Source organism: Coregonus clupeaformis, chromosome 5 (genome assembly GCF_020615455.1).
Source record: "Coregonus clupeaformis isolate EN_2021a chromosome 5, ASM2061545v1, whole genome shotgun sequence".
NCBI lineage: Eukaryota > Metazoa > Chordata > Actinopteri > Salmoniformes > Salmonidae > Coregonus > Coregonus clupeaformis.
The window spans coordinates 11,658,320-11,730,408 of record NC_059196.1 but is presented as its reverse complement, the minus strand read 5'-3'; the positions used below and the strand labels follow the sequence as shown (position 1 = coordinate 11,730,408).

The 72,089-nt window shown below is 44.8% G+C and overlaps 3 protein-coding genes across 5 annotated transcripts in view; 2 read left to right on the top strand and 1 right to left on the bottom strand.

Moving 5' to 3' along the window:
* Positions 1–9,981, top strand: part of LOC121562103 — a 26,024-nt gene extending 16,043 nt beyond the window's left edge. Inside the window, exons 3-6 of the mRNA XM_045212570.1 lie at positions 6,022–6,141; positions 6,304–6,440; positions 8,182–8,249; positions 8,376–9,981. Of these exons, the coding sequence (XP_045068505.1) occupies positions 6,022–6,141; positions 6,304–6,440; positions 8,182–8,249; positions 8,376–8,428 (378 nt within the window). The 3' untranslated portion in view covers positions 8,429–9,981. The remainder of the gene's footprint in view (positions 1–6,021; positions 6,142–6,303; positions 6,441–8,181; positions 8,250–8,375) is intronic.
* A 5,623-nt stretch (positions 9,982–15,604) lies between these two features.
* LOC121567079 (transmembrane protein 160) lies at positions 15,605–18,200 on the top strand. Its single transcript, XM_041877018.2, has 4 exons — positions 15,605–15,894; positions 16,055–16,079; positions 16,357–16,449; positions 16,598–18,200. Exons 1-4 carry the CDS (start codon positions 15,676–15,678, stop codon positions 16,900–16,902), a joined length of 642 nt encoding a protein of 213 aa, XP_041732952.1. The 5' UTR covers positions 15,605–15,675; the 3' UTR covers positions 16,903–18,200.
* A 4,864-nt stretch (positions 18,201–23,064) lies between these two features.
* Positions 23,065–62,270, bottom strand: npas1 (neuronal PAS domain protein 1). Of its 3 annotated transcripts, none has more exons than XM_041874465.2 (12): positions 61,813–62,270; positions 47,561–47,727; positions 46,162–46,400; positions 32,330–32,397; positions 31,054–31,143; positions 27,724–27,898; positions 27,503–27,621; positions 26,989–27,185; positions 26,689–26,795; positions 26,362–26,509; positions 25,329–25,441; positions 23,065–24,980 (listed from the first exon to the last, which is right to left on the bottom strand). In XM_041874465.2, exons 2-12 carry the CDS (start codon positions 47,653–47,655, stop codon positions 23,989–23,991), a joined length of 2,343 nt encoding a protein of 780 aa, XP_041730399.1. In that variant the 5' UTR covers positions 47,656–47,727; positions 61,813–62,270; the 3' UTR covers positions 23,065–23,988. The 3 variants fall into 3 exon arrangements, with proteins under 3 accessions (XP_041730399.1, XP_041730395.1, XP_041730404.1); XM_041874461.2 differs by having other exon boundaries at positions 61,839–62,270; XM_041874470.2 differs by having other exon boundaries at positions 27,509–27,621; positions 61,839–62,270.
* Between the last annotated feature and the right edge of the window lie 9,819 nt (positions 62,271–72,089).

The window sequence follows — 72,089 nt, the reverse complement described above, 5'->3', positions numbered from 1 at the left end:
GCTCTGAGACCTTGAAGTAGTTGTTTCCCTTGCTCTGCAAGGGCCGCGGCTTTTGTGGAGCGACGGGTAACGGTGCTTCGAGGGTGACTGTTGTCGATGTGTGCAGAGGGTCCCTGGTTCAAGCCCAGGTAGGGGCGAGGAGAGGGACGGAAGCAACACTGTTACATTAGTCTATGATAGCGGCTAAATTTGACTGTCATTCAGTTTAGAAACAATATTATTACAATCACACACTTGTCATGCAAAAACAATAATGTTCAGTTTTAAACTCCGGCTCACCCTGGCTTGACCTGAAGATTGATTCTTGGACATGACAGGTCCACACTCAATCTCTCAAACGTACACAAAACCCCACTCCTCTCTTCCCTCCTGTCATGCTGTAATTACTCATGATTAGTCTAAACTCTTTTCAACTCTGGCGCACTCTTTGTACTTTGTTTGAGGAGAGCTGCATTAGGCAACAGTCTGGTTTCAGTCTCTGATAAGGTAGGACAGCCCTGGATTAGGTAAGAGCGAGCAATTCGACCCTAGGTCAGATCCCCACTTCTCACACACACACAGTGAAATGAACCAATTAAGTTATTGCCTAGCAACAGAGAATTCGAACTATATGTTTGTGATTAACTCCATTTTATCTCATAGTCCACTAAAAAATCCCCATCATCTTGTGCGTTTTAAATTGACACTACCTGTTAGCAAAAGTGTCAGCTAGAGATGACGTGCAGGAGCTTGCAGGGATTTGTAGTTTTGCATGATGTCTACTTTTATGCTAATTTGCATTTTCGATTCTGAGAGTAAATAGAGACGAATATACTGATAAAAGTCACCTTGTCCGAGAGAGATTTACATGGTTAACAAAACATCACGCCAGGATAAGCCTACACGAAACACAGACCTTAATTTAAGTGTTTCTAAAATCCCCTATGGGAAAAATGAATGGTGGAAAAACGATTGGAACCATTTCCCTGTTTGACCGCCAGGTTTTATGGGTATTATGACACCTCCACTGTGGGGCTCTATTCTGTCAGAAACTTGCCTGCAGCTGTTTCCCCCCACTCAATCACAACAAACAAATCTCCTGCAGGTTGAGTTCAATAACTACATAAGATATTCTGAACTGTGTTTTGATAATTTTCAAATGTAGTAACAGGTCCATGTAGAACAGTGGTCGCCAACCTTTTCTGAGTCAAGATCACTTTCGCAGTCAAAAAGCAAGCCAAGATCTACCGCTCTGACTTATTTAAACATTAATTTAACATTAACCTAATAAAAACAGTTCTGTAGGAATTAGATTTGTGCAGTAGGCTTAATACACTGCTCAAAAAAATTAAGGGAACACTTAAACAACACAATGTAACTCCAAGTCAATCACACTTCTGTGAAATCAAACTGTCCACTTAGGAAGCAACACTGATTGACAATAAATGTCACATGCTGTTGTGCAGATGGAATAGACAACAGGTGGAAATTATAGGCAATTAGCAAGACACCCCCAATAAAGGAGTGGTTCTGCAGGTGGTGACCACAGACCACTTCTCAGTTCCTATGCTTCTTGGCTGATGTTTTGGTCACTTTTGAATGCTGGCGGTTCTTTCACTCTAGTGGTAGCATGAGACGGAGTCTACAACCCACACAAGTGGCTCAGGTAGTGCAGCTCATCCAGGATGGCACATCAATGCGAGCTGTGGCAAGAAGGTTTGCTGTGTCTGTCAGCGTAGTGTCCAGAGCATGGAGGCGCTACCAGGAGACAGGCCAGTATTTCAGGAGACGTGGAGGAGGCCGTAGGAGGGCAACAACCCAGCAGCAGGACTGCTACCTCCGCCTTTGTGCAAGGAGGAGCAGGAGGAGCACTGCCAGAGCCCTGCAAAATGACCTCCAGCAGGCCACAAATGTGCATGTGTCTGCTCAAACGGTCAGAAACAGACTCCATGAGGGTGGTATGAGGGCCCGACGTCCACAGGTGGGGGGTTGTGCTTACAGCCCAACACCGTGCAGGGACGTTTGGCATTTGCCAGAGAACACTAAGATTGGCAAATTCGCCACTGGCGCCCTGTGCTCTTCACAGATGAAAGCAGGTTTACACTGAGCACATGTGACAGACGTGACAGAGTCTGGAGACGCCGTGGAGAACGTTCTGCTGCCTGCAACATCCTCCAGCATGACCGGTTTGGCGGTGGGTCAGTCATGGTGTGGGGTGGCATTTCTTTGGGGGGCCGCACAGCCCTCCATGTGCTCGCCAGAGGTAGCCTGACTGCCATTAGGTACCGAGATGAGATCCTCAGACCCCTTGTGAGACCATATGCTGGTGCGGTTGGCCCTGGGTTCCTCCTAATGCAAGACAATGCTAGACCTCATGTGGCTGGAGTGTGTCAGCAGTTCCTGCAAGAGGAAGGCATTGATGCTATGGACTGGCCCGCCCATTCCCCAGACCTGAATCCAATTGAGCACATCTGGGACATCATGTCTCGCTCCATCCACCAACGCCACGTTGCACCACAGACAGTCCAGGAGTTGGCGGATCCTTTAGTCCAGGTCTGGGAGGAGATCCCTCAGGAGACCATCCGCCACCTCATCAGGAGCATGCCCAGGCGTTGTAGGGAGGTCATACAGGCACGTGGAGGCCACACACACTACTGAGCCTCATTTTGACTTGTTTTAAGGACATTACATCAAAGTTGGATCAGCCTGTAGTGTGGTTTTCCACTTTAATTTTGAGTGTGACTCCAAATCCAGACCTCCATGGGTTGATACATTTGATTTCCATTGATAATTTTTGTGTGATTTTGTTGTCAGCACATTCAACTATGTAAAGAAAAAAGTATTTAATAAGATTATTTCATTCATTCAGATCTAGGATGTGTTATTTTAGTGTTCCCTTTATTTTTTTGAGCAGTGTACATTATCACAGCATATTGGCTATATGCCTGCCGATATTGTTCTTCTCAGATTATATTATATTATTATATTATATTTCAAAACTCGAGCTTTGATAATAAAATTGATCAGTTGGTGTAGCACTTGCGAGGCACAGCTGAGCATAAATTGAAATAATTTGCTAAAATTTGCTTTTTTATTTTACTAGACTGATGGTACCTGCATCTGATGGTCATGGTGCTTTCAAGACAACTGGGAACTCTGGGAAAAAATGAGGTCAAATCATGACATCAGTGATCTTCAGGTCAGAAAGTCAGAGCTCTAGAAAAGATGCCTGAGTTTCCGACTTGAAATTCCGTGTTGGATGACCGTTCAAACCATTTGAAGTTGCACTGAATTCGGAAGTAGGAGATCTCATCTGCCTCATGCACAAATTCATGTTTTTCCTATGACCACAGAAAGTGAAATATTCCTTGCTATTAAAATAGACACATTGAGCTAATAATAATAATAATAATAATAATAACGCAGGGCTATCTATACACTTGGCTACTCATTTCATTGCAGCTGCAGCGTTAGTGGAAGTAGGGAGAAGCTCGTTTTATGTTTTGTAATAGTGTTGAATAAAAACAGTGTTGACAGTGCTGAATAAAAACTTAGACATGAACTCACTCATAAAAACAGCAGCTCTTTGCTGTATTCTTTGGCAGTCTCTCTCTGGTCATGGTTTTAAAGTCATGAAATCTCACGTAGGCTAGTAACAAACTTTGCTGGGGTCGCGGAAGCTGTTGGCACGGTGATGTAGGCTATCCGATTGGCCAGCGCAGTAGGCACACTCGATTTAGCCACAGATCTCCCGGTCCGCAGGGTAGGCAGAGCATGTCTTTTCAGACAAATGAAATGGTTCCAAATGGAAACACTTTGCCTATCCAGTGCGCAGGGCTTCTGAATCAAGTGCACCAACCGCCAACAGCGCAACACGAATACAAAAAAAGTAGCGCAAGCCGTTGTTGTTGGCTTTTCTACAGAAATGTTAGTGATCGACTAGGAATGCTTTGAAGATCGACCGGTTTGTGACCACTGATGTAGAATAAACAGTCCTTTACATAATACCATAGAAGCAGAGTTCTGCTAATACTGTATAAAAATGTGCACCTTTCATCTTTCATTGTCATTCCCAGTTGATACAGATACTGTGCCAATCAGCATTGTGTCTGGTGGTAATGGGGCTACCTTGGCAAACATGTCATAGTGGTCATACCGTCCTGTGTGGAGTCCCGTATATAACAGGAATAGACAGGGTTTCTTCCTCCCCATATTGACTGATACCATTCAATTCAATAATAAAAAAAGACAATACATAAAAATGGTCTAGTAAAATGTTAATACTGAGTGCCAGGTCTCTCTCCATTCAGAGACATCAGTATCAAGCCCATCTGTCAGTCTGGACTTCATCACATCATCTTGCAAGTTTCCATTTGCTGGCTCCATACATGTTTCTGTGAACACATACACACATAGTCACTGTTCAGTTAGGCCTCATGATGGCATGTGCTGTTCATTTGAGTCAAGGGAGACTGGCAACAATGGAGGGGGTGTCCCAAGGGTACTTGTGTCGCATTACACACTTTTATTGTTAGGTCTTGCCTGACAAGCTGTGAAAATAGCAAGTGAACAGTGAATGAAATTATCATTGCAATCATATTGCTGGACGTTATGAAACCCAACTTTGCTCCTTCCGGGACCCGTTCATGACCAGGGGATCAGTCTGGAACCCAACTGTGCACTTTGTCTAACAGAAAAACAGGGTCAACAATTGTCATCATCCCTCAATTATAAACATTATGGAAGCTAATTCTAAGCTTTACATATGTAGACTGACTGACTGCAGATTGGATTAGATTCAGACCGGTGACACTGTTACACTATGCAACCAGCTGTGACATGTTTTGCCATGGCCCTGGGTTGGTTTAAGTTTGTTGCTGCTAGTTAGTACACTGTTGTAGTCAGACATGAGTTAGCTAGTTAGTACAAACATAGCTGAATCCAATATTAATTTGTGCCCTAGACATGGGTTGCACTTCAGAGGCTAATGTGACTGTTTAGTCTAAATTACACTAACTTAGAGTGGCATGGAAATATGATGGCATTGCTTAAGTAGGTAAATAAGTAGGAAACAATTTTGCCATAAGATGTCAACAAATGTACTTTAGAGAGATGGCAATGTTGCCATTACTGTTAGCAAAGTTAATCAAAAATAGCTAGCTAGCAATGCTAATGTTAGCTAGCTAGAATACGGTGGTCGCTTCAATCTTAGTTAGCTGGCTTAAGTTATACTGCATCTAAAGTCAATCTGGCGACATCACAATCATGATGATCGCAATCATGATGTTACCGTGTTTCCAAGCCAAATCTGAGTTTTATTGAGGTAGGTTAACGTTAGCTAGCTAGTTAGGTAGCTAGCTAGCTAAAGTCAGCTAGCTAGCTAAAGTCAGCTATGCTAGCGATGATGGTGATAATGATGATCAAAATATACATAACCAGATACATAACCAGCAGTCTATTGTATAGCTGCCATTATACTCACCACCACTGAGAACCAACGAACTCCAACCACCTATTCTGCATGATATAGGGTCCTTTGGCAGGGCATGCAAACCATAGTTGTTGGCTGTACATCCTGCTGGAAACATCCTGTACATCCTGCTGGTCAATATGTATAGGGCTTTTCGGTCTCAAACGGCCGTGATCCTTTGAACGCGTTGGTTGGGGGGGCGATGTAACGACCGAGCCCCATTCAATAAAGGGAAGCGAAGTGGGCGGAGGGGCAATTTGCACTGTGGAGCTTGGCAAAAGGGGGTGTGATTTGTTGACATAATTGTAATACAAACCCAACCTTCATTTACTCGTTGTGAAGCACTGAGATCCCAAACTCTGTTTTAGACGAGACTGACCTTATGACCAAAATGATCCTATTTACACTTTGTAGTCAATTTTGACACTAGAATAAATGTTTCTGACTCATATCTATGCCGTTTTCAAAGGGATTAGTTGTTTTTTAGGGGCATTCACTCTTTAAGGGCAGTCTGGAGAGGTTTGTGTTCTTACTGTAACCGACTGTTAAACATCCCCGTCTTCTCTCCTCAGGCTATGGTGGCTTGTTACCCAGGTAACGGCACGGGGTACATCCGTCACGTGGACAACCCTAACGGTGACGGCCGCTGCATCACCTGCATTTACTATCTCAACAAGAACTGGGATGTCAAGGTACAATAGAACATTGAGTCTCATACATCTGATATACTGTACTTTACTGTCCCACCAGATTTTCCTTGGCAACCCTCCGGCTACTCGCCAGACTCTCTAACCTCAAGGCTATGGATAAGACACTGTGCATCTAACAGGAAACCTATTTGTGCGTGTTGTCAGGTTCAAGGAGGTCTGCTGCAGATCTATCCAGAGGGGAAGAGTGTGGTGGCCAACATAGAACCGCTGTTTGACCGTCTGCTCATCTTCTGGTCCGACCGCAGGAACCCACACGAGGTTAAGCCAGCCTACGCTACACGGTGAGTGACCATACATGCAGCCACGCACACAAACACACAGGAGAGGCTATATACGGACACGCTTGGTGCCCAAATTGATGACGTATGTCGCACAGCTGAGAGTCAAGTGGAGACGAACGGATTTGTTTGTCAGTTCCGTCAGTCATCCTGATGAGCCCTTCCCAGCTAGCTAATTTATGCTTCCGTGAGAATTTGAAACTTGTCTGCCGAAGTTGTGACTTGGGAGAGTGTTCAGAATCATTCCGTTTTTAAATCGGAGTAATTGTTCGTTTTTTTGTAGAAGTTAATGCCGTAGTTGTACATTTTCTGTGAAAACCATGCTTTAGCTCTCATCCTGGCCTCATATTGGCTAAACTATCCAGCTACTTCCCTCTCCTTACTGCCAAATCCACTCGACTCTCAGCTGCGTGACATATGTCATCAATTTGCGCACCAGGCGTGCCCGTATAGCCTCTTTCCACACACACACACACAAATGCATGCTGAGATAGACTCACACTGGGGTCAGAGAGGTGATACAGTATGTACACTTACAAAGTCACTGCATGCTCACTGAGACGCAATGTATTCAATCACACACACATACACACACACAATTAAACAAACATACACATGTCCCATTGGTACTGTATATTCAAACTGAGATTTACTATGTGATGAAGTATGTAGTATGCACAAAGGCACACTTAAAGACCCACATAACCACATCCACTCACCCCCCCCACACTTCTTCTCTCTGCTGAGCCCTTATAACCTCTAATCCACTTTACCTCATTCACACACTGTACAGTACAGTATATGTTCACTAAAGGCTCCTAATGGTGTTGGGGAAGCTTTTACCTGCTCTATGAAAGGGATACTTTGGATTTGTCAGATGAACTCATGGATACCATTTTTATGTCTCTGCATCCAGTATGAAGGAAGTTAGAGGTAGTTTTCGCGAGTCAATGCTAACTAGCGTTAGCGCAATGACTGGGGGTCTATGGCATCTACTAGCATGCGCTAACGCTAGTTAGCAACTTCCTTCAAACTGCACGCATAGACATCAAAATGGTATCTGCGAGTTCATCTGACTCTGGAGAAGTAGATAAAGGGCTTCATTGCCAAAATCCCGAAGTATCCCTTTCACAAATTATAGATCCACTCATGCTGATGATCCACTGTTGAGAGAAGTATGAACTCAATCAGAACCTATTCAGACTCCTGCCTGATGTTGTGATCATGCACATGATTTTTTCATCTATGTGCTGAATCTTGGAACGCATTAGTCAGAAGTACACCACAAAAATGTGACATGTCATTAGCTTGATTCTAGTTCATTTGTTAGTCCTCTCCTCTCCTACTCTCCTCTCTGTCTGACATCTAGGGGGTGAGGTGGGGCTCAGGACAGGAAGAACGTATTTCCTGACTGGGAGCGGGTCAGGGGTGGCGAGAGGGAGGGAGGAGGGCGGTAGGGGGGCAGTCGTCGGTTCAATTGCAGCTCTCGTGCTTGAGGGAGAGAGACAGGAATAAACAACACAACCCCACTGAGAAGCCCCACAGGAGAGGCAATAACCCTCACTTAACCCTCCACTGTCCAGAAGCAGCTCAGATTTAACCCTCCACTGACCATATATAGCACAGACTTAACCCTCTCCTATTCTTTCCAATGCTGTACTATACTGTACTGAATTGGTCTGTTCTTGCTCGTGAGCTGAGAATCTCTGTTGTCAGTCTGATCAGATCATCTTGTGTGTTACAGCTATGCCATCACTGTCTGGTACTTTGATGCCAAGGAGCGGGCCGAGGCCAAAGAGAAGTACAGATTGGGTGAGTTACAGTTCTGAATGTCTGACTTACATGTAATAGCGTGCATGAAACGATTGATGCACTTTGTACAGTACATTTTTCAAAAAGTATTTCTGACTCGTCTCCTCTGCCATTTCTTGTCCATAGCAACCGGACAGAAAGGTGTTCAAGTGCCATTCACTCAAAACAACAAAACCTAAATCTCGTCCAATACCCCCGAGTGCTTCCTGGACATGCATGTGCCTACCCGCGCTGCTATTGGACATCTTATTCTGAGGGGAGACGCTGTAAACCATCAGGCCCCGCCCACTCTGGCTCTGTCAGTCATCTGAAACAGCTCTTGATTGGCTGTGAGGAGATACGGCAGCATCTGATTGGGCGGTTGAGGGAAAGAGGGCGGAGATAGAACATGGTAGAATCCGTTTTTGAATGGAGCGAGGCAGGGTCAGACTAACTCAGGTGGCATAAGAGCCGAAGGGGATGAAGATGACTCCTCTTCATCAGAGAAGTCCAAAATTCATTAGAGACAACAAACAGAATGGAAAGACTTGTTTTTCAGTTTTTGCCTTTTCAGTAATCAGTGCTGTTATAATATAATCAGAAAGCAATCTTCTCTGCTCTCGCAAACTTTCCAGCTCAGTCAGAAGATAAGGGGTAACATACAATAGTCTTTTGTCCAATCAGAAATCAGGCCTAAGGAGACAGGAGCACCCTCTGTGGGGTCGGAGGGAAACGATTGCATCCGGTTTTCAGGGGAAATGGAAAGAGAGCCTGTGACGCGACTTCTGCTTTTGGATGTTAACAAGACGACACTCCATCTTAACTCCTCCTCCACATTTACTAGATTGGTACAACAGTGCAGAAGAGAACCTCCCCCAACATGTGTTTTTCTCTCACTAGGTTCAAACAGCACAGTTAAGGAAATGTGATTGGAGGTCCTGACCATCACACACATCGTGACACATCCAGCATGTTGCCTCAGCTACATCCAGCCATCAATCAACAACGCGCCGTTAAAGAGGAAGTGACCTCACAGGAAATTGTCCTTTACATATCATACAGTAGTGTGGCATTCAGCTCTCCCAGCAGTCTTGTTGTTGGACACCCTGTTAGGGTAGCCACCTGCCACCAGTGTGCAGAGAAGACTGAAGACTTTCTTTAACACAGAGAAGCATGAAGACTCTCTTTAATAACTCAACTTTAACTAAACTAGTCAACAGAAAAAAGTGCTTTCACAGCCTCATCAATAATGTTTGTTCATGTGACACAGTGAGAAACATACTGAAGAATCGAAGGAGTGTGTAATGTCAGAAAGCAATGTAACAAGTCCAAGAGCGTGTCTTTGTTTGTGACATTTTTTGAAGAAGGCACCTACACAAAGCTCACACAGACACTTCCATGAAAACACTGGAGCCTGTGCAAGACATCGGTAGGCGGGTCGAAACAGGGTTTGCTGAATGTTATGGGGTGTATTTTGTTGATGTGTGTAGGACAGTGTATGTGTGTGTGTATATACGTGGATGCGCTTGACTTTGTGTGTCTGTTACAGACTGGGTAAGAGAGAAGTAAAAAATATCACTTTTCATAAATGCTATCTGTGAATGATAACAATGGACATTTAGAAAATGCTTTTATGCTGTGGATAATATGGTTATTGATATGCAATAGTGACTAAAACAATGAGAACAACAAATGTTGCCTAACTTTTTTATAATTTTGCAGTATTGAATTAAAACGTGTTTTTGTACAAGAAGACTTGTTTTTTGCCTTCTTGAATATGGAGTACTCCTTTCTGATTCTAGACAGTCACTGATAACACACAGAGCAGGGACCCTCACACTGTCTGGACATTCAGGGGAATTATGGATGCTATATACACACAAACTGAGGCTCTCACAGATTTCTGGCTCTCACAGACCTGTAACTTCTTCTTTAAGAGGCTCCTCTGTCCTCCACTCGTTACCTGTATTAATGGCACCTGTTTGAACTTGTTATCAGTATAAAAGACACCTGTCCACAACCTCAAACAGTCACACTCCAAACTCCACTATGGCCAAGACCAAAGAGCTGTCAAAGGACACCAGAAACAAAATTGTAGACCTGCACCAGGCTGGGAAGACTGAATCTGCAATAGGTAAGCAGCTTGGTTTGAAGAAATCAACTGTGGGAGCAATTATTAGGAAATGGAAGACATACAAGACCACTGATAATCTCCCTCGATCTGGGGCTCCACGCAAGATCTCACCCCGTGTGGTCAAAATGATTACAAGAACGGTGAGCAAAAATCCCAGAACCACACGGGGGACCTAGTGAATGACCTGCAGAGAGCTGGGACCAAAGTAACAAAGCCTACCATCAGTAACACACTACGCCGCCAGGGACTCAAATCCTGCAGTGCCAGACGTGTCCCCCTGCTTAAGCCAGTACATGTCCAGGCCCGTCTGAAGTTTGCTAGAGTGCATTTGGATGATCCAGAAGAGGATTGGGAGAATGTCATATGGTCAGATGAAACCAAAATATAACTTTTTGGTAAAAACTCAACTCGTCGTGTTTGGAGGACAAAGAATGCTGAGTTGCATCCAAAGAACACCATACCTACTGTGAAGCTTGGGGGTGGAAACATCATGCTTTGGGGCTGTTTTTCTGCAAAGGGACCAGGACGACTGATCCGTGTAAAGGAAAGAATGAATGGGGCCATGTATCGTGAGATTTTGAGTGAAAACCTCCTTCCATCAGCAAGGGCATTGAAGATGAAACGTGGCTGGGTCTTTCAGCATGACAATGATCCCAAACACACCGCCCGGGCAACGAAGGAGTGGCTTCGTAAGAAGCATTTCAAGGTCCTGGAGTGGCCTAGCCAGTCTCCAGATCTCAACCCCATAGAAAATCTTTGGAGGGAGTTGAAAGTCCGTGTTGCCCAGCGACAGCCCCAAAACATCACTGCTCTAGAGGAGATCTGCATGGAGGAATGGGCCAAAATACCAGCAACAGTGTGTGAAAACCTTGTGAAGACTTACAGAAAACGTTTGACCTGTGTCATTGCCAACAAAGGGTATATAACAAAGTATTGAGAAACTTTTGTTATTGACCAAATACTTATTTTCCACCATAATTTGCAAATAAATTCATTAAAAATCCTACAATGTGATTTTCTGGAGAAAAAAAATCTATTTTTGTCTGTCATAGTTGACGTGTACCTATGATGAAAATTACAGGCCTCTCTCATCTTTTTAAGTGGGAGAACATGCACAATTGGTGGCTGACTAAATACTTTTTCCCCCCACTGTATAAAGATGGAATGAATGGCAAGAGACAAACAGAGAAAGGAATATAAAACTGGTGGGGGGGGGGCAGCTTGCATGTCACTACAGAGTTGAGGAGATTACAGTGTGGTCACAGCGTTCTGAAGACCAGAATGAACTCTATGGTTCCATTCCAAATGGAACCCTATTCCCTATGCAGTGCATTATTTTTGACCAGTAGTGCACAAGGGAATAGGGTGCCATTTGGGATGTTGTCTATGATATCCCAGAATCTGCCCTCCCATATACTAACCCCATTCCTGCTCCTCCTCTCTCTAATACCTCTTTTCATAATCCAAATGCTCATAGCCTCAGGCCCCTTTATGTAACCATATCAATATCAAGTATCTAGCAACACGGCTACTACAGTACGTGCCAACATAAATCCACTAACACACACACACACTCACACACACGGAGACACACACACAAAGACGCACTCATGGAGAGACACACACATAATTGGAAAGATAAACACAGCCACACAAACACACACCAAGACAATGGTCCTAGTGCCTCTCACTTCTCGTCTGGAACAAAAACGCCATTCACATCCACGTCTTTTTCTGCTCCCTCCTGGAGCCAGTCCAGAAGTATATAGTCACCACACAAGCACTTCTTCTGATGACCTCAACATCTCACTGCTCAGTGTTCATGGCCCATATCCACAAAGCCTCTTAGAGTAGGAGTGCTGATCTAGGATTAGTTTGGCCTTTTAGATCATAATAAATAAGATCATATGGACAGATCCTAGATCAGCACTCCTAATCTGAGACGCTTTGTGGATACGGGCCCAGACATCCAGACCAGCAGTGTGTTGCCCTTCAGTTATCACAATATAAAAGCATTTGCTGCTTGCACTTCATTGTAAAAGTGTGATCAGCATAAAGTGAAGCCCTGATGTCTTCTCATTTACGTCATTTAGCAGACGCTCTTATCCAGGGCGACTTACAGTAGTAAGTACATACATTTTCATACTGGTCCCCTGTGGGAATCAAAGCAACAACCCTAGCATTGCAAGTGCCATGCTCTACCAAGTGAGCCACACGGGACACATGTTTTGTCTAACCCAGGATATTGATAGCTGAGATCTAACCCAGGATATTGATAGCTGGGTGTCTAGTTATTTTCTGTATTGTTGCACACTTCTGCCATTGACTTCAACTAAAGAGGTTCTCCCACCTAAAGCTTTCACCAACTTAATATATTAATTCCATTACTCTCGGTTTCTGATCAGATTTCCTCCAGTCCCTATCCCTGAGCATTATTCAGGTAAACTAAAACTGATCTTAAAACTGGTGTGTGTGTGTGTGTGTGTGTGTGTGTGTGTGTGTGTGTGTGTGTGTGTGTGTGTGTGTGTGTGTGTGTGTGTGTGTGTGTGTGTGTGTGTGTGTGTGTGTGTGTGTGTGTGTGTGTGTGTGTGTGTGTGTGTGTGTGTGTGTATCCAGCATGGTCAGTAGTAGGTGGCGTGACTGAGACCAGAGTGTCAGCTGCTCATCACATCAAAGAGTTGTTGGCCTTCCTGAAAGCCCCCTGTCAACACCCACACCCCCCTTGTTCCTGAGACCCCCCGCCTGCCTCCCCGTGCTCCTCACACTAAACAATCATCAGGTAGGGCGGGCGTGGTCTGTCTGTGTCCCTAAGGACTGCAGGAGACAAAGGGCCCACCACACAGAGAGACAGACAGGAAGAGGTCCCCCACTTATCCTACAATGACCAGTCACACATGCACGCACACACACACCCAACAGCAGCAATAAGATACACAGTCATTGACACATACAGTGCCTTCAGAAAGTATTCACACCCCTTTACTTTTCCCACATTTTATTGTATAAGTGGGATTAAAATAGATTGAATCCTATTTTTTTTCAACAATCTACACAAAATACTCTGTAATGTCAAAGTGGAAGAAAAATTCTAGCAATTGTAAAAAAAAATAATATGAAAAAGAAAACACTAATATATCTTGATTAGATAAGTATTCAACCCTGAGTCAATACATATTAGAGTCACCTTTGGCAGCGATTACAGCTGTGAGTCTTTCTGGGTAAGTCTGTAAGATCTTTGCACACCTGGATTGTACAATATTTGCACATTGTTCTTTTTAAAAATTCTTCAAGCTCTGTCAAGTTGGTCGTTGACCATTGCTAGACAGACATTTTCAAGTCTTGCCATAGATTTTCAAGCCAATTTAAGTCCAAAGTTTAACTAGGCCACTCAGGAACATTCAATGTCATCTTGGTAAGCAACTCCAGTGTATATTTGGCCTTGTGTTTTAGGTTATAGTCCTGCTAAAAGGTGAATTTGTCTCCCAGTGTCTGTTGAAAGCAGACTGAACTAGGTTTTCCTGTGGGACTTTGCCTGTGCTTAGCTCTATTACGTTTCTTTCTATCATTAAAAAAAATCCCTAGTCCTTGCCGATAACAAGCATACCCATAACATGATGCAGCCACCACCATGATTGAAAACACATACATAACGCTTTGTGTTCAGGACATAAAGTTAATTTCTTTGCCACATTTTTTGCGGTTTTACTTTAGTGCCTTGTTGCAAACAGGATGCATGTTTTGGAATATTTGTATTCTCTACATTCTTCCTTCTTTTCACTCTGTCAATTAGGTTAGTATTGTGGAGTAACTACAATGTTGTTGATCCAGCCTCAGTTTTCTCCTATCACAGCCATTAAACTCTGTAACTGTTTTCCTTCCTCTCCGGCAACTTATGAAGGATACCTGTGTCTTTGTAGTGACTGGGTGTATTGATACACCATCCAAAGTGTAATTAATAACTTCACCATGCTCAAAGGGATATTCAATGTCTTTTTATTTTACATCTACCAATAGTTGCCTTTTGCAAGGCATTGGAAAATCTTCCCTGGTCTTTGTGGTTGAATCTGTGTTCGAAATTCACTGCTCGACTGAGGGACCTTACCGATAATCATATGTGTGCGGTACATAGATGAGGTAGTCATTCAAGAATCATTTTAAACACTATTATGGCACACAGAGTGAGTCCATGCAACTTATGTGAAGTAAGCAAATTATTACTCCTGAACTTACTTAGGCTTGCCATAACAAAGGGACTGAATACTTATTAACTCAAGACATTTCAGCTTTTCATTTTTTTTTTTAACACACAAAAAAACTATTCCACTGACATTATGGGGTATTGTGTGTGACAAAAAAAATCTCTATTTAATCAAGTTTAAATCCAGGCTGTAACACAACAAAATGTGGAAAACGTAAAGGGGTGTGTATACTTTCTGAAGGCACTGTACATGGCCTTGCATAGGTTCAAATGCAGAACATTCACATCCCTAACAATATGTACCATATTCAAAGTCAGATATTCTAGACCCATTTATAAAGCCTATCCAAACACAAACCAACTGGAAACTAATGTGCATTACTGTAGATGCATAACTTTACAAAAACATTTGGAATGTTGTCAAACAAAAACAAAAAACAATGATAACCAAACTCAACATATAACTTCTCACTACAATCGACCACACCGCAAACATTTACTCTCAATCAGAATGCATGGACCCCAAAATGGTTGCCCACATCCGTGTAACAGCCAGGCATAGCAATACTCCACACTGGACCTCGTAAAAAAAAAAAAAAAAAAAAAAGTTGACTGCTGCAGCGGGTCCAAGGGTGGTTTTATACCTTTTACATGTTCCCCACTAATTAGGGTCCTAGGGGAAACCCTGACCGAAAGTTAGGTTCCTATCCTGACACACAAACAATTTAAAACCCTAGAACTGTTAAATTGGCACAATGGGATAATGGACTCCATTTTGTGGTCTAGCGATGCCCTCTGGTGTCTGAATGAGCTAAACACAAGTCAAGTCGCAGGTAAAGTATTAAGGAGATTAACAGGATGCACCCAGAGAGGAAATGTGGCAGTAAAGGAGAAACCTGTGAGAAACAGCCTACGTTAAGCATTTACAAAATAAAATACAAATTGAATAAAGGATTAATATGGCACGGTTTATTTTACAATAACAAACGCAGGACGGCGCTACCATAATATGTTTCCCCACCATTGTGCACGGGAGCACCGCCTCCTTCCGTGTGTCGTTTGCAGTGTGAAAGTTCACAGGGCATGCAATGGTCGTGCTGTGTTTTTAGCGAGCTATGGCTGCCTTGAGTTGGTTTACGTGCAGACAGGTGGCGCGGATTGCATCTCAGTTCGCCCGGGTTGTGAAACACGTCAGGCCGCAGTACCTAGGGGTACTGCCGGTGAGAAGAGTCCACGGGTCGTCGTGGAAATGGGTGGCTGAGAAGGGGCCATGGGGCAAGGCTCGGATGCCAGAGTATCATCAGATGACAGAACTCGATAAGGCGGATGCCTTGGTAAGTTCAAAGTGAAAGTAAATAGGTACGACTTGATTCTCCTTTTTGCGTTTCCATATAGCATGAATATACACCTGTATTACAGATATTATCTGTGTGTGTGCTGACATGAACCGTCTTTCTAAATCACTGCTTTTTTGTTTTGTTTTTTGCTCTGCAGATGCTGAGAAAGTCCCACGAAACTGGTAACTGTACATTTAGATTAGGAAGAGGTTCAAAGACATAGGCTATTTATTTAATTACTCTGCTATGCATTTAGTTATTATTCCTGTTGGCACAGTTAGACCAGTTAGTGTAGTGTAAGAAGTGAAAGAAGATCTGCATGCATCTGTAGGCTATATCTGAATCCAGGAACTTGAGCAATATGGGAGAAGCTTCTGACTGCAAACATTGACAGGGTTAGAGGAAGGGATGAGGGGTGTTTTCAGACTGGGCTGTAAGCTCCGTGTTTTTCTGTTCCAGGGTTCCTGTCTTGGTTCCGGAACGGACTCCTGGCCACCGGGATCGGGGTCATCGCTTTCGTCCAGAGTGACGTGGGACGAGAGGCAGGATATGGTTAGGAGGGCCAGGGGCAGGGCTCAATTCTATTGGGGCAAAGCATAATTGTCAGAACAGACCTTAAGTTTGCTGAAACAAACCCATTATAAATATACTACTTTAGGTCATCAGTCTTTCCGCCTCTCACTCTCGCTCTCTCCCCCAGCTTTCTTCATCCTGGGTGGTGTGTGTGTATCGTTCGGCGGGGCGTCCTACGTGGGCAGCCTGTTTTCCCTGAGGAGGATGATGTTTCTCTCCCTGCCAGCCGTGCTGCTGAATGTTGCTGTGGTGAGCAGCATCGCCCTCTTCTGGCTGTGTGCGGTATCGCTCTACACCGGACGCCTGGAGGTGGAGATTATACATGAGGAGGACGAGGACGATGACGGAGGGGAGTGTCCAGACTGTCGGGACCGCGGCAACCACTCCCATGGCGACAGGCACCACGGCAACAACAAAGGCCAAGACAAGTAGAGTGTGAGTGGCAAAGGTGAAGAGGTGTTTGTTTGTTTGTGAGTGAGACAGAGAGGGAGAGGACTGAGAGGGAGTGTGTATGACACTCAAAGACACGTGGGAATAAAGGCGATCAGTGAAAGACATGATTTGTGGTAGAGTGTCTGCTAAATGACTTAAATGTAAAATGTAAATGTGGTGGTTGTTTGGTTCTGTCCTCTGTCATAGTAGTTTGTGTGGGTGGGTGATTGTGTGAAATTGCTGTGATAGAGTTCATAATATCAATGTTAGATTTTTTAATTTAGTTGTATTTTGTGCACACACACACACACTCAGTGAGAGTGAGTCCTTTGAGTATATTTACTCCTGATCATGTTTACTTTATGAATCAAAGTGCCCTGTACAATTCCTAAACCATACTCTGAGCCAACTCTTGCCGTGTTCACCTAAATATGGTTTTGATTGATATTTTTTATATCAGTTTATTCTATATCTATACAAAGGACTACTTGGATTCTCTGTAGTAATCCATGCTGGTGATGTAGAATGAAGAGATGTAGCCTATGTTGCTGTGTTGAATGGATGAACTAGGCCTATGTGAATTTGCGATATAAGGTATAAATACTGTAGGTCATCAGCAATGCTCTATCTTTATGTAATCGATTTCTCTGTTTTTGTGTCAGTCTGTGGGTTTTTCTTCTGTGTTTGTTCTGTTCTTACAGATGGAACAGATTATTTTAACCCATAAAGGCTTCGGCTTATTTTTTCCAAAGGGTTTTGTGATTCATATAGTTTTGTCACAAAGCAAATAGCACTTTGCCATGTTTTTTTTGTCATAAGTTATAATTACTTTATTAAACATGTTCAATGCAATCTTGAATTCAATAGTTGATTTATAAAGTATTTTAACCATAAAGTAATGTTATTTCATACATTTACTCAATCGAGGATTGATAGTTGGAGCAACAACTTCATCAAAATACCACCCTCAACCTCTTTGTCTTTTGGGAGAGATTTTAGTGAGAAACCATACCATTTGGATAACCCGTATGCTTGATGTTTGTATGAGATGATGGAGTACATTTAGGTATGGTTAGCCTCTAGCCTGATCCACCGTCCTGACCTGACCGCTGCACTACAGAACATTAGCTTGCGAGACCTGGATGGTGGAACGAGGCGAGTTAGTCTCTTGGTTAGAGGAGATCTGTATGGAGTTGCAGTGTGATGTATTTGATTTCTGCATGGCCTTCAGTGCAACTTACTGTACATCATTAGACTTTATGTATGAGTATGTACATAAACACAGTTGCAACATCAAACTTGTGTTGTGTGTTTGACCCCTACGTGAATACATAAAGGTGCTACACAGGATGTTTTAAAATGTTTGCATTGTAATTTCAGAAAATGTCCATAATATATTTGGCGCTAATAGTGGAATGATAGTGTTTCACAGTATTACTTACCCGCCAGTGTTGTGATTGGCTGTGATATTCGCCTATTGATTTCTCCCTCCGGTGTGGCTCTGTTGTCAAAAGGGAGAAAGCTGTTCTGACTTTGGCTGTGTTATTTAGTGGAAATCACTAATTTCCACGGTTGCAAAAATTCTACACTGTTCGCTCAATTTCAGTTTATGTGAGAAAACAAGCACTGAATAGTGTAGGGAATCATTGTACCATCTAAATCGCTGTGAAATATATATTCAATAACAAAAATATTGTTTTTACAGCTGTTGGACCAAAACCAAAAGTAAAGGCTCAACTCGAGCATTGTAATTTCTGAACTTACAATGCAAAAATGCAAAAATATCCTATGTGTAGCACCTTTAAAGAGATCCGAATTTTGCACACACAAATGTAGGCTTATCTATCAGATTTGACCAGAGAAATGGAATAAGAATATGAAATCAAAATGGCTGACATTCCCTTCATTCAAACCGTGTTGTGTAGTTCCTATCACTCAACCAAGCATTGATGCCATGTATTCCTCCATCCTCCTCTCTGGGTACACGACACACAGAGCAGCACCTCAGTGCTGTCTGGATAACACAGGGAGGGTGATTATAGTGATCACTGAATAGGTTACTGCCCAGGTGTGGGTTATCTCTCTCATCCATCGATTCACTGGAGAGGTGAGAAGGTTCGGGTCAAGGCTTGAGCTGCTGAGACTCTCCTCTCTGTCCTGAGGTCAGATGCCCATCCGCTTTTTCTATTACTCTCACTTTTTCTCTCTATATCAGACTGTGTCACTCAGGTAAACTCCAGTGCTTCTTACTAACCGTCCCTCTCCTCTTTCCTTCTCTCTCTCTCCACCCCAGGCGTTTTGGCGCAGTTAGTTTCTCATGCAGGGTGTGTCTGGGTGCTGCATCGTGCCACCCCCCCTCCTCCTCCGTGGCTGCGTCTGACTGCGCAGGCAGCTTTGTTTGGCATGCAGGCGGCTGCTGGGGTCTGGCGCGTCTAAAGGGCCTGGCGCCCAGCAGCACGCGCCCGCACTGACAAATACCCGGACCATGGCCTGACTCTCAACACCATCACCAACCCACCTCACGGCACCATGGCAGGTTGTAGATGAGCATATTACCCACCCCTCCCAACCTGGACAGAATAGAGGATGGGGGTGTAGCAGTGAAATAATGAGTGGAACAGGTGGTGTGGGTGGGGATGGAGAGATTGAAGGGAATAGTGTAAAATGAGTGGGAAGACGAGGTGGAGAGGTAGTGGGGCAAGTAGAGAAGGGGTGGTATGGGTGATGTAGTTGGGAATGGATTAAGTAGAGGGGGTGTAAAGGAAGGGGGGGGGGTCTACCTTGTCAGGCCCATGTGCGAAGGTATTTCACTAGAGACTGCAGCTCCATTCAGGGACTGAGATAAGCCTTCGAAGTCACTGACAGACAGACAGCCAGGGTTTAGGGTTGAGGAGAGACGCCCATGTCCCCACAAATCCACAGTCCCTATCTGAGATGTAGAGAGACACCTTTACACCCAGCATGGAACAGGCTATCAGCTAAAGAACTCACTCCTAAGAACAGAAGCGATAAAGGAGGAACCTGAGGTCATTTCTTAACTCTCTTTACACACACACACACAGCAGACGTGCACACACACGGCAGGCACACGCACGTACACTCACATTTTCTCCCCAACAACTGCTCTTGTTTAGTATGCGCTTCCTTTGGCCTTGAGGAGGACTGATCCTCACTCTAATGAACTGGGGCCTGCCACTTGAATGTAAAACAGGATTTAACCCGTCTTCAATGTCAGAGCCCCTCCCTAGAGCTGCATGGAACAACACAACACCCGCTCTGAAACATACACACGCTCGCATACGCACACATAGATACACACACCGGCCATTCACACAATACACTGTATGCATACACACGGCCTCAGGCAGACAGACACGCACCCTGACACACACGCACTTACACACACACAAACACTGCCTCAGTCACACACATGCATGCGCACGCACACACCCTTTGTCTAAATCTTCAGAGCTATTACTTAGAGAGGATATATACTGTCTAATGGGAAAGCTCTATCTGCACAACATCAGGCCAGGGACACTCAAACCTGATCCACAGGGACGAATATGGATGATGGTTTTTACATCCGGTACTTTTTGATTAACATTGTTGTGTGGGGCAGGTATACATACTCAGCCATCACCTTCATCTTAGGATGTCTCGAGACATCTTGAGACATAAAGTTGAGATGACTTGAGACACTTAGAGACCGTTCAAGACATCTTATAGACAGTCAGTCAGAGACTAGAACAAGGAAATCAGGAAACTTTCTTGTGCTCCTCTAATGGAATATTTTATTATCATCAATAGTATCATCGTTTTTATACATTGATTCATTTTAATTTGAATGGATGGTATATTCACAAATATTTGAACAGAAACGGGTTAGAGTCACAGTGATGGAGCGGGTTAGGGTTTTTATCTGGACTTATTGTAGTAGAGCCAGTGGAATTATAATCGACACACAGACGGACAGATATACAGACGGACAGACATCCCCTCGTATGACAGATATGGTCCTATACATCCAACCCAGTCCATCAGTAATGCTTAATCTAAGACCAGGACAGCAATTTAGGATTGGGACATTTTAATCTCTCTATAATTTCAGTTTGGGATGATGTCTTTTTCTTATGACCTCACAATATTTGGGATGGAATTTCTGGTGAGGAGTATAAAAAGGAATGTCTTTGATATGATTTAATACAGTTGAAGTCTGAAGTTTACATAAACTTAGGTTGGAGTCATTAAAACTCGTTTTTCAACCACTCCACAAATTTCTTGTTAACAAACTATAGCTTTGGCAAGTCGGTTAGGACATCTACTTTGTGCATGACACAAGTAATTTTTCCAACAATTGTTTACAGACAGATTGTTTAACTTATAATTCACTGTATCACAATTCCAGTGGGTCAGAAGTTTACATACACTAAGTTGACTGTGCCTTTAAACAGCTTGGAAAATGCATGGCTTTAGAAGCTTCTGATAGGCTAATTGACATCATTTGAGTCAATTGGAGGTGTACCTGTGGATGTATTTCAAGGCCTACCTTCAAACTCAGTGCCTCTTTGCTTGACATCATGGGAAAATCAAAAGAAATCAGCCAAGACCTCAGAAACAAAATTGTAGACCTCCACAAGTCTGGTTCATCCTTGGGAGCAATTTCCAAACGCCTGAAGGTACCACGTTCATCTATACAAACAATAGTATGCAAGTATAAACACCATGGGACCACGCAGCCGTCATACCGCTCAGGAAGGAGACGCGTTCTGTCTCCTAGAGATAAACGTACTTTGGTGCGAAAAGTGCAAATCAATCCCAGAACAACAGCAAAGGACCTTGTGCAGATGCTGGAGGAAACAGGTACAAAAGTATCTATATCCACAGTAAAACGAGTCCTATATCGACATAACCTGAAAGGCCGCTCAGCAAGGAAGAAGCCACTGCTCCAAAACCGCCATAAAAAAGCCAGACTACGGTTTGCAACTGCACATGGGGATAAAGATCTTACTTTTGGAGAAATGTCCTCTGGTCTGATGAAACAAAAATAGAACTGTTTGGCCATAATGACCATCGTTATGTTTGGAGGAAAAAGGGGGTAGCTTGCAAGCTGAAGAACACCATCCCAACCGTGAAGCACAGGTGTGGCAGCATCATGCTGTGGGGGTGCTTTGCTGCAGGAGGGTCTGGTGCACTTCACAAAATAGATGGCATCATGAGGAAGGACAATTATGTGGATATATTGAAGCAACATCTCAAGACATCAGTCAGGAAGTTAAAGCATACTTCCAAAGTTGTGGCAAAATGGCTTTAGGACAACAAAGTTAAGGTATTGGAGTGGCCATCACACATCCCTGACCTCAATCCTATAGAACATTTGTGGGCAGAACTGAAAAAGCGTGTGCGAGCAAGGAGGCCTACAAACCTGACTCAGTTATACCAGCTCTGTCAAGAGGAATGGGCCAAAATTCACCCAACTTATTGTGGGAAGCTTGTGGAAGGCTACCTGAAACATTTGACCCAAGTTAAACTATTTAAAGGCAATGCTACCAAATACTAATTGAGTGTATGTAAATTTCTGACCCACTGGGAATGTGATGAAAGAAATAAAAGCTTAAATAAATAATTCTCTCTACTATTATTCTGACATTTCACATTCTTAAAATAAAGTGGAGATCCTAACTGACCTAAGACAGGGAATTTTTACTAGGATTAAATGTCAGGAATTGTGAAAAACTGAGTTTAAATGTATTTGGCTAAGGTGTATGTAAACTTCCGACTTCAACTGTATATGAATATTTTACCCCTGATTTCCACCCCACCTCTAATGACCTAATATAATGACCTTTGAGAACAAAAAGTTAGTTATTTTTTATTGACCACAACTGTACTAAATCCCCATGGTCATATTTGAATGACCACACGTTTAATGACCATGTATTAAACTCCTGTGGTCTTTCTTTAATGACCCTACATTTTGTGGTCCGTTTGTGGTATTCATCATGACCACTCTTGTATTTAACCCTTAATACACACAAGGGAATTTAAAAGATGAAGTGCTATGTGTTCATAACACATTTCAGTAAGTGCTCGGACAAATATTGTGAATAAAAAAAGAATATTCCCCCCACCCCCACCCCCACCCCTCCCCAAACCCTTTCTTTCTAATACATTTGTTGAGGGTTTCTGGATTAATCTGTGGCATTTCCCAAAGTATGTCCTCTAGTAAAATAATAGTTTTTACACCCCTCCCACTTCACCCTATGGCAACAACATGACAATATAATAGGAATATGGCTTTCATCTCATACACAGCACAGCGTCATTAACTTTCACAACACTTCATTCTGTAGGACCATTTTCAGTTTTTACAAGACTGAAAACATTACAAAGTGACCAGCCAGTAGAGGTATTGTTCCTCCCCCTCCCATACCTTTCTTTCCCAGACGACATCATGACAGAACAGTCTCAGAGTGGAATGGAATGTATCAGGGACTCTCACTCTCTGTGCTTTCACTGTTTCAAACCCTCTTCAGCAGGGTTCACATAATGGAAGGAAGGAGTACCCGAGATGTGTTCAAATATTATTTTGGGCATCCATGAGATTTGCTCAGACCTCTATATTTCCACTATTGTGTCTGAGTATAATTTCTAACTCTGTTTAAGAGATGATTCAGTATTTCACACAAACAAGTTTCTCTTTTTTTCATTCACACAGAAGTCAGTCTGACAGGCTCAGGAACAGTTGTTATGATACTGAGGATGGATTAGTGAAGGTATGTATGGTCCTGTCTCTATGTACAATATGGCTTTTCTGAGTGGAAGAAAGAGACACGGAACACTGCACAGTCATATAACAGCAGTGGAGAGAGGATACGGTAGAGCAGAGAGGGGGGACAAAGCTTGGACAGCTAGTAGGGTAAAGTCAAGTGTCAAAGTCCACTTTGAGTGTCACACATCCTGTCACCTGTGTTGGACACCATCTGACTCCCCATGGAAGCTGTGCAAATGGTCCTTTGTTCAGTTTCCCAACCCCACATGACCCAATGTCCTGCCCCCATGTCTCTCTCTAGCCCCTCCTCTCTTTCAGTCCTCCTCGGACCCTGCGGCCCCCCTCAGTCCGTTCATACAGAAGGGGTTGAAGGGATTGTCTGAGGCGGAGAACCCACTGAAGGAGGGCAGGCCGGCCAGCCTCTGGAGGTGGGGGAAGAAGGCTGGGGGGCCCTTGTGGTGGTCGGAGCGCAGCCCCTCAGCACCGGGGTGGGAGTGGGGAAGCTCTGGGGGCGCATAGCGGATGGTACTGGGGGCGTACAGGCTCTGTGGCCCCTGGGGGCCGAGGGCCAGGGGGTGGAACAGCACCCGTCCTGCAGCACCCCCCGCTGCCAGTCTCTGCAATAGCTCAAAGTCAGGCCCGCCCCCCCGGCCTCCAGACAACATGCCCCGCTCTTCACAGGGTAGAGGGGAGGAGCCGGACATGGGAGGGGACATGGCGGGGGAGGGCGGGGTGAAAATACCTTTGGGTGGGGCTTCACTGCTGGAGGAGGAGTCTGGGATAGGGGTGGGGGGACTGTCGCCGTTCAGGCTGCCACAGGGGGTGTGTGTGTGTGAGGGTGGGGGTTGTGTGTGTGAGGAGGTGTGTGTCCAGCGGCCCCCTGTGGCCAGTGCCTCATGTTCAGTCTTGATGTTGGGGGGGCCAGAGAGAGGCGAGGACACTACACTCTTCAGGTGCTGGATTACCGCACGGCTGTTGTGCACCCTGCCACCCCTCTCGAACCCCATGGGGGTCTCCACGCCTCGTTTCGAAGGCCCCTCTCGTTTGACCCTCCCGCTGTCTCCCCCCTGCTCCCACTCTCTTTCCTCTCCCTCACTCTCACTGCCCAGGTCAGAGGAGGCTGACACACTCCCCTCTCTCTGGCGAAACTCTTCCAGGCGACGCCGCGTTTCCGGGGGAGCACCTTCAGAGTCAGACCGCAGCGGACGCTTCCTCCTGTCCCCAGATTGGATGCCGGGATTATAGATCTCTCTCAGTTTAGAGTCAGGGTCACCTTTACACATAGAGCTTTTCATTGGCTGTGGACCTGAGGAGGGGAAAATAGTTAGATATGTTTTTCATGAGGAAAAATGTGGATGTATCATTACATTTTACATTTGAGTAATTTAGCAGACGCTCTTTTCCAGAGCGACTTACAGGAGCAATTAGAGTTAAGTGCCTTGCTCAAGGGCACATCGACAGATTGTTTACCTAGTGGTCTCGGGAATTCGAACCAGCGACCTTTTGATTACTGGCCCATTGCTCTTAACCGCTAGGCTACCTGCCATCCCATCATGTATGTTTGTGTATGTGTGAATGATTCAATGTACGGTATAAATGTGTGTGTGATTGCAGATGTGTGTGTGTGTGTGTGTTTGCCTGTGTGGATCCCTACCCCGGGCTTGTGGCGAGTGTTCCGAAGGGGAGTAGCTGGCTTTCAGACGCTCCGCCCTCAGGCTCTCTGGGAGCTGCAGCAGATCCAGGGGAGTGTCTGGGAGCTCTGTCCGACTGAGAGAGAGAGAAAGGGAGAGACAGTAAATAAAAGACAATAAATGCACCTTTTACAGCTCTTGAGTGCTGCAGCAAACCACTGTTTATGTCTCCTGATTTAGCAAGATGGGTGCAGTGAGTACTTTACAGAGAGCCCTATATGGTCTTAGATTAAATTGTCTATTTTGTTTAGTCTCTCATCAACTTCCTTCCTACCATTACCCTCATCTATCATCAACAACCAGCCTCTCCAACCATCCCACTTCTCCATTAATACCCCCCATCAGCTATCCCCAACCCGCAATACTGTATCCAACAACCCCCCCCCAATTCCACACACACACAACAGCCACCCCTGCTCTCCCAAAGCCAGCTTTACTCCACTCAGGAGCCCACCTGTAAAGAACTGAGCCCAGACAGGATTGGGGGGCTGCTGCTGGAGAAGTTAATTAGCTCTTGTAATTACAGCACTAATTAACTAAAACACCATTCAGACCCACCATTCTGACATCCATTTGTTGTAATTATAAAGCGCTACTCCAATTAGTATTGTAATTCAGCCTGTTCCCCTTGTTTTTGTCTGACTCCTCTCTTGCTCTGTGCGTGCATGTGTGTCTGTTTGTCTTTGAGTGTGTATGTGTGTTTAGGGGGTGGGGGTTGTGGGTCCTGAGAGAGAGACAAAGGAAAAAATAGAATTTCCTTCAATCCATGTGCGAGTACTTGTATCATATAAGTGTTGTAAATGAATAACGCTATGCATAATGCTATAATAAAATTAATATACTGTAATTACAGTTTCGTATATAAAAATGACGGTAGACTGAAGGAGTTGGACTCTTTGTCTTAGAGCATAATGTTGGATGTGTTGTGTGTTTGACCTGAGGCTACTGTGGTGACGGGTCTGACTAGTGACGGGGCTGACTGGTGACAGGGCTGACCTGGTGACGTAGTTGACCCAGATGACGTTGCGTTCGTGGGGGGCTTTGTGGTTGATGGAGACGGTGGCACAGGACTGGACCCACAGATAACCCCCTCTCCTCTGGAGCCAACGGTAGTACCCTGTCACCACCTGACCCTTCCTCAACACTGGGAGAGAGAGAGAGGGAGGGACGGGAGAGGGGGAGAGAGGATAAGAGTAAAGAGTGAGTTGGCATAGCACTACAGGACTTTGGCAGCAGAGGGCGCTGATTGCAAAATATGAACTTAGTAAAAATGTTAACGTTCAAAGACACACGCACACACACACAGGGCGGGCAGTGACTCACAGTCCTCATGGCTCTGTCTGATGTTATCAAGGTCTTCTACGTGGATGAAGTGGTAGCAGGTGTGTCCCACCACCTCTGCTGGGCTCAGGTCCATGTACTCTGAGATCCTACAGGGAACAATATTATCCACATGATGTAAACATATAGACACAGGCAAACAAACACATACTATTAATTGAATCAAATACACCCACATACATTTTCACAGTACAACCATATATGCACCCCATACAGACATCTGTCCATGTGTGTTGTTGTGTTGCTGTGTTGTAGTGTCGTTGTGGGTCACTGTAGCTGTACCTGTTCTCACAGTAGGTGACCTGCAGGTCCATGTTGACCCGGAAGACAAACATCTGGCTTTCCATGCGCACCTCGTTCAGCGTGGAGGGAGGGAGAGTGTGCGCAAGGGCCACCAAGCCCATTGGCCGACGCACCGAGCGGGCGGAGCCTGGCATTATGGCAGGGCGACAGCGGATTCGCCCGGTCACATGGATCACCTGACAGGAATAGAATAGAGTTTAAACCAACCTGCATGGTTGTACATGTACAGTGTATCTACTGAATGAATGGTGAGTAGTACATTACTAGAGTTGCAAAATTCTTGTAACTTTTCAAAAATTCTCAGGTTTTCCAGAAATCCTGGTTGGAAGATTCCTAGGTTTACGAGGGAATAAACAGGAAATCCGGGAATGCTCCAACCAGCATTTCTGGAAAACCAGGCAAAGTTACTGGAATTTTGCTACCCTATACATTAAACACTGTCTGCAGGATCTATAGGAATGGAGAGTTTGATATTTCTATATATGTCTCTTACTCTGACCTTGTAGCCCGAGGACTTGACGTGGAGGCCTCTCTTGGTGAGGGTGGACTTCATACGAATGAAGAAACCTCGGTCAGGAGGTTCGTTCCCAGGAGAGAGAGGGCTTGAGGGGGCTATGGAGAGACAGGGGGACAGAGTTAACTTGGGAGCAATCACATTTGGACAAGGTCTGGACCACATCAGTCCAGGCCTACAGACATGTATGTGAGACGTACCAGGCTCGGGGGTCCCTGCCAGGGAGGATGTGGAGGCAGAGCTGGAAGCGCTCTCGGGAGCCACGTGGCAGCCAGCCTCGGCCCTCAGGTGGGGTCTGATGCCCAGACGCTCTGCCATCTCCACGTGGTCCGCTGGGTGAATGTAGTCAAACACACTGCTGCCCATCAACTCCACCTACACACAATCAAATGTAGATATGGGACAGGGTGTAGCACAGACACAAACACACATGCATGAACACATGAATGCACGCAACCGCTCACACATGTCGCATACACACCCCTGAGACACAGATTACAGTAATACACATCTAAAATCGGAAGGATAAAAATCTATTGTATTTGGTGATTAAAGTAAGCTAAAAGACACCAGGGATACAGCATCTTTGAAGGTCAGATTTGACTATTTTAATCTGTTAATTCATTCCCTATTAATTCATAGGCATGAACGTATCCAGCCCACTCCCAGAAAGGGATAAAGAACACTAGCACCTCCCAGCTATCATCCTCGTGCATCATAGTATCCTACTCTAAGCGTTTAAGGCTCTGGCATGGCATCCATAAAAACACAATGGGAGCGGGATGGATTCCATCCCATCTGATAAAGCGCCTGCCGGCTCCCTGCCTGCTCCCTTCCTTCCTTCCTGCCTGCTCCCTGCTTGGCTGCCTGCTTGGCTGCCTGCCTGCAGCCTCACACCCTTGTCTGTAGGACATACCCATTTATTACAGGATTAGATCCATTTAGTGTGGGCTTTATGGGATTTCCAGCAGGCCTTCAAGGACATCACAGCCAGAGAGCTGAGCGAGGGAGCACAGATTAAGTGTGAACAAAGAGAAAAAAAGGAAGGCTAACTCCTCTAAAGTGTAAAAAAAAACTGAGGGAGAGAGGAGGGGAGTAAGTAACGAGGGATCAGCAGAGAGATAAAAGTTAAAAAACAGCCTGGTGTTAATGAGTTGCTAGAGCTAAACGAGACGTAAACCGACCAGAATCAAATCAAATCAAATTTTATTGGTCACATGCGCCGAATACAACAGGTGCAGACATTACAGTGAAATGCTTACTTACAGCCCTTAACCAACAGTGCATTTATTTTAAACAAAATTCAATATATATATTCAATATTTTATAAAAATAAAACAACAACAAAAAAAGTGTTGAGAAAAAAAAGAGCAGAAGTAAAATAAAGTGACAGTAGGGAGGCTATATATACAGGGGGGTACCGTTGCAGAGTCAATGTGCGGGGGCACCGGCTAGTTGAGGTAGTTGAGGTAATATGTACATGTGGAAGAATCCCCTGGCAGAGACAGGAAGTCAGCCCTGGAGGACCCCAGGCTTCCCACAGTCCTTTGCCCTCCCTCAGTAAAGGGCAATACAGACGTCTATGTTACGTTACCTGTCAGTCTACTGTCACTTCATCACAGGGAGGAGAGAGAGAGAGAGAGAACTATTGGGGAAAGAGGCAGCTGAAAGATAGAGGGAAAGAGAGAGAGGAGAGAGAAAGGAGAGAGAGGGAGACAGAGCAAGACACAGGTATAGTGTGGGGGGGTTGAGATAGAGAGAGGGGGAATGAAGGAGGAGAGACATGATATAAATAATAGCAGGTTGCTTTAACATGTATGAGGCATCCGGGCAGTCGTCCACAACACACTCTCAGCCCGCCACTGACGGATGGAAGAGGAGAGAGGGAGAGGGAGTGATGGGGGCTGCATACTAAACAGTCCAGGATCAATTCCCCCCTCCCTCCATTCCTCCATCCTCCCTCCTGCCATGTAGGAGGTAAGAGGGGTTGAGCAGCAGGACCTGGGGTCCCGGGTTCAGAGAGGGCCTCTCCAGCCAGCAGACCTGGGGTGAGGGACATGATCACCTCCAGGTAGCAGGGGAGCGGACGGCGGGCTGTGCCCTTGGTCAAGGTGCCTGACCTGGGCTAAGCCGTCTAAGAAACCCCACTGTCTGGAGAGGGGCCCTGTGGGTAAGCCGGGGCAGAGGGGTTAGGCTGGGGGACAGGACAGGGCGGTCCAACAACAACCACCAGTTATATCTCCCTTCTCACTTGTTTTTCCCTGAGAGACAGGGATTTGTTCTATTAAAGTGTGCATGCCCTTTCTCCCACCTTCCTTCCTCCCTCTTTCTGTCTCTCTCTCTTTTTGTCTTTCAGTCTTTCTCTCTTTGTCAGTTTCTAAACGTGGTAGTGTGTGTTTTGGAATTAAAGTAAATCTTGATTGTAATTTTGTTTTAAGGCTGGTGGGTTTAGTTCTGTTTGAGGAGATTTGACTAGTGAGGCCATCTGTTTCATGAATAAGAATGGCCTTTGTTGTTTACCTATTTAGTCCCATGATGCATTTCACTTCAACTGCACATTTAAGCTCTATTTGCATACCAAAATCCCCAGTGCACTATTTCTCTCTCTCTATCCAATGCCATTTGGCTGTGTAGTCTTTTCACATCTGTTCAGATATATTTCATAATTAGATTTTAAGTTTGTGTTTACTAATAGTTAACAGCAGAAATACCGAACTGTGACACAAACACACCGGCACGAACACGCGCACATGCACACGCAAACACACACACACGCCACTACTAGCCTCTCTCCAGGACAGTCCAATCCAACCAGGGGCGGACTCCCAATCATACCCAAATCCCCCCTTTTAAAATCCACTCAAATACCACCGCTATTGTAACGTTCTCCCTCTTTTCTCTCTCTCATACTGTATCCTCCATCTTTTATCTTCCAAACATTTCTTATCACTCCCCTCCTCTCCTCCCTCCTTCTTTCTCTCTATCTCTATCCCGATCTGTCTTCCCATCCCCCTTGGTGTTTTTTCTCCTCCCCACAATCAATGGGGCTTTTAAGATGCCAATCGATTTGCTCCACTAGACAGGCCCTGCGCGCAGGGGCGACACTTTGATTGCTGGGCCAGTAATTACTGTTATTATTTATGCATCTGGTCGAAATGGCAGGACTTAACATTCACAGTACAAGAGGCCACAGGCAATCAACAGAGGTGAGCACCTGGAGGGAGGAGGGAGGGGGGAGGGAGGGAGGGAGGGAGGGAGAGAGAGAGAGAGAGAGAGAGAGGGAGGAACTAGAGAGACAAGCACAAGAGAACAGTCAAAGACATTCAGACACACACAAAGGTGGGAACACCCTCAAACACATTACAACATCTGATATGAAAAGAGAGATGATGGGAGTAACCTGTATGAGTGACAGTGTGAGTGTGAGTGTGAGTGTGTGTGTGTGTGTGTGTGTGTGTGTGTGTGTGTGTGTGTGTGTGTGTGTGTGTGTGTGTGTGTATGTGTGCGCGTGTGTATACAGCAGGCCTTACCTGTGAGAGGCCCAGGTAGATGGAAACAGTCTCTGATATGTAGAGGAATCGTCCCTCTGAGCTTACCACAAACACAAAGCCGTCCAGAGACTGTGGAAGCAACACATCCACACACAGCCGGACAGACAAATTAGAGCAATTAGTGTGTATTGAGCAAATTACAATGAGCTGCTGCCTGCCGTTTGAGAACCACCAGCAACCAGCCCTTCACCGCTCAGCCTCTCCCCTCTCTCCCGCCCACATTAACAATCCTGTCTGGCTGGCCCCTCAGGTACACACGACCCACTACTGGTAAACACCACCAGCCTGTTCAGAGAGTCAACAAGACACATTAAACACAGAGCAGGCAGATACCAGCAGAGCTGTTTCAATCAGTGTTAATAACAGTAGGACGACATGGTCCATTGACACTGGTAGGTAGAGAAAGAGGTAGAGACAGGGAGTGGTGATTATGATGATAAGTGAAAGGTATACAGCCACCCCATTAGGAAGGACTCCTTCACAGAATAATATTTGTCGTAATAACAAGCATCCACACAAGTGAGTCGCGGTGTGCTGGGAAGCTAGGGCCACTTTGCTGAAGAAAGATTGCTATTTTGGTGGTGGCGCTTAAAGTGGCGGTAATTTATGCAACTGACACATTCAGTATGCAAATGTGAGTGGCCGGGGTGTGGGGCGCGGCGAGCCGGCTGAATGGCGGAGAAATAAAGTGCAATTATCAGACTATTACTGACAGAGGACGGCAAGAGGAAAGAATCATAGTGTTTTCTGAAGCGCTAATTTGATTTCTATCAGTGCCGTTCCTCCTCAGAACGTTCGGAGCGGACAGCAGTCTTTTGTCTTAGCATACCTCTCTCATTTAGGACATTCTATACACCCGTCTCTTTCACTACTCTCCTCTTTCCCTCCCTCGCTTTATCACTCTCTTTCTCTTTTCTGTACTCTACAGTTATTTATTGGTGTTTGTTCATTGATAGTAGTACGGTGGGGCGGTGCGATTAGTTATTTACGAGTGTTGACTCGCTGGAGTGCAAACGCAGGAGGAGACATAACACAGAGAAGCAGCATCACACTGTCAGACTGTCTCAGGAATAAATATGGCTACCTCTTGAACAACCTGGCTAAATTTGTACTATTCTAAAATACTGTTTGTTCTCAATGACACGTGGCTAAATAAAGGTTACTATAATAAATACATTTGAGATTAAACAGGGTGATTTTAGAGGAGCCTGGGTGTGTGTCCTCATGTGTGTCCGTGTGAGTGTGTGATGTTTACCTGTAGCAGGTGTGCTCCCAGGTGCTGTTCGAACATGTCAGTGGCCAGAGAGTGAGAGGAGCGTCGCACTGCAGGGACACAGATCACCACACAACAGATCAACACACACTGATCAACACACATCAGAGACATGAGGCAGCTAACCACTTTTAACAGATGCTTAATTGTTAGTCTGCAAATCAGTTATACTTTCAATATTTATTTTTTTGAATAGTAGTGTAGTCGATTTAGCTGGTCTGAGGGAAATGCCTGTGTTTTTAACACACACACACAGGCAACCATGCACACGTACAGACACACGCACACACAAACACTCACACACACTCCACACAGCCTCACCACTCCTGATGCATCCCAAACACAAGCTATCACAGAAGCATTGCCATCAAAGTAGAGCTGTTTACAGAGGTTTCCAACTGAGATGAAGAGAGGAAGAGAAAGAAAGGAGAGATGGAGAGAGAAACCGAAATAGAGAGTGACAGAGAGGGAGAAAGATGGATAAAGATTGTGTGTGTGTGTGTGTGACTGTGTAAGAGAGAGAGAGAGAGAGAGAGAGAGAGAGAGAGAGAGAGAGAGAGAGAGAGAGAGAGAGAGAGAGAGAGAGAGAGAGAGAGAGAGAGAGAGAGAGAGAGAGAGAGAGAGAGAGAGAGAGAGAGAGAGAGAGAGAGAGAGAGAGAGAGAGAGAGAGAGAAAGAAAGAAAGAAAGAAAGAAAGAAAGAAAGAAAGAAAGAAAGAAAGAAAGAAAGAAAGAAAGAAAGAAAGAAAGAAAGAAAGAAAGAAAGAAAGAAAGAAAGAAAGAAACGGGCGATAAATCCACAAATCCCGTTTTTACCATTTTATTTCATAAAGAGTGTGTGTGTGTGTGTGTGTGGCTCTGCCAGGTTTTTATTTGAACACTGTGTTCTGAGTAGGCAGCGGCAGTGTGTGTGTTATTGTGTGTGTGCATGCGTGCGTGTGTGTGAGTGAGTGTGTGTAGGGATCGCCAGACGTCCATGTATCGTTGCAAGGCTTTGGGAAATCAATACACATTATGACAGCAAAATTAAAGTGCTCTTCTGTGTTACAAGTGAACATGGAGGTGGGGGGGGGGGGCACACATCCCCCATCCGTCTGTTTGTCGTGTCCCTGCCATCGGTCAGCCAACAGAAGAGAAGGCATTCCAGTAGACTAGAACACAATACAAATCCCCCCCGCCACACACACACACATAAATACACAGTTGCCGGACGAAGCCACAGTGCCATTGTGAGATTGGGGTCCCCTTGTGTGAAAGCATAGGAATATCAATGAGGCTGGTCCATTCAGAGCGCTGAAAGGGGGTCTGGGGCTGGGGACCTTACAGCCACAACTCAGAAGCTAGCCCAGAGGGGGAGGGGACCCTGTCGCTCTGCCTGCCTGCCTGCCTGGACACTAGTGGGGCTACGGGGAGAGGGCTGGCCCACTGGGGGTCTGGTACCAACCCCCATCATCATAACACACAGCACCGCATCCCCCCATGGGTCCCTGGAGATGCTGCTGGTGATCAGTGGCGATTAATACTGTCAGGGGCCTGAGGAAATGGTGGATGTGACGTGAGACCAGTGGGGCTGACGGATGAGTCTACACACAGAGCCATTTACTACAGTCACTCCACCCGCCTGCCTACCATGCCTGGGGTCACACAATTGGGCGGCCAAGAAACCAAAACAGCCTCAACAGGGTGTGTGTGTGTCGTGATGGTAACGTTCAGGGGCCTAACGAAGGTGCGGGGTATCTCACCCTGAGAACAAAGATCCTTCTGTGTTAGTGGAAATAAGTGTGTGTGTGTGTGTGTCTCATAGGAGCGCTCTTGGGGTACTTTCTATCACATTCACTTTTCATTAGCTTGGCTAGATTTGCTCTCCGTGGTTTAATTTCATTTGAGGAATGGGATGAAGCGTCCATGTTAATAACAGTGTGACTCGCAGGTCAATTTTGGGGTCTTCCAGACGTTCTGCACTGATAGAAGAGAGAAATTTGATTGCTTGATTTGTATGCTTCTGTTCTATACATAACTTAGTTCATTCACCCTCCCCACCTCTCTTTTTTACTTTCCACCCCCTAGCTGTCGACCTTTTAACCAAGTTATGACGTTACCGTGGGAAACCAAAGACAGTCAGGTCCAAAATTATTGGCACCCTTGAAAAAGATTTGCAAAAAAACTAGAAAATAAATAATACAAATACTGAGCTATATTGTGTGTATGCTAAAAAAAAAAGTGGACTATTATATTATTTTATACGAATACAGTCGCTCAGATAAAGAGATTTAGTTTAACAAGTCATTTTTAGATTTTCTCAAAAAGATAGGGGTCAACATTATTGGCACCCTGTTTTTAAATATCGTTCAATACCTCACCTTGCGAGGATAACGGCACTGAGCCTTTTTCTAAAAACAAAATTTGAGATTGGAGAACATACAGTGCCTTCAGAAAGTATTCACACCACTTGACTTTTTCCACAGTTTGTTGTGTTATAGCCTGAATTTAAAATGGATTAAATTGACATTTTGTGTCAATAACCTAAACAAAATAACCCATAATGTCAAAGTAGAATTACGTTTTTAACCTTTAAAAAATGTTGATTACAAATGAAAAGCTGAAATGTCTTGAGTCAATAAATATTCAACCCCTTTGTTATGGCAAGCCTAAATAAGTTCAGTAGTAAAAATGTGCTTAACAAGTCACATAAATTGCATACAAAGATATTGGCGTCCTTCCTAACTTGCGGGAGAGGAAGGAAACTGCTTAGGGATTTCACCATTGAAAAGAATGATTTGCAAATATTGTCAATCCAGGTGTGCGAAGCTCTTAAGAGGTTTACCCAGAAAGACTCACAGCTGTAATCTCTGCCAAAGGTGATTCTAACATGTGAATACTTACAGTGCATTAGGAAAGTATTCAGACCTCTCTTACTTTTTCCACATTTTGTTACGTTACGTTTTTTTTATTTTTATCAATCTACACACAATACCCCATAATGACAAAGCTGTCATTAAATGTTTGCAAATGTATATAAAAAATAAATAAAAATACTTTCCGAATGCACTGTATGTAAATGAGATATTTATGTATTTAATTTTCAATAAATTTGCTAAAGATTCTAAAAACATGTTTTCACTTTGTAATTATGGGGTATTGTGTGTAGATGGAGAGAAAAAAAACATATTTAATCCATTTTGAATTCAGGCTATAACACAACAGAATGTGGAATAAGTCAAGGGGTATGACTACTTTCTGAAGGCACTGTATTGGGAGGGATCTTAGACCATTCCTTCATACAGAATCTTTCCAGTTCCTTGATATCCTTCACCTGCTCTTATGGACTGCCCTCTTCAATTCAAATGTGGTTCAAGTCCGGACAATGAGATCGCCATTGCAAAATGTTGATTTTGTGGCCAATTAACCATTTATTTGTGGATTTTGATGTGTGCTTGGTGTTATTGTCTTGCTGGAAGATCCACTAGCGGCCAAGTTTCACCCTCCCGGCAGAGGCAACCAGGTTCTTGCCTAAAATGTCCTAGAACTAGGTAAAGTTCATGACACCGTTGTCCTTAACCTCTACGGGATCGGTGTCCCGTATACGGGACGGTTGAGCTATCGTGCGCTAATGTGATTAGCATGACTGTTGTAAGTAACTGCAAACTTTCCAGGACATAGACATGTCTTATATGGGCAGAAAGCTTAAATTATTGTTAATCTAAATGCACTGTCCAATTTACAGTAGCTATTACAGTGAAAAAATAACATGCTATTGTTTGAGGAGAGTGCACAACAACAAAAAACGTATCACGGCAACAAAAAAAGAAATAGAAAACGCATGTTTTTTTGTTTGTATTATCTTTTACCAGATCTAATGTGCTATATTCTCCTACATTAATTTCACATTTCCACAAACTTCAAAGTGTTTCCTTTCAAATGGTATCAAGAATATGCATATCCTTGCTTCAGGTCCTGAGCTACAGGCAGTTCGATTTGGGTATGTCATTTTAGGCAAAAATTGAAAAAAAGGGTCCGATCCTTAAGAGGTTTTAACAAGGGCCCCAGGACCAGTGGAAGAACAATGGCCCCATTACATCAAAGATACACCACCATATTTTAAAGTAGGTATGAGGTACATTTCTGCTTATGTATCCTTATTTTGACGCCAGACCCACCACTGGTGTGCGTAGCCAAGGGGCTCTGTTTTCATGTAGTTTTACCATAGCATCAGTTCAAATCCAAGTGCCAATGCCGTTTTGCAAACTCCAGGCATTTACATTTATTGGATGACTTGAAAATAGAGCTCTTCGCCCACGCACACCAGTGGAATGGTCTAAGATCCCTCCCAATGTGGCCTCCAATCTTGTAAAACATTTCAGAAAATGGCTCAGTGAAAGTTATTGAAAACAGGGGTGGCAATAATTTTGACCCCTATATTTTTTTGAAAAAAAGTATTACTTGTTAAACAAAATCTCTTTCTCTGAGCAATTGTTTAAAATAATATCATTTTCCATTTTTTTAAGCATACAATATAGCTCAGTATTTGTATTATTTATTTTACATTCATTTTTGCTCATCTTTATCAAGGGTGCCAATAATTTTGGACCTGCCTGTAGATAACACACATATCTCTTTCTCTTTCTCTTTTTGACTCAAGTTTGCTTATGCTAGTTGTCTTTTCATATGTGAACCTCATCACCTAGCAACTTGTTCACTGAGCTCCAATTTTGATAGTTATCCAAGAGTGTGTGTGTCTGTGTCTGTTACCCCTGTAGGAACAGACTGGGTTTGAGACGACAGACGGTAGAGAAAGAGTGATCATAATCGCAACGTCCTTCTCCACTGCAATTATCCTCTCACTCTGCAATCCCTCTCGCTCGCTCCCTGTTTCTCTTTCTGTCGCTCCCTCGCTCCTTCTGCGGTCAAACATAATTTGAGTGCAATTAACTTCCCTTACAAGCCATCGCCACTTTAAACGCTGAGAATTAGGGGAGAGGCAGACATGGTGAAAGTGAAGGAGAGAGACAGAGGAGAGGTGATGAGGAGACGGTAAGACAGAGAGGGAGAGAGAGAGAGATGACAGAGACAGACAGAGACAGAGAGAGAAAAATGAGAGGCAGACTAAAAGTCAAGAGACAGCTAGACAGCTAGACATAATATGACATTTGAAATGTCTTTATTCTTTTGAAACTTCTGAGTGTAATGTTTACTGTTAATATTTATTGTTTATTTCACTTTTGTTTACTATCTACTTCACTTGCTTTGGCAATGTTAACACACGTTTCCCATGCCAATAAAGCCCTTAAATTGAAATTGAATTGAATTGATAGAAAGTGGTGAGTTTGACCTCACAAACAGTGACAGTAGATCAGTTCAATTGGTCCCTAGTTGCTGGTTTGGTGTCTTTAGAGGATCTGAGAGGCTTGTGTTGTCTGTCAGTGTGTTCTGTCATGAGAAAACATCTCTACAATATTGTAAAACTGCAAAATACTAAGATGTTTCTGAAAATAGACAGGTCAATATTTGGCATTTCTAGAGGGTGGAAGTCATATCTGAAAGAGAGATTCTCTCAAAAGCTCATATCACCTGTGCATATACAGTAGTCTTGAATAATACATGAAATTAAAGGTTCAGGACTAATGCACTCTACTGTAGACCCAACCCCCACCACACACACAATGGGTGAAAAAACATCACTACACATCTTTGAGTCATTTTACTTTTCCTCCACTGGTCCTCTCCCTTTCTACCGCTCCTTCATTTCCTCTTCCACCATCTCTCTCCCTCTCTCCCTCCCTCCCTCCGGATTCCGGTTGGACTTCACATGACATTCCTCCAGTGGAATTACAGCCATGCATCACACTTTAAACCCCAACGATGACGTTGCATCATGGTACCTGTATCTAGACTTCCATATACCTAGAGGTTTTTGGACCCGTTACAAAATGGAGCTGGGGCTTTCCTACCCGGACCCGATATGCATTCTGTATAGACCTGATCGGATCCAGACCTGGTTCGATCTGAGTGAGGGAGGCAGCATAAAAGTCCATTTTTAAGATACTTTATAAACCAGAGCTGATAAAGCGTAAGAGGATGGAGAGAGAGTTGCCACTCTAGCAGTTGGGGGAGGGGCCTTACTGTGAGCCAGTGACACAGGGAGCAGGGAGGGAGAGACGATAAAAGTGCAGTAACTGCAGTCAACTGTGGTATTTTGGACGCAGTAATAGCAGAATAACTGCAGTGTACTGCAGTTGAACTGCAGTTATACTGCACTCTATCAAATCAAATCAATTTTTATTTGCCACATGCGCCGAATACAACAGGTGTAGACATTACCGTGAAATGCTTACTTACAGCCCTTAACCAACAATGCATTTATTTCTTAATAAAAAGTAAAAAAAATAAAACGACAACAACAAAATAGTGTTGAGAAAAAAATAGTTAAAATAAAATAACAGTAGGGAGGCTATATACAGGGGGGTACCGGTACAGAGTCAATGTGCGGGGCCACCGGCTAGTTGAGGTAGTTGAGGTAATATGTACATGTGAGTTAAAGTGACTATTGTGATGTCACGAGAGGCTACACAGCTTTCAGCGGGATTGCTCAAGTAGTGCAAGGAGACCAGGTTCAACCAAAACAAGGATTTTATTAAAGGTCTTGGGAAACTAACGAAAGTATAACACAACTCTGTTCTCTGGTGGCTCTTTAAGGGTTAACAGTTCAGGGATGTCTCTTCCACATCCAAAATCATAACTCTCCCTCGCTCAAATAACTTTTCCCCAGTCTTACTGTACTCCACGTTGCAGCTAGTGGCCAACCCAGCAAAACGTCCTTCCAAAATCCCCACACGTATTTCCACAGGTGCATATATCCAAAGGTGAGTATTTCCCAAAGGTAAGTATCTCCAAATCCTTATATTCCTCATGGAAGTGGACGTGCAGCACTCTTGTCCTCCAGAGAGCCCAGCTTGGAGACTGTGTCTCTTCCCTTCCCCAAACCTTCAGCTCATCAGCTCCTCATTGGTTTCAGCTGCGTGGGAAGATTGGCCATAGAGGGTTGGAGTTCCCGACCATACCAGCAGATGGAGCCATAGCTGTCTGGGTTTGCAGCCACCTCAGGGGGATGTAACGTCCCTCCAGGACACAGCCTCTCGTGACATCACACATCCCCCTCCTCGGGACCGACGTCCTCGTCGGGGTAAAGGCAGCGAAGAAGGCATCACGCCGGGAGAGGGCGTCCGCATTGCCGTGGTGCTTGCCAGACTGCTCTCTCTTCAACTCCTCCAACTCTAGGACCAGGGACTCCGCCTCCTGTTGTCTCTCCTTGAGTTTCTTACTGAACGCACCAGCCTTGGTTTTAGCAGAGTTTAGCTTCTGTTGAGCAGCTTTCAGTTCCTTCTCTCTCTCTGCCTCCGCATTCTTCATCTTGTTCTCCAACACCTTGTACTTCTCCTCTGCCTTCTTCTGGACCTCCTTACTACTGCGCAGGGTCTCCTCACACTCCTCGATGGTCCTGCGCAGCCTCTCCAGCTCCTCCTGTTGCTTAGGGAAGGAGCTCTGTTGGAGTTTAGCCTGGAGGATATCTAACTCTTCTGTCTTCATGTCTAACTGTTGCTTTAACAAACGATACCTCTCAGCGGTCCCCTTCAGACCAGACAGTTCTTTGTCCAGATTCTGTAGCTCCGTCTCTGTGTCGGTCTGGGCACCTGCCCTCCCTATCAGAGCCCGGGCGGGAGTGAGTAATTCGGAGGATTGCACCGGAGCCTTCCCAGGATGAGTCTTGCCTCTCCGTTTCCGAGGTACTCGGGTTATCCTCTCCTGAGACTCTCTCCAGAGTGGGTAAAAGGCTGGGCAGTCTCGTCCAATTAGGACAGGGACGGGGAGGGAATCAACCACCCCCCGCCGTCGTGTGTATGGTTCCCGTGTGCTGGTCATTGTAAGTTCAGTAATGGGGTATTCTCTGGTGTCCCCATGGACACAGGAAACTGGGAGGACTTTCCCCGGGGTCAGACACGTTGGGCCCACCAAATCCTTACGCACCAGGGTGGCCCGGCTACCAGAATCTAGTAAGGCCTCCACATCATGGTGATTCACAGTTACCGGGCAGGTGGGGGGTCGATCTGGGCCGCCATCTACGACTCCCAAGAGCGAGGCAAAAGCGATGTGTGGGTGCTGAGCTGGAGGACTCCGCAGTGGGCATAGGTTCATCGGCTGGTTTCCCACACTGCCAGGAGATATGTCCCATCTCCCCACACCGGTAACACTGTCGAGTTTCCCCCTCCTGGTGTACTCTTCTTGGACCCGCCTGGTTTCTGGCTCCCCCTGGAGCCGGGATAAGTCCTGACGTGGCTGGGTTCGAGACCTTGGGGTCCTTTGGACGGGTTCTTCCCATTTGTGGTGGGGCCGCACTCCTGGGGTCTTTTCGGGAAGCATTCAGCATCTCCGCTGTGGCCTGGTACTTTTCCACAGCTTCCACGGTCAGATCAGCCGTGGTCAAGGCCTGTTGACTGATGAACCGTTTTTGCCTCATAAGGCAGGGCGCGTGGTAACGATCCACCACAACGGCCTCCACCACCGCCGCTGCTGTATTCCTCTGCGGATCCAGCCATTTCCTTGCGATTCGGACAAGTTCATGCATCTGCGCCCGAGGAGGTTGGTCTGGTTGGAAGGTCCAACTGTGAAAGCGCTGGGCCATACCAAATTTTGTGAGTCCATATCTGCTGAGGATCTCAGAATTCAGGGCATCATAGTCAGTAACCTGGTCAGGGCCCAGGTCCCGGACAGCATTCAGCGATTCCCCCGGTTAGAAAGGGGGCTAACAGACCAACCCACTGTTGCTTGGGCCAGGCTTCCCTAGTGGCCGTGGCCTCAAATGCATGCAGGTATGCCTCAATGTCATCGGTAGCTCCCATCTTAGATATAAAGTCACTTGCCTTTATTGGGCGGGTATTTTGGACCACCCTCTGTCTCTGCAACTGCAATTCCTCTGCCTTCAGAAGGTTGGCTTTCTTTTGCTCCTCCAAGAGAGCCACGTTTGCTTGCATCTGGGCTTGCTGGCCAGCAACAAGGGCTTTCAATATGTCCTCCATTTCAGTCGGGCGGGGAGCCTACGGCCAACTTGGAAAACTGGGTGATCAAACCTTCGGTATCCTCCTCGGACATGCACTATTAACGCTTGAGCGTGCCTGTATTCTCCACCATCTGTGATGCCACGAGGCTGCCGCTTCCAGCGGGGTTGCCCAAGTAGTGCAAGGAGTCCAGGTTCAACCAAAACAAGGATTTTTATTCAAGGTCTTCGGCAACTAACGAAATTATAACACAATTCTCTTCTCTTCCAAACCCACTCTCCAGACCGTGTCTCTTCCTTCCAAAACAACCCCAGCCTATCAGCCCCTGATTGGTTTCAGCTGCGTGGGAAGATTGGCCACAGAGGGTTGGAGTTCCCGACCATACCAGCAGATGGAGCCATAGCTGTCTGGGTTTGCAGCCACCTCAGGGGGATGTACCGTCCCTCCAGGACACAGCCTCTCGTGACATCACACTATGCATAAATAATTAACAGAGTAGCAGCAGCGTAAAAAGATGGGGTGGGGGTGGGGGGGCAGTGCAAATAGTCCGGGTAGCCATGATTAGCTGTTCAGGAGTCTCATGGCTTGGGGGTAGAAGCTGTTGAGAAGCCTTTTGGACGTAGACATGGCGCTCCGGTACCGCTTGCCGTGCAGTAGCAGAGAGAACAGTCTATGACTAGGGTGGCTGGAGTCTTTGACAATTTTGTGGGTCTTCCTCTGACACCGCCTGGTGTAGAGGTCCTGGATGGCAGGAAGCTTGGCCCCAGTAATGTACTGGGCCGTACGCACTACCCTCTGTAGTGCCTTGCGGTCGGATTCCGAGCAGTTGCCATTCCAGGCAGTGATGCAACCAGTGAGGATGCTCTCGATGGTGCAGCTGTAGAACATTTTGAGGATCTGAGGACCCATGCCAAATATTTTCAGTCTCCTGAGGGGCATAGGCTTTGTCGTGCCCTCTTCACGACTGTCTTGGTGTGTTTGGACCATGATAGTTCGTTGGTGATGTGGACACCAAGGAACTTGAAGCTCTCAACCTATTCCTCTACAGCCCCGTCGATGAGAATGAGGACGTGCTCAGTCCTCTTTTTTTTCCTGTAGTCCACAATCATCTCCTTTGTCTTGGTCACGTTGAGGGAGTGGTTGTTATCCTGGCACCACACGGCCAGGTCTCTGACCTCCTCCCTATAGGCTGTCTCATCGTTGTCGGTGATCAGGCCTACCACTGTTGTGTCGTCGGCAAACTTAATGATGGTGTTGGAGTCGTGCCTGGCCATGCAGTCATGGGTGAACAGGGAGTACAGGAGGGGGACTGAGCACGCACCCCTGAGGGGCCCCCGTGTTGAGGATCAGCGTGGCAGATGTGTTGTTACCTACCCTTACCACCTGGGGGCGGCCCGTCAGGAAGTGCAGGATCCAGTTGCAGAGGGGAGGTGTTTAGTCCCAGGATCCTTAGCTTAGTGATGAGCTTTGAGGGCACTATGGTGTTGAACGCTGAGCTGTAGTCAATGAATAGCATTCTCACGTAGGTGTTCCTCTTGTCCAGGTGGGAAAGGGCAGTGTGGAGTGCAATAGAGATTGCATCATCTGTGGATCTGTTGGGGGCGGTATGCAAATTGGTGTGGGTCTAGGGTTTCTGGGATAATGGTGTTGATGTGAGTCATGACCAGCCTTTCAAAGCACTTCATGGCTATAGACATCAGTGCTACGGGTCGGTAGTCATTTAGGCAGGTTATCTTAGTGTCCTTGGGCACGGGGACTATGGTGGTCTGCTTGAAACATGTTGGTATTACAGGTTCAGTCAGGGACATGTTGAAAATGTTGGTGAAGACACTTTCCAGTTGGTCAGCACATGCTCTGAGTACACGTCCTGGTAATCCGTCTGGCCCTGCGGCCTTGTGTATGTTGACCTGCTTAAAAGTCTTACTCACATCAGCTACGGAGAGCGTGATCACATAGTAATCCGGAACAGCTGGTGCTCTCATGCATGCTTCAGTGTTGCTTGCCTCGAAGCGAGCATAGAAGTGGTTTAGCTCGTCTGGTAGGCTTGTGTCACTGGGCAGCTCGCGGCTGTGCTTCCCTTTGTAGTCTGTAATAGTTTTCAAGCCCTGCCACATCCGACGAGCGTCAGAGCTGGTGTAGTATGATTAAATCTTCATCCTATATTGACTCTTTGCCTGTTTGATGGTTCGTCGGAGGGCATAGCGGGATTTCTTATAAGCGTCCGGGTTAGAGTCCCGCTCCTTGAAAGCGGCAGCTCTACCCTTTAGCTCAGTGCGGATGTTGCCTGTAATCCATGGCTTCTGGTTGGGGTATGTACGTACGGTCACTGTGGGGACGACGTCATCGATGCACTTATTGATGAAGCCAGTGACTGATGTGGTGTACTCCTCAATGCTCTCCGAAGAATCCCGGAACATGTTCCAGTCTGTGCTAGCAAAACAGTCCTGTAGCTTAGCATCTGCGTCTTCTGACCACTTTTTTATTAACCGAGTCACTGGTGCTTCCTGCTTTAGTTTTTGCTTATAAGCAGGAATCAGGAGGATAGAGTTGTGGTCAGATTTTCCAAATGGAGGGCGAGGGAGAGATCTAACTGCAGTTACACTGCAAAATTACTGCAGTAAAAAAAAAAACGGTGTTACTTGGACGCAGTATTTGCAGCATAGTGCAGTTGTACTGCACTCGACCTGCAGTTGTACTGCAGGATATCTTTTTTCGTAAGGGCAGCAACCAGCCAAGCCGCCTCGCGCTATAGTAGACTAATAGCTGCCATAGCTAGGTTATTTATCATCAATTATGATTACATAGTACCTATCTTGACTGCATCAAACCGGGACTAGCTAGTTAAGCTAGCTAACGTTAGCTCGCTATGCTAATTGAGGATGCAGTGCATGCGGTTTCTCATCCTACAGTTACAAATAACAACTCCTCAGAATATTAAGTAGCAGCCTACCTGTTGGCTCTTGGTCGTTGTAGCCTATCCTTCTCCTTTAACTTTTAATTTCGTCATTTTAATTCCATCTTCCATTTATTAGATATCACCTAACTTTTGCCACACACCAAAGGTCTATGACTGTAGCCTATTGCTGCTTTGATGACTTATGATTGGCCAACAACAACAAAAAGCAATACGCACCACGCTCCTCTCTCAATTCAATTCAATTTAAGGGGCTTTATTGGCATGGGAAACTTATGTTTACATTGCCAAAGCAAGTGAAATACATAACAAACAAAAGTGAAATAAACAATAAAATAATTACAGTTAACATTACACTCACAAAGTTCCAAAAGAATAAAGACATTTCAAGTGTCATATTATGTCTATATACAGTTGTGTAATGATGTGCAAATAGTTAACGTACAAAAAGGGAAAATAAATCAAATTTCACATACCGAGACTCGTGACAATCATATCAGATTCGACCCAGATCTGTGACATTATTTAGAATTCTGGGTCCCGGATCGGGTCTCAGGTATTCGGGTACAGGTAGATGACCTCCAGTCTAGCTCAACATTAACCTATCTGCCTGCGTCATACTTTCATGTTTTCTGAAGGCTGATGTATAGAATAGGGAGTTCCAGAGGGAACTTCAGTATAGATTTCAGACATTAGAAATAGATCAATGGTCAGATGTACTGCTTACACACAGCAGTGTACTTTCCATTCCAAAGTAAATGCATTGAGATTTGTGAGGTGGATGGCTCCAGACTACCATAGATGCATTTGTAAGGCTTTGTTAGAACATCTGCTAGTGGATTGAATATGTTTCCACAGGTACAATCGAAGAATTGAATAGATAGATATCCACGTCTTCCTTTTACCAGGCCTCTTCCAAGGCCAGATCCTCCAAAACATATTCACCAAACAATGGTAAGAGTAAGATCGTATCCAGTAAGTCTATGAGAGTATATGGGCAAATGAGAACTACAGTGCCATTGTTTGTAAGGTACATAATATCCATGTTCAAATCTCATACAGTATCAATGAGATATCATGGGTTTGTCCCATTTCAGGAGGACTTGCTGAGAGTAATGGGGAGACACACACTGGTGCAAAAAAGGATAATGCACCCACACAGACAAACACTTCTGCAACCATTGACACACACACCCACGCACATACACACTCCTCACAGGTGCTCTTATAAAACGCACACGCAGGCAAGCGCACACGCACACGCACACACACACCTAATTGTAGCTGAGTTGTTTCCCCTCAGTAATAGTAGCAATTAGACAACCTTTATAATTACACTCTCCTTGTTATATAGGTAATTTCTGTAATTACAAATTGCACCAATAGGCTCCTCCTTCCTTTGTGTATCATCTGTCTGTCTCTCTCTCTGTCTGTTTCTCTCTCTCTCTCTCTCTCTCTCTCTCTCTCTCTCTCTCTCTCTCTCTCTCTCTCTCGGTCTGTCTCTTTATCTCTCTCTATTTCTCTCTCTGTCTCTCTCTCACCCTCTCTCTCTGTCTATCTTTCTGTCTCTGTCTCTCTCTCTCACCCTCTCTCTCTGTCTCCCTTTCTGTCTCTGTCTCTCTCTCTCACCCTCTCTGTCTGTGATGAGGGGGAAGGTCAATCAGGTATAGTGAGATGTGTGTCTGTGCGGTGCATTGGGTGAGGGACTACATAGAATATTATAGTGCTGTTACAATGCTGATACACCCACAGTAACATTTGTAAATTGCTTTTGTTGCAGCATTGGTGACTGAGTTTTCCAGTCATTCCAGGTTAGGATCATGGGTACGATAAGGTAAGGGTGAGAGCTCACCTTTGCTGCAGTGGTTCTCGCCCTCCAGCAGGGGGCACCAGGGCGGGTCTCCCTGGCTGGCGAAGGTGCGCATGTGCAGGTAGCTGATGGTGAGGCGGATGACCGAGGCCTTGTCCAGCTGGCTGGTGATGGCTCCAGGGAGAGGGAGCATCTTGGCCAGCTCAAAGAACTCAAAGTTCTCCTTACCGCGACGGGAACGTGCTGCATTACGAGACTTCTCCTTCCGCAGGTTCTGCAAACTGGAAGAGGAGAGGAAAAGTCCGGGGGAGAGGGGAGAGATAGTAAAGAGAAGGTAGAGGAGAATTGTAAGTGAAAAGGGTGTGTGGTTCATGCCAAAACTGGAATGATAAGGAATCCTAACTGAACGCAGAATGACCACCTGTGGCTTGGTCATGTACGCTGACGATGACCGAGAATAGTCCTTTAAAAGGCATATAATGACGCTTGCAATCTTAGTGAACCAATCTAAATTCTAACCCAGCAGATTGTCTGTCTGTGTAGTTACAGACAGAAAGTGCTCTATCTACCAGGGTCTATTCCCCTGTCTCACTGGTATACACATTGCTATTACACAGCACAGCTAGTGCCTCTGCTTCCAACACACACACGCATGCGCACATGCTTCCAACACACACACACTAGCATCCACACTCTCTCTCCCTCTCTGTTTCACACACAGCCATGCGACTGGCTGGCGGGTGCTGGGCTGCAGCGGTGATTGAGGGATCAATGGGAGGGGGAGGGGCCATGTGACAGAGGGGGCCCAGGGCCCAGGTAGCCTGTCTCTCTGATTGGGTATCGACTCCCCTCAATGGGGCCTGAGTGGTAGAATTATGTTGTCACGGCGACTCCACAGTTTGTGTCTGTGGTAGAATAAAGAAACAGCATTTCTCCTCCGTGTCTGTGACATCGATTCTCATTCCGGGCCTGCAGACTGCCTGCCATGGGAGGGAGGGAGGGAGGGAGGGAGGGAGGGAGGGAGGGAGGGAGGAAGGGAGGGAGGGAGGGAGTGTGTGTGTGTGTGTGTATGTGTGTGTGTCTGTGAGTGAGTGAGTGAGTGAGTGAGTGAGTGAGTGAGTGAGTGAGTGAGTGAGTGAGTGAGTGAGTGAGTGAGTGAATGAGTGAGTGATTGAGTGAGAGAGAGAGAGTGAGAGATAGAGGGCAATAGAGAGAGAGCAATAGAGAAAATAAAATGTGTGTATAAGCATGTTTCCATGTGTGTGTGTGTGTGTGTGGGATTAACAGCTATGACAGCCAAGGCTCCAGAGCAATAACAATTTTACTATACAGTACAGGGTGAGAGGGGCTGTGTGGATGTGATGGTTTAGAATATGAGTAAGTGTTTGTGTGTGTTAGCACTCGCTATGCATGCTATTATGTGTGTTAGTGTGTTTCTCACCAGGGCAGGGTGGGGGGTTTGGCCAGTAGTCCCTGTAGGAAGTCCCACTCCACGCTCACACACTTTCCCTCGCTGACGAACGGCATGGTCGCCATCCTCCAATCAAATGCAGCCGCCACCTCTAACGCAGGCTGCGATTGGCCAAGGCTGTGACAGGCTCAGACCCCCTGCAGGAGTGAGGAAGCGAGAGAGAGACAGAGAGAGAGAGAGAGAGAGGGGGGAAGAATTAGGGTTAGTTAGGTATGCATTTCTCTATAAAAGCTTTGAAGAACGTCCACTGTGCTAAAAAAAGGCATTCATTACAGAATCACTCCGGTTACCAAAGACACAGGGCAAAGCAGGGACAGTAGAAGACCCCCTGCCCCTAATTCCCCTGCCTCCCCCACACCCTCTGGCTCCCAGTTCTCCCAGTTGGCTGGCCTCCCTCTCCCCTCCCCCTCTCTGCCTCTGTGCTCTGGTGACCTTTAAAAGGTCAGCGTGGCCTTCAGCAGCCTGGTGTCCTGCCCTGCGGCCAGGGGTACCTTCTCTACGGCTGGGTCAACACTACCAGGGGAGGGGAACCAGGCTGGGCTGGGTAGAATAGGGTCAGGCTGGGGTAGGGAGCTGGGATATGTGGAGCCAGACTGGGCTGGGCCAAGCCATCACTTTACTTTGACATTTCAATTCAATTGTTTTCTATTTAATCTTGGTTAACCCAGACCTAAAATGTTGCGTAGTCTGTCCACAAGAGAATACTTTCTAGTGCATTTAACATGACTGTGACAACACATTTTAGTAATTTAGCAGACGCTCTTATCCAGAGCGACTTACAGTTAGTGAGTGCATACATTTTTCATACTGGCCCCCCGTGGGAAACGAACCCACAACCCTGGCGTTGCAAGCGCCATGCTCTACCAACTGAGCTACAGGGGACACATGCTGTACCTTCCAATTTCCAACCCGGCATCACATCAATGTAGAATCTCTGTAGCCAACACACTGTCCCTGTGCCGTGTTTAAATGACATTTTACATCACCTTCCCCAACCTGGCTGGCTGAGTACATCGCATTGTGTGAGGGGGAAATAAAAAGTCAATTCATACATACACTATCTCTCTCTCTCTGTCACGCCCTGACTCAGGGGACTTATATGTTGAGTCAGGGGTGTATATTCTTTGTTGTGTGTTTTCTATGTTTCGATCTATTATGTGTAGATCTATGTTGGCCGGAGTGGTTCCCAATCAGAGGCAGCTGTAGCTCGTTGTCTCCGACATACTTAGGCAGCCTATTGGCACTAGTGGGTTGTTGGATCTTGTTCCGTGTAAGGTATGTTGTGTGTGCTACCTTGGACTTCATGTTTCGTTTCATTTGTTGTGGTGTTTATCAGTAAATAAACATGTACGTATATCACGCTGCGCCTAGGTCTGACCCGTCATTAAACGAACGTGACACTCTCTCTCTCTCTCTCTCTCACACACACACACACACACAGACACAGCCGCTCTGTCCCGTACGTTTATCTATTTGTCTGTCCTTATCTAATCTGCATCTCCATCTCTATAGACAGAAGCCAGGCAGCACATCAGCAGCGGCGTGGGCCGTAATGGACGGGGCTTCAACAGTAATTATTCAATCAGCTTCATAACCTTGTCGCAGGTTGGGAGGCTATTAATGCCCTCCCCCAAATGGGCCGCGGCAATTGTTCTCTATAGTACCGTCACAACAAGCTGTATGTCAACTGTGTCATCTGTGGAGGGTTATTGAAAACATCAAACGATTATTCAGATATAAAACATACTGTATGAGGCTCTACAGTAGAAAAGCAAAAAGTATTATGGTGTGTGTATGCGTACGTGTGTATCCAAGCAGCTGTGTGTGTGACATGTGCTTGCATGTGCTTGCATCTGTGTGTAAGTCTATGTGATCCCTCACGCTGTGCTGCCCTGCTCGCTGCTCTGCGGCTGGCTCTCATGTAGGCAACACAGGGCTGGGAGGGAGTGCGTTCACCGCTCAGAGCCTCTCCGTCGGTTGGTTGGTCGGTGTGTTAGTTAGTTTGGCTGCTCGGCTGTTTGTTTTCAGCGGGGACGTTTAATTAGGGCCTCCAGCTGTCAGAGGTTTGTTAGAGCACTCCGACCCTCCCCACGGAGCTCTGACTGGGGGAGTCGGGCAAATGAACACATTTAAGGCAAACAGCACGCAGACAATTGCCTGCTGGAATGCCACTGGCTCCCCAGGCTGCAGGGAAATGGCTGTGTTATGCCTCACATTTCTCCCCTGGAGCCCCATAGAAGACCTGGCCAAGGCTGGGGGGAGTTGGGTCTAAATACCAGCTGAGACCCCCACCCACCACACCTCAGGGACACAGTCAGCCCTGGTAATGTCAGTTGGAATAGAATAGGATAGAATCAAATAAAATAGAATGGAAGGGAATGGAATATAATGGAATGGAATAGAATAGAATGTTTGGTGTGCTCCATAAAAAATAAATGAGGGCCCACGTTAGCCGGGTAACATTGGCCTGTGCAGCGATACAGTTAGACCGCCTGCTTTGACACTGGGAAAGACAACAGCCGCACACCTCTCTCCTTATCTTCCCGTTTCCCCTCTTTCTACTCCTCTTACCACTATGAAATACTGTCTGTCTGTTTTAAAATGTTTACTAAACGGTATGATTGGTCCCTCAACCACCCAACAGGACAGCTAGTTCCCATCTCACAAAAGGAGAAAGATCGAGGGACCATAGAGGTGTGAAAACGTCCAAACCATACAGAGGCAAAAACTCATCCATATCAATTATGTAGACTAGAGCAATATTTCACTTATAGAATGTGAAATGTTTTCTTCCAGTGGGGGTTATTATCACATTGGTGAATAGACCTTGATGAGTGGCTGGAGTGTCCATAAAGAGGTAGCTCAGTATTCTGGTCTTCCAGAGGTAGACTGCTTATCATGCTATCACACGGCTGATGGTGGAACATTTGGAAGTCAGATGTTTCTCTATTTACTTTTTATTCAACCGCTGATCAATACACAGCTACACTGGATTGCTGGACATTATGATCTCTCTCTCTCTCTCTCTCTCTCTCGCTCTCCCTCCCTCTCTCTCCCTCCCTCCCTCCCTCCCTCCCTCCCTCCCTCCCTCTCCCTCCCTCTCGGTCCTCAGCCGGCAAACCACCTCCACATCGAAGCACCGGCTGCGTCTGACCTTGACGACTCCGGACCATTCCTGGCCCAAGGTTCTCTCCAACTCTCAAGGGCTTAAGTGCTTCCCTCCTCCCACTGCACCTCTCCCTGTACTTCCCAACCCGCAACCGGGTCATTAATTATCTAATGGAATCAATACACTGTTAGATTAGACCAGAGTGACCCTTCCCACCCCCAGGTATCGTCACGGCAATGAGGAGAAAAGGAGGGATGGAACGGAACGAAGGGAGTGACCACGAGGGAACAAGAGCAATTGGGGTTGACCATTCATTCCTAAACAGGCCCTACTTATAGTTGAATGACCACAGAACCAAGAGATCTACTTTGGAACCTTCCAGAAAGAAGGATGAATGGAGAGGAGGGGGGTGTATGGAGAGAGATGGAGAGATAAAGAGAGAGAGGGATGGGTGGAGAGAACGAGAGAAGGAAGATGGATGAGAGATAGAGAGAGGGGTGGAGAGGGAGAGAGGAAAAGGAGGAGAGGGAAGTTTGCTAATGTTTATCTATACTAATCGATAGCTGTCTCCCTCCTACTCTTTTATTTAATAGGGCATCAGTAGGCTTTCTTTGATGTCCTACTGTTCACGGACAGGCTGCAACAGAAAATCCATGCTTTTCCATGATGATGATCCACCGTGGGCTGGAGCTCTGAGATAGCATGTTAATACTGTATGTGAACACTGCTGATACACCACAGACCCACTTTAACAGTCCTACATGAAAGTAGCCCTGACAGCTGGTAGATTAATATCAGAGGGGAATAAGATGTCTTATGAATACAATTACATTGAATTTATATAAATATACAGAAGAATAGGTAAAGGCTTTATGAACGTCACGATATAAAGTTGAAGCGAAACTTATGAGTCAGAACTGCGAGAAAATCACCAAAGATTTCCTAAACTGTCCGAAAGGAAAAGAGAAAGGTCTTAAAGATAGAGAGAGAGAGATGCATAATGTTGCTGTACCTGCGTATTCTGATATGGGAACAGTTTAGAAGAAAGACACTAAATCCACTTCCCTCGGGCAGGATTAACATCACCACTGACCTTTAAATAACCACATGCCATAACCCAGCACACAGTGTAATGCGCGGGTTGACTCATAACCCCGCAGTTATATCCGCGGGGCGGGCGGGTTTAGGGTCATGAAATATTGTGTGGGTGAAAGGCGGGTGGGTGGCGAGTGGGTGGAATAAAGAGAAAAAATGCATTAAAAAATCCATAAATGTAAAATTCTTGTGCAATTCATATCTATAGGCTAAATGGAAGTTTTTCATTAATTATTTTTATCTGGCATTAGTGCATAAGCCTAAGCTTTAGTAACTGTATGTGTGCGCCAGATACACCCCAATCACCAAATGCTTTTGGGAACCTGGGGAGAAAAAGTTAAACGGGAACTGTTCAGCGCTTTTTCTATATTTGCGGGTTAGGGCCTCAGATTTTCACATTATCACATATAGTCGGGCGGTTGCAGATGGGTTATTCTCACATGCGGGTGGGTGCGGGTGAACAAACAGCTGACCCATGCATCACTAGCACACAGGGTCACACACACACGCAAGTGCTGACATATTAACATACAAATACATTAAAATAGAAAAACATGTATACAAATGTTAGAGAGTTCAGTCCAGTATCAGTGGCTTATAAGGGTTGCATAAGTTGTGTAGGTGAGTTCCAGTGCAGAATGGATTTCAGTGTACCTGCCCTGTACTTGGTTTATATATTTACGTAATTTTTGAGTGTGTTTCCAGATAATAGAATGTTCGTTTCTCTACCATAAGCCGCCTTCAACGTCGTTTTAGAGAATTTGGCAGTATGTCCAATCGGCCTCACAACCGCAGACCATACGTAACCACATCAGCCCTGGACCTCCACATCCGGCTTCTTCACCTGCAGAATCGTCTGAGACCAGCCACCCAGACAGCTGATGAAACTGAAGAGTATTTCTGTCTGTAATAAAGGTATTTTGTGGGGAAAAACTCATTCTTATTGGCTGGACCTGGCTCCCCATGGATGCGCCACTGCCCAGTCATGTGAAATCCATAGATTAGAGCCTAATTTCTTTATTTAAAATGACTGATTTCCTTATATGAACTGTAACTCAGTAAAATCATTGAAATTGTTGCATGTTGCGTTTATATTTTTGTTCAGTATACAGGTATATACTATTCGTATTGGGTGATTCCCCAAGAAACCCAGAAAAAAAAGACCATGATTTGGGGGATTTTTACTAAATGTAATCCATAGAATGGTCCTTTAGAGGAAGGATTGTTGACATATATTAGAAATGTGCATCTAAAAGCATAATTGAGAAATAATCTATCAAAGTTTGACATTTTGGCCTTACCCAGGCCTCCTTTAAGACTCCATAATGTTTCATCTGTAGATGCTACAAAGCAAACATTGGTATCATATGAAGCTTTACCGCTTGCTCTGTAATATGAGTAGTATTTTGATTTCATTAATATTTATTTTTACAATCATTTATGAATATTGAAAAATATAAACATGAATATTTCAATATATTGTTGAACATAATATACTCTATGGGCATATCAAAGTTTCAGAGCGGGATCTCTGCTAGTTTGATAGTTATGGCCCATTTTATAGAGAGAAATTGGTGTAGAAGGCAATGTAACCAATCACAGCATTCATTTTACTTGTATCATTGAACATCCTGCAAATCACCAGCAGAGGGCGACCATTTTGAATCCATTTTCACATTCACTCTGTTGGTAATAGGGTGTGTTTGTAAATTTAGAGCTTTGTCAGATTGTCCGTTTGTAAATTAAGAGCATTTCACTTTCGGAGCGTTCAGAGCACACACTGGACGCTCTGGCCGAGAAGTAAGGTTGATCCGAGCGTTCCGACCTCACAAAGGCAGTCAAGCACCCAAGCTAACTGGCTAAAGTTGGCTAGTTTACTAGCTAATTTCAAACACAAATGTTAATAATAATGTGACTACGTTTACTGACACCGGTCATATTCAACAGGTGTTGAGCATTCGTAAATGTATCAGCTAGTCTGCGCTCTGGCACACTCAGACGAGAGCGCTCTGAAAACGAAGTAGATAGCCAGAGTGAATTTATGAACGCACCCAAATTGGATCATAACTCAAAGTAGCACCCACTCTGGAACATTGATATGTCCGTAGAGTATATTATGTTCAACAACATTTTTATTAAATGTTATGTTTATATCTTTAAATATTCATAAAGGAATGTAAAAAAAAGTTATTGAAATCAAAATACTACTCATATAACAGAGCAAGCGGTCAAGCTTCATATTACACCAATGTTGCTTTGTTGCACCTACAGATCGAGTCTTAAATGAGGCCTGGGTAAGGCTAAAATGTCATAAATATGTCAACTTTAATACATTATTTCTCAATTATGCTTTTAGATACAAATTTCAAATATATGTGAACAATCCTTCCTCCAAATAACTATTCTATGGATTACATAGTGAAAACCCCCCAAATCATGGTCTTTATTTGTCTGAGTTTCGTGAGGAATCACTCTATTATTATATAAATACCGTAACCACATTTTTGTAAATATAGCTAGGTTTCCATCCAATTGGTGACAGATTTTCATGCGAATATTCTAAAATTACATAAATATTTGCACATAAAGGCGTTTCCACCACCATTTCTTGCATATTTTTAATTTTTTTTTAGCATTTTTTTGTAATTAATTTTACAGACACACAAAGATCCCACCTTGTCTAGAGTATTTCATTTTGTCGACATTTGAAGTTTTTCGTGCATGAGGGCGCATGTGTGTGTGTGTGTGTGTGTGTGTGTGTGTATGTACACTCTTAGAAAAAAAGGTGCTATCTAGAACCTAAAAGGGTTCCTCGGCTGTCCCCATAGGAGAACCCTTTGAAGAACCCTTTTTGGTTCCAGGTAGAATCCTTTCCACCGAGGGTTCTCCATGGAACCCAAAAGGGTTCTACCTATAACCAAAACGGGTTCTAGCTGTAACCAAAAATGGTTATCCTATGGGGACAGCCGAATAACTATTTTGAAACCCTATACAGTGTACAGGTAACTGCCAAAATAAAGGAAACTCCAACATAAAGTGTCTTAATAGGGCGTTGGGCCACCACGAGCCAGAACAGCTTCAATGCACCTTGGCATAGATTCTACAAGTGTATGGAACTCTATTGGAGGGATGCGACACCATTCTTCCACAAGAAATTCCATATTTTGGTGTTTTGTTGATGGTGGTGGAAAACACTGTCTCAGGCTCCAGAATCTCCCATAAGTGTTCAATTGGGTTGAGATCTGGTGACTGAGACGGCCATGGCATATGGTTTACATTGTTTTCATGCTCATTAAATCATTCAGTGACCACTCGTGCCCTGTGGATGGGGGCATTGTCATCCTATGGGAGCATTTTTATACATGATCCTAAGCATGATGGGATGTTAATTGCTTAACTAACTCAGGAACCACACTTGTGTGGAAGCACCTGCTTTCAATAAACGTTGTATCCCTCATTTACTCAGGTATTTCTATTGACAATTACCTGTATGTATGTGTGTGTGTTTATATGTGTGTGCGTGAATGTGTGAATGTATGAGTGTGTGCATCCATGCATGTACAGTGAGGGAAAAAAGTATTTGATCCCCTGCTGATTTTGTACATTTGCCCACTGACAAATAAATGATCAGTCTATAATTTTAATGGTAGGTTTATTTGAACAGTGAGAGACAGAATAACAACAAAAAAATCCAGAAAAACACATTGTCAAAAATTTTATAAATTGATTTGCATTTTATTGAGGGAAATAAGTATTTGACCCCTTCTCAATCAGAAAGATTTCTGGCTCCCAGGCGTCTTTTATACAGGTAACGAGCTGAGATTAGGAGCACACTCTTAAAGGGAGTGTTCCTAATCTCAGCTTGTTACCTGTATAAAAGACACCTGTCCACAGAAGCAATCAATCAGATTCCGAACTCTCCACCATGGCCAAGACCAAAGAGCTCTCCAAGGATGTCAGAGACAAGATTGTAGACCTACACAAGGCTGGAATGGGCTACAAGACCATCGCCAAGCAGCTTGGTGAGAAGGTGACAACAGTTGGTGCGATTATTCGCAAATGGAAGAAACACAAAAGAACTGTCAATCTCCCTCAGCCTGGGGCTCCATGCCAGATCTCACCTCGTGGAGTTGCAATGATCATGAGAACGGTGAGGAATCAGCCCAGAACTACACGGGAGGATCTTGTCAATGATCTCAAGGCAGCTGGGACCATAGTCACCAAGAAAACAATTGGTAACACCCTATGCCGTGAAGGACTGAAATCCTGCAGCGCCCGCAAGGTCCCCCTGCTCAAGAAAGCACATATACAGGCCCGTCTGAAGTTTGCCAATGAACATCTGAATGATTCAGAGGAGAACTGGGTGAAAGTGTTGTGGTCAGATGAGACCAAAATCGAGCTCTTTGGCATCAACTCAACTCGCCGTGTTTGGAGGAGGAGGAATGCTGCCTATGACCCCAAGAACACCATCCCCACCGTCAAACATGGAGGTGGAAACATTATTCTTTGGGATGTGTTTTTCTGCTAAGGGGACAGGACAACTTCACAGCATCAAAGGGACGATGGGCGGGGCCATGTACCGTCAAATCTTGGGTGAGAACCTCCTTCCCTCAGCCAGGGCATTGAAAATGGGTCGTGGATGGGTATTCCAGCATGACAATGACCCAAAACACACAGCCAAGGCAACAAAGGAGTGGCTCAAGAAGAAGCACATTAAGGTCCTGGAGTGGCCTAGCCAGTCTCCAGACCTTAATCCCATAGAAAATCTGTGGAGGGAGCTGAAGGTTCGAGTTGCCAAACGTCAGCCTCGAAACCTTAATGACTTGGAGAAGATCTGCAAAAGGAATGGGACAAAATCCCTCCTGAGATGTGTGCAACCCTGGCGGCCAACTACAAGAAACGTCTGACCTCTTTTGATTGCTAACAAGGGTTTTGCCACCAAGTACTAAGTCATGTTTTACAGAGGGGTCAAATACTTATTTCCCTCATTAAAATGCAAATCAATTTATAACATTTTTGACATGCGTTTTTCTGTCTCTCACTGTTCAAATAAACCTACCATTAAAATTATGGACTGATCATGTCTTTGTCAGTGGGCAAACATACAAAATCAGCAGGGGATCAAATACTTTTTTCCCTCACTGTATGTGTGTGTGCACATGCATCTGTCCGGTGTGTGTATGTTTGTGTGTGTGTGTGCGTCCATGTGTGTAAATCTTCGGGCCGCTGGCTCCCTGCAGGGCAGTATGTGAATGACAGCAGGGTTATGTAAGGAGCCACAGAGGGCCAGAGTGGACAGCCTGACCGGAGATCAGGTCAGCAGAGTGTGACACTAAACACATCTCACTGACACTGAGCTGACACCCTCTATCACTGACGCAGCCACTGTCTGTCACACTCACACACTTCTCCCGCTCGCTCGCTCTGTGTGTGTCAACAGTCAGACACCTCTGTGTGTCTGTCTGTCTGTCCTCTTTGACGGTGAGTCAACAGTCAAACAAACGAGAACGTCTACCTATTTGTCTACATATCTTCCTCATTCCTGAAAATATGGATTCAAAATGGTCGCCCTCTGCTGGTGATTTGCAGGATGTTCAATGATACAAGTAAAAGGAGTGCTGTGATTGGTTACATTGCCTACTATGCCAATTTCTCTGTATAAAATAGGCCATAACTATCAAACTAGCAGAGATCCCACTCTGAAACTTTGATATGCCCATAGAGTATATTATGTTCAACAATATATTGAAATATTCATGTTTATATTTTTCAATATTCAGAAATGATTGTAAAAAAAAATAGTTCATGAAATCAAAATACTACTCATATTACAGAGCAAGCGGTAAAGCTTCATATGATACCAATGTTTGCTTTTTATTTGGATTTCATGTAATGGACATACACAAAATAGTCCAAATTGGTGAAGTGAAATGAAAAAAATAACTTATTTCAAATAATTCTAAAAAATTAATAACGGAAAAGTGGTGCGTACATATGTATTCACCCTCTTTGCTATAAAGCCCCGAAATAAGATCTGGTGCAACCAATTACCTTCAGAAGTCACATAATTAGTTAAATAAAGTCCACCTGTGTGCAATCTAAGTGTCACATGATCTCAGTATATATACACCTGTTCTGAAAGGCCCCAGAGTCTGCAACACCATTAAGCAAGGGGCACCACCAAGCAAGTGGCACCATGAAGACCAAGGAGCTCTCTAAACAGGTCAGGGACAAAGTTGTGGAGAAGTACAGATCAGGGTTGGGTTATAAAAAAATATCAGAAACTTTGAACATCCCACGGCGCACCATTAAATCCATTATTAAAAAATGGAAAGAATATGGCACCACAACAAACCTGCCAAGAGAGGGCCGCCCACCAAAACACACGGACCAGGCAAGGAGGGCATTAATCAGAGAGGCAACAAAGAGACCAAAAGATAACCCTGAAGGAGCTGCAAAGCTCCACAGCGGAGATTGGAGTATCTGTCCATTGGACCACTTTAAGCCGTACACTCTACAGAGCTGGGCTTTATGGAAGAGTGGCCAGAAAAAAGCCATTGCTTAAAGAAAAAAATAAGCGAACACGTTTGGTGTTCGCCAAAAGGCATGTGGGAGACTCCTCAAACATATGGAAGAAGGTACTCTGGTCAGATGAGACTAAAATTGAGCTTTTTGGCCATCAAGGAAAATGTCTGGCGCAAACCTAACACCTCTCATCACACCGAGAACACCATCCCCATAGTGAAGCATGGTGGTGGCAGCATCATGCTGTGGGGATGTTTTTCATCAGCAGGGACTGGGAAACTGGTTAGAATTGAAGGAATGATGGATGGCGCTAAATACAGGGAAATTCTTGAGGGAAACCTGTTTCAGACTGCCAGAGATTTGAGACTGGGACGGAGGTTCACCTTCCAGCAGGACAATGACCCTAAGCATACTGCTAAAGCAACACTTGAGTGGTTTAAGCTGAAATATTTAAATGTCTTGGAATGGCCTAGTCAAAGCCCAGACCTCAATCCAATTGAGAATCTGTGGTATGACTTAAAGATTGCTGTACACCAGCAGAACCCATCCAACTTGAAGGAGCTGGAGCAGTTTTGCCTTGAAGAATGGGCAAAAATCCCAGTGGCTAGATGTGCCAAGCTTATAGAGACATACCCCAAGAGACTTGCAGCTGTAATTGCTGCAAAAGGTGTCTCTACAAAGTATTGACTTGGGGGGGGTGAATAGTTATGCATGCTTAAGTTTTCAGTTTTTTTGTCTTATTTCTTTTTTGTTTCACAAAAAAAAATATTTTGCATCTTCAAAGTGGTAGGCATGTTGTGTAAATCAAATGATACAAACCCCCCCAAAATCAATTTTAATTCCAGGTTGTAAGGCAACAAAATATGAAAAATGCCAAGGGGGGTGAATACTTTCGCAAGCCACTGTATACATTTACATTTTAGTCATTTAGCAGACGCTCTTATCCAGAGCGACTTACAGTTAGTGAGTGCATACATTTTCATACTGGTATACCTGTATACTGAACAAAAATATAAACGCAACATGCAACAATTTCAATGATTTTACTGAGTTACAGTTCATATAAAGAAATCAGTCAATTGAAATAAAGAAATTAGGCTCTAATCTATGGATTTCACATGACTGGGCAGTGGCGCAGCCATGGGTGGCCCACCCACTTGGGAGCCAGGCCCACCCGCTGGGGAGCCAGGTCCAGCCAATAAGAATTAGTTTTTCCCCACTGAAAATGACATTTCAATGACTATCTGATAGTCTTCAAACATGTCTTTCCTCATCCACAACTACCAACGCCATCCCAATGTCAACCTGCCATCCCAATTGTTCCAGACATCTCCGACCCTCTCTCTCCCTCTATGTGACTGTTGCCTCTAAGACCCCTTTTACTGCAATAACTGTTGGAGGTTAGTCCATTGGCATGTTATTCAACAGAGCAAAATATATCATGGCCTGGTTGCCAAGGATGATCCTTTCACCCAAGTGTCTCTCCATATCGTGAAAAAATTAAAAGTTGTTTTGCGGAGCTCGACTCCATATTTTCACTAGTACAGAAGAGGACAGGGTCCAGAATGTCAAATCCCCCAAACAGACAGAGATAGAAACCAATCAAAGAAGACAAGTTCTGGTTTGAACACGGTCCACAATAACTAATATTAGCTATTACTGATTGATCGAGACAATGCGTGTCTTCTCCTTTCAGAGCCTATAGTAACGAGTGACTCTGTAGAAATAGCCTGCTTCTGTGATACCAATAATGTCTGGAGCGGTTTTCGATCCCCATGTCTTTTATTGATACAGACACAATCACCACAGCCCGAAAACATCTTCTAAAATCCACACTTTTATTGTGGTCTATGAAGTGGTTGTGTATTATTGGGTGGAGTGATTTCTCCTTGGACCTGCAGTGACTGAGTAGGTGGAGCCCTACAGATGGTGGTGGTGGTAGGATTATGTGCTGTTCACCTCGCAACACTCTCACACAGCATAGAAACGGTCAATTGCAAACAACACACTCTATGAAGGTGGACCAGGGACAAACAACAAGGGTAAAACACTGGTCCCTGTGTTGTTTGCGCACATGCACACACACGGACATATACAAACACATGATTGCACACACACACACACACACACACACACACACACACACATTTGTTTGTTAATGCACCACTCTGTCTTTCCTAAATCACCCTTCTCTCCTCCCTCCTTTTATTTATTGCTGTGTTTCTACAAACACACGCACCTTAGACACAAATGGAAAAAATAGTCTAACATAAAATACCTTATGATCCTTATTCTTTTGTATGGTGTCATTATATAATAATATTGGTGATATTTACTATTTACCACTAGATTACACAGGCATTTTGTAACAGTCATTTACCCAATTATGGCCACCTGCTGTTAGTGCCCTAAAGCACTACAATCATCCATCCAGCCAACTGGGCTTTTCTCTCATTCCTTTACAGCAGATAACTCGCTAATACTATTCTGAACGAGCTACAGAGGACAGGAAATGACATTTTACATTTTAGTCATTTAGCAGACACTCTTATCCAGAGCAATTAGGGTTAAGTGCCTTGCTCAAGGGCACATCGACAGATTTTTCACCTAGTCGGCTCGGGGATTAGAACCAGCGACCTTTCGGTTACTGGCACAACGCTCTTAACCACTAAGCTACCTGCCGTCCCATGGCTAAAGAATGACACTATTTATATATAAAAAACAATAATGTCTTCTTAATAATAATAATAATAAATGTTGACCTTTCAGTGCTCTGGCAAAAATAAACAACTTAGGAAGCAAGTACTTTGCTTATGTCTGTTATGCAAACAGCTTTTATCCAGTTTACTTTAGAGAGTTACGGTAAATACATAGACAATATATCTAGTCCTGAGCAGACAAAAACCAAAGCAGATATTTACATGTATATTTATATCCAATGTGTTATCCTTCACATATCCATCCAATTCTAAATCTAAAATAAACTATTTCACATTTCTTGTAACTATATTGTTTTCCTGACAATTTTAAATGTAACTAATGATACATTTACATTTTAGTCATTTAGCAGACGCTCTTATCCAGAGCGACTTACAGTTTAGTGAGTGCATACATTTTTCATGATACACACTGATATTTCCATATTAATCTAGTTCAAAGATGAATATTTCCCACTAAATTACATGTTGTTACGGCTCAGACCCTTTTTTGAAGAGCAGAGGACCATCATGTGTCAGTACGTATGAGATCTTCCAAACTTTGCTTAGAAATGAAGAGAGTAGATGACATGAAAAAAGTGAGACTTCCCCTAAAACTCTCTGAAACAAGTAACTTTGTCATTATACAATAAATGTGACATCTTAATATACTCTCAAACTGACATAACCATCAAGTATATAACACTCACATGACTGTTGGAATGTCAACCAGTTGACAGTATTTCTACAACATCAAATCAACTTATCAAACAGTGGAAGTGTGTGTGTACACTGACCAGAAGTTGTTCCAGGATGGCCTCACCTGATGGGCATTTCCAGCGTTGACTCCTATACTCCTCTACTCTGAGGGTACGTACTCTCTCCTCTTCCCTTCCTCCTCCTCTTCTTCAGACTCCTGTGCCCCCCAAAACGTCCCGGCTGGGGTACCCTGCTCCCAAACACACTGGGGGTGGGCTGGCTGTCTGGGCTGAGAGGCTGGAGGTACAACAATCCCCTCACGCTCACAAAAGACCTGGACACCAGGCAGGCAGGCGGACCCACCGCGGAATCCCGTTGCAAGTGTGTGTGAGCACGCAAGTGGTGCTAGCTGGTGGAGAAAAGAGGCTATGCTGGCTCAGGATCACTTCACTAACACTCTGCTCCCTTCGCCACTTCTTAGAGATGGGACTAGGATTAGGAGACAGCCAGCGTGAGCTCTCTCTCTCTCTCTCTCTCTCTCTCTCTCTCTCTCTCTCTCTCTCTCTCTCTCTCTCTCTCTCTCTCTCTCTCTCTCTCTCTCTCTCTCTCTCTCTCTCTCTCTCTCTCTCTCTCTCTCTCTCTCTCTCTCTCTCTCTCTCTCTCTCTCTCTCTCTCTCTCTCTCTCTCTCTCTCTCTCTCTCTCTCTCTCTCTCTCTCTCTCTCTCTCTCTCTCTCTCTCTCTCTCTCTCTCTCTCTGCTGAGCTTCTTTCTTTTAATTTCCTCTTGGGAAAGCTGCGCACACCGGTTGTCTCTCTCTTCACCCTCTCTCGCTCTCTCTTCCCCTCAATCGCTAGTAAATATAAAAGGCATGCTTGTACAGCCCTTGCCTCGGTCTCTCTCTCCCTCGCGTTCCCTCTCTCTCGCTCTCACTCACTGTCTCTTGCTTTCGTTTACCCCCTCCTCCCGCTGCCCCTCACTTTCTTTCTCACTGTCAAAGCTGCCTTTCAAATGCTGATTAGCAGGGAGAGTAAAAGACAAGCGAAAGAGGGCGAGTGAGAGAGAGAGAGAGAAAGAGGGAGGGAGGGAGGGAGGGAGGGAGGGAGGGAGGGAGGGAGGGAGGGAGGGAGGGAGGGAGGGAGGGAGGGAAGGAGGGAGGGAGGGAGGGAATGTGTAAGTGAAACAAGTGAGAGATTCCATCACATACAAACACATTGTAAACGGTTTCCCTAGTCTTATACACAGTCTATCTAACAAAAACATCCACAAGTGAGCATCTGCAAAACAATCACACAGAGGGTGAACAAGCATTTACACACATGCACCAACACATTCACGCACAAACACACACATATGCATACACACACACAAGCATGTGCATACATGAGCAAATAATCACATTCAGAGACTCACTCAAGTACTCTCTCCCGCCAACCTCCCTCCCTTCCTCCACCCCCGCTCCCCCCTTCCCCCCCTCTCCCTCTCCTCTGTTCATTCCCCTTGCCCTCAAACACTACTCAGAATATTGATACATCACCCCCTCCCCTTTTTTCTCTCCATCTCTCTCCCTCCATCACTCACTTTCTCCACTGAATACTGATAGGTTGTCTACTCCGTGGTCTGGGTTTCAAATCTCTCCCTCCCTATCTCTCTCTCTCCCTCTCTCTCGATGCACTCACCATAAAAAAAGAAAAACAGCAACATAAAGGGGAAATAGCTGAAGTTAATGCACTGAGGTAGACATGAAATCAGATAAGTACCATTTCAGATTATGTCAAGCTAAAAATGGGCTTAACATTGTGCGAAGGGACAGAAGGGAGAAGAAAAGTGCTGCTTTGGTACCAGGGCGGGCGATGGAAACAAGCTGACTCGTAGCAACAAAAAGAGAGGCGTGTGAAAAGTTCAGGCAAATGAAGACTCATTCAGTGTTTTGGTTTCACTGGCTCATTGATGTGAAGGCAGCCACGACCGTGAATGAGAGAGAGAGAGAGAGAGAGAGAGCGAGAGAGAGAGGGGCCAGTGAAGTCCTCAAACACCCCCAGTGGACCCCCACCCTTCAGCAGTTTAAACAGCTGACAGCCCAGCCACTAGAACAAAAACAACACTGAGCACAGGAGTAAAAAGTTCCCCCACTCAAAAGAAGAAGCCCAAAGCGAGAGAATGGCCTTTTGGGGGTTGTGTTTGTGTGTGTCTACTCCTCTATTCTGTATGTTTTAAAAGAGATCCGCTGTGAGACGGAGAGACAGAGTGGGTGATTTTGCCCTCCAATCCTTCCTGCAACGCCCTTGAAGGAGTGACTCATGGGAACGGGTGTCTGTCTCCATATATAATCATCATCCACAGGGTTCGGAATACAGGTGTGTACAGAGTTGCCAGGCACTCCCATATCAAAACAAGGAACCCCCTTGTGTCTTAAAAATATCACCTTGGGAACCCTCATGAGCACAAGTATCAACATTGCCTTAGGGCACCCCCAGGTGTTAGCGTCATTCAGACTTTGACCCATATCAAATATGGTGAATAAATGAAGATGTCCAACTCCTTTTACCATTGGAAAAACATTCTGCTTAACGGGGTGGCTATCCCATAGGCCCCAATGCATTAGCAGCTGGATCTGGTCTGCTTATTAGTTAATTGACTGTATATGAACCAGAATTTTTTGGCGAGTGGGATGTCTTGCTTCCCCATTCGTCTCTACCCATATGATCACTGATATTGAGGTGTGTGACCCTATTGGACGCTAAGAGAGACCCACCCCTATACCCTCTGACCCGCCCCTATACCCTCTGACCTCACCTGGCTCCGCCCAGCGCACTCCAAACGTATTCTGGGGAAATAGATCAAAGACAGCTCCAACGAAGTGTCATTATTTTTGAATAACAAGAAGTGCAGAAACTGAATGTGAAGTGTTACATTCCTCAAATCTGTTTAATTACAGTATCAGTCAAAAGTTTGGACACACCTACTCGTTCAAGGGTTTTTCTTTATTTTTTACTATTTTCTACATTGTAGAATAATAGTGAAGACATCAAAACTATGAAATAACATGTAGTAACCAAAAAAGTGTTAAACAAATCGAAATATATTTTAGATTTGAGATTCTTCATATAGCCACTATTTGCCTTGATGACAGCTTTGCACATACTTGGCATTCTCTCAACCAACTTCATGAGGTAGAAACCTGGAATGCATTTCAATTAACAAGTGTGCCTTCTTAAAAGTTAATTTGTGGAATTGATTTCCTTCTTAATGCGTTTGAGCCAATCAGTTGTGTTGTCAGGTCCATATTATGCAGTCGCAAAAACCATCAAGCGTTATGATGAATCTGGCTCTCATGAGGACCGCCACAGTAATGGAAGACCCAGAGTTACCTCTGCTGCAGAGGATAACTTCATTAGAGTTACCAGCCTCAGAAATTGCAGCCCAAATAAATGCTTCACAGAGTTCAAGTAACAGACATATCTCAACATCAACTGTTCAGAGGAGACTGTGTGAATCAGGCCGTTATGGTCGAATTCCTGCAAAGAAACCACTACTAAAGGACACCAATAATAATAAGAGACCTGCTTGGGCCAAGAAACACAAGCAATGGACATTAATTTGTCCTTTGTTCTGGAGTCCAAATTGGAGATTTTTGGTTCCAACCGCTGTGTCTTTGTGAGACATGGTGTGGGTGAACGGAAGATCTCTGCATGTGTGGTTCCCACCGTAAGGCATGGAGGAGGAGGTGTTATGTTGTGGGGGTGCTTTGCTGGTGACACTGTCTGTGATTTATTTAGAATTCAAGGCACACTTAACCAGCATGGCTACCACATCATTCTGCAGCGAAACGCCATCCCATCTGGTTTGGGCTTAGTGGGACTATCATTTGTTTTTCAACAGGACAATGACCCAACACACCTCCAGGCTGTGTAAGGGCTATTTTAACAAGAAGGAGAGTGATGGAGTGCTGCATTAGATGACCTGGCCTCCACAATCCCCGACCTCAACCCAGTTGAGATGGTTTGGGATGAGTTGGACCGCAGAGTGAAGGAAAAGCAGCCAACAAGTGCTCAGCATTCGTGGGAACTCTTTCAAGACTGTTGGAAAAGCATTCCAGGTGAAGCTGGTTGAGAGAATGCCAAGAGTGTGCAAAGCTGTCATCAAGGCAAAGGGTGGCTATTTGAAGAATTTCAAATATAAAATATATTTTGATTTGTTTAACACTTTTTTGTTTACTACATGATTCCATATGTTATTTCATAGTTGTGATGTCTTCACTACTATTCTACAATGAAGAAAATAGTAAAAATAAAGAAAAACCCTTGAATGAGAAGGTGTGTCCAAAATTTGGACTGGTAGTGTAGGTTCCCAGTGCCAAAAAAACAAAAACAGATGTGATGTAATCCGCTGTGACTATAAAACACAACCATAAAATACAGCGATGGCATTAATGACTGTAAGAGCACTATAAAATACATTGCACAGGGTGGCATATTGCAAAATAACAATACACCTTCTATATAATCCAAGGCCTGTATGCAATATGCAAACATTGAAGATAATTTCCATGAAGCAGATTATATTCCAAATCTATCAGAAGATATTCTTTGAGGATTAAACCGCTATTTTTCCCTTTGTTGAGTGAGGTGCTCTACATTTCATTGAGATGTGTATCTGTCTCGCCCACTGTCTCGTTGCTCTTCTATTCTCCATTCAACAGTGACCCATTGCTCCCCGCCATACAATCCTTCACTTCTCTAGTCTTAAAAGTAATTACCACTTTCATTTGCTGTCCTCTTTTGTGCTAGCCTGAGTGGCTCGTAGGCGCCTGGATATGTGGGTGTGTATGTCTGCATACGTGTGTGTGTGTTTGTGTGTGTGTGTGTGTGTGTGTGTGTGTGCGTCTGCGTGTGTATACCGTAGGCACTAGTGTATGTGTGCATGCCTGTGTATGAATGTGCATATGTGTGTGTATTAGCGTATGGTTAACCTCCCCTCGCTCCAATTACTCCAGAACCAAACACTTCTGGTTCCCTCCTCTCCTTTAAATCCCTCACCCCTCCCATCCCACCATCCCCAGCCCCAAAAACCTCCTTGGCCAGATCACACCCCAACCTACCCTCCCCTTTTACCCCCGTCTCCCCCTCCACCATATCCCCTTCCTCCACCTCAGCCCATTTGCCCTCCCCAGTCCCAGGTGAGCTGACGACACAAGGAGAGCAGGAACACCAGACGCATATTAATCCATTGATCTGAATATTAACAAACCATGCATCTTAATGAGATAAAAACACAGAGCCAAGTCAAACAGGTCCAGACTCACACACATGCACACACGCAGGCACACACGCACATGCACTGTCCTGTACAGTGTGGTGTAGTGAAAGCCCAATCCTCTGACCCACTGATAACATGCTGAGCGTCACATCCAAGATAAACGTGTTGTTGTCTTTTTACTTTTCACTAAATGAAGACACCTCTCCTTTCCCATGTCCTTCTCCTCTATCCCCTCCTGTTGCTTCCTTTGCTTGTATTTTGATCTTCTCTATACTCCCTCGGTTCAGGCATCCTCTTCTCTCCCTCCCTCCCTCTCTCTCTATATATATCTCCCCATCTCCCACTCATCCTCTCCCTGTCTCTCGCTCTCTCTACTCTCTCTAGATTACCCCATCTTACTCTCCCCCCTCGCTCTACCTTCCTCCCTTCTATCTCTCTATCTCTCCCTTTCTCTCGGTCTCACCTACTCGATATTCCAGCCTTGTTCTCCTGCAGTCTCCAGCACAACTTTTTGACCCAGTTCCTCTCTCCTCCCTGGCCCTCTGATCAAAGCCTGCAGGACGGCATTGCCTTGGGCGGAGGAGAGAGGGATGGTGGGATGAAGGGATCCAAGGAGAAGTGAGGGGGAAGAGGAAGAGAGGGATAGAGCAGGGATAGAACGCACGAGAGGGAAGGAACGGAGAGATCACAAGGATGGGAGAGGAGCCAGGTGCCCTCCCAGCCCAAGGACAAAAGCTCTTCCTGCTGGCTGATCACAAGCGTGTGTGTGTGTGTGTGTGTGCTCTCGTGCATGTGCGTGCGCGTGCATGTGTGTGTGTACGTGCGTGTCCTATCACTACTGTCATTCTTGCTGAGGTAAATGAAGTATGACAGGGTTGACGTTAAGACGTGATAAGGAATGTTAATAGTGATAATTCATGACCAGTCTTAGTACACTCACAACCAAAGAAAACGTATAATGAACACTCTGCACTCACACATTCACATTTCACTCAAGACCCTTTAAAATACACCCTAAATAATGTTCAAAATTGCAACGCAATAATAAACGTCTATTCCTGCACAGAAAAGCATTCTGTATGTCGCTTTCCATTCCTTCTCAACCATTTATCTGTGTGAGCGTGTGTGCGTATGCACGCGTCCGTCCATGCGTGTACGTGTGTGTGTGCGCTGTGTCCTAAGGTGCTTGCCTATGTCTGGGGCTGTGGTTTTGGCTAGCAGCATAGCTCTCCCTACTGGCCGGTGGGTCGCTGTGTTGGTGGGTTGGGGAGGGGCAGGTACACTAGCCCATTTGTACCCAGAGCGGAGTGGCTTGTACTTTAACATTCCACGCACATCCCGACAAAGAGCACTAATTATAAATAAATTAGGGACACAACACGGTGTGCCACAGGGGGACCAGCCAGAGGAGCCAGAGAAAAGAGAGACAGATAGAAATAGAGAGAGAGCGAGAGAGAGGAGAGAGGAAAATAGATAAGAAAATGGGGGAATGGAGCATGGGGAGATGTGGGGATGGAGTGAGGTGAATGTAAGTGAGATGATATACAAGGCTGGAATGTTCAAACCTTCACATACAGCGTATGGGGGAAAACAACAAGATTTGGATTTGGATTTGGATTTGGATTTGGATTTGGATTTGGATTTGGACAACAGAATGCATTTGAACTGAAATAGAAAGCAGTGAGCAGGCATTCAAACTGATCAAGTGAAACCCTGAAAATATAAAGATACAAAAAATGTATTACAATAATTGTATTATTGCTTGCTGTTTTAAAATTGTAAATAGTATAAATGTACCTAAATAAGCATATAACCATAACTCACGACATACACTTTCCAAACATTTCCTACCTGTCTGTCAAGCTTATCTGAGATGACTTTCAACCAAAAAACTACATGACTGCATGTGCGTGATTGTGTGCGTGTGAGCGTGCATGAGTGGTTGTGTGCACAGGGAGAAACTAACCACTATCTAAATGGATCACACTTCAAGAGTCTGCAACCTCTGAAGATGCCATGGGGAGATGGGGAAGACGCTAGACTCAAGGTTACGTCCTGAAATTTAACAGATGACAGTTAGAACAGCAGGGCTCTGTGCATAAGTTCAAGGGATAAATAATAATAGTTTTTACTGGGGGGCATTGCGCTGTGATGTGAATGCTTCAAATGATAGAATGACTGGACCGGGTGTTAAAACAAACAGACATTTATCCTCTTGGATGTCTCACGAAACAACTGCTCTCTGTCTCATCTTTCAGACAGGGCTGGAAGGCAGGGGTCAAAGTTGACCACCCTGTGACACAGACAGATAGTCAACTAAGTGACCTGCGATTGGCCCCTGACCCCACGACCCCCCTCCGACAACACCGTTGTCATGGCCACTGAGCCGCAGACAAACATGATGCCGGTGAATGAGCCGGGGGGTTGGGGTGGGGGCAGATTGGGGTGTGGAAGTGGAGCAGGGAGATAGGGAAACCTTTAGGATGGAGGGAGAGAGGTGGGAACAAGGAGGGAACGGGGTGAAAGTGTCTGTCCCAGACCCCAAACCCACACGCATGCACGTGCGCACACACATGTCCAGCCTTGTTTCATCATGTATGTCAGTGGCAGCACCATCATAATCAAAGCCCATAAAACAGTCTTGTCTCTGATGGCCTTAACTCCCCATACAGAGGAGAAGAGAGGTAAAAGGAGAGAAAAAACAGCTTGTTGAATTAGCATTCCTGCAGCGGAGTGGCTGTCTGTTCGCCTCTGGCCGCAGCGGAGAGAGGCGGACACTCTCTGCATCCTCACTTTCTCGCTCTCTTTTTCTACCTCTCTCGTTTTCTCTCATCCTCCTCTCTCTCTATTTAACTATTTATATCAAGAACTCTTTATTTTTTTATTTATTTTTTATTTAGGGGGTAGATCAGCTTAATATTGCAGATAGATTGTAACTTCAATCAATGTAATTGTCTGCATCACTTCCAATCCCCCATGTTTTATACACATACATATATATATATATATATATACACATACACATATATACACACATACAGTGGGGAGAACAAGTATTTGATACACTGCTGATTTTGCAGGTTTTCCTACTTACAAAGCATGTAGAGGTCTGTAATTTTTATCATAGGTACACTTCAACTGTGAGAGATGGAATCTAAAACAAAAATCCAGAAAATCACATTGTATGATTTTTAAGTAATTAATTTGCATTTTATTGCATGACATAAGTATTTGATACTACAGACAGAAACCGTTTGCAATTACCATGATTCTTAGGTTTACCAGAACTGCAGAGGGGGCCTAAGAATTCCGGCTCTCACAGACCTGTTAGTTTTTCTTTAAGAAGCCCTCATGTTCTCCACTCATTACCTGTATTAACTGCACCTGTTTGAACTTGTTACCTGTATAAAAGACACCTGTCCACACACTCAATCAAACAGACTCCAACCTCTCCACAATGGCCAAGACCAGAGAGCTGTGTAAGGACATCAGGGATAAAATTGTAGACCTGCACAAGGCTGGGATGGGCTACAGGACAATAGGCAAGCAGCTTGGTGAGAAGGCAACAACTGTTGGTGCAATTATTAGAAAATGGAAGAAGTTCAAGATGACGGTCAATCACTCTCGCTCTGGGGCTCCATGCAAGATCTCACCTCGTGGGGCATCAATGATCATGAGGAAGGTGAGGGATCAGCCCAGAACTACACGGCAGGACCTGGTCAATGACCTGAAGAGAGCTGGGACCACAGTCTCAAAGAAAACCATTAGTAACATACTACGCCGTCATGGATTAAAATCCTGCAGCGCACGCAAGGTCCCCCTGCTCAAGCCAGCGCATGTCCAGGCCCGTCTAAAGTTTGCCAATGACCATCTGGATGATCCAGAGGAGGAATGGGAGAAGGTAATGTGGTCTGATGAGACAAAAATATAGCTTTTTGGTCTAAACTCCACTCGCCGTGTTTGGAGGAAGAAGAAGGACGAGTACAACCCCAAGAACACCATCCCAACCGTGAAGCATGGAGGTGGAAACATCATTCTTTGGGGATGCTTTTCTGCAAAGGGGACAGGACGACTGCACCGTATTGAGGGGGGGGGGTGAATGGGGCCATGTATCGCAAGAACCTCCTTCCCTCAGTAAGAGCATTGAAGATGGGTCGTGGCTGGGTCTTCCAGCATGACAACGACCCAAAACACACAGCCAGGGCAACTAAGGAGTGGCTCCGTAAGAAGCATCTCAAGGTCCTGGAGTGGCCTAGCCAGTCTCCAGACCTGAACCCAATAGAACATCTTTGGAGGGAGCTGAAAGTCCGTATTGCCCAGCGACAGCCCCGAAACCTGAAGGATCTGGAGAAGGTCTGTATGGAGGAGTGGGCCAAAATCCCTGCTGCAGTGTGTGCAAACCTGGTCAAGACCTACATGAAACGTATGATCTCTGTAATTGCAAACAAAGGTTTCTGTACCAAATATTAAGTTCTGCTTTTCTGATGTATCAAATACTTATGTCATGCAATAAAATGCTAATTAATTACTTACAAATCATACAATGTGATTTTCTGGATTTTTGTTTTAGATTCCGTCTCTCACAGTTGAAGTGTACCTATGATAAAAATTACAGACCTCTACATGCTTTGTATGTAGGAAAACCTTCAAAATCGGCAGTGTATCAAATACTTGTTCTCCCCACTGTACATACATACATACACATATACATTCATACATACATACATACATACATACATACATACATACATACATACATACATACATACATACATACATACATACATACATATATATACATACATACACATACATATCCTTTAAAAAATATATATTCCCCTTTATTACTTTCCAACCCCACCACCCTTTCCCTAATTGGAGTAAACTAGTGAACAACAATGCTTAGGCCTCTACTTCCAGCTTATACTTACTATATACATTTTATGGACACAGTCAATTTTACAATAACTATATTTTGTTTGTTTTTTTCTCCTGAACTACTCTCAACCTCTCCGATCATTTTCATGATGTCCATCCGGTTTGCTTTTATATGCCATATCTTTCTAACTGTGCTCTTTCACAAAAGCTCCCAACCTACAACCTATATACTTATTATGGA

What these genes read in the sequence shown, in the direction of transcription:
- LOC121567079 (XM_041877018.2), top strand. Translation starts at nt 15,676, where the DNA reads ATGGCTGCCTTGAGTTGGTTTACGTGCAGACAGGTGGCGCGGATTGCA. An exon ending in TCGATAAGGCGGATGCCTTG is followed by an intron (nt 15,895 to 16,054) that starts GTAAGTTCAAAG and finishes TTTGCTCTGCAG; the next exon opens with ATGCTGAGAAAGTCCCACGA. An exon ending in GGGACGAGAGGCAGGATATG is followed by an intron (nt 16,450 to 16,597) that starts GTTAGGAGGGCC and finishes TCTCTCCCCCAG; the next exon opens with CTTTCTTCATCCTGGGTGGT.
- npas1 (XM_041874465.2), bottom strand. Translation starts at nt 47,655, where the DNA reads ATGGCGACCATGCCGTTCGTCAGCGAGGGAAAGTGTGTGAGCGTGGAG. An exon ending in TGGGTCAACTACGTCACCAG is followed by an intron (nt 25,442 to 26,361) that starts GTCAGCCCTGTC and finishes TCTCTCTCTCAG; the next exon opens with TCGGACAGAGCTCCCAGACA. An exon ending in ACACTCGCCACAAGCCCGGG is followed by an intron (nt 24,981 to 25,328) that starts GTAGGGATCCAC and finishes TCCCCTCCTCAG; the next exon opens with GTCCACAGCCAATGAAAAGC.